This window comes from Chanodichthys erythropterus, chromosome 2 (genome assembly GCF_024489055.1).
Source record: "Chanodichthys erythropterus isolate Z2021 chromosome 2, ASM2448905v1, whole genome shotgun sequence".
NCBI classification, from domain to species: domain Eukaryota; kingdom Metazoa; phylum Chordata; class Actinopteri; order Cypriniformes; family Xenocyprididae; genus Chanodichthys; species Chanodichthys erythropterus.
Window position 1 is genome coordinate 536,253 of NC_090222.1, and position 72,089 is coordinate 608,341.

A 72,089-nucleotide genomic window follows, 5' to 3' on the forward strand; every position below is an offset into this window, starting at 1 on the left:
ATTAGAAGTCATTTTCTGTGAAGAAATATCTAATTAATTAAAAGGGAAACCAACTTTTTATATCCCATTGACATGTGTTTTTGTTTTAATCACCATTTTGGTCAATTTCTCAGAAAACAAAACTACATTTCCTCGTTTTTCCTCATTACTTTTCAAGTAAATGTTTCTTGAATTACAGATGTTTAGATATCATGTTTGGGAAAATACTGAGGAGTGTTGCAGATTATATTATGTATGTGTCTAATGTGCATTTTTTTAAATATATATTGTGTAAAATATGTGCAGTAAGTGCGATAGGCTGTGTATTTGACCTCACGTAGTACAAGCCTTAAATGAATTACACTCTGCAAGAAATAGTGAAAAGTAAAGTTAAAATGAAATGAATTCTCTACATTTATGGGTATGGTGAGTGTGTGTGTGTGTGTGTGTGTGTATATATATATATATACATACATACAGTTTCAAGAAAAGGTATGTGAGCCACTTGCAGAATATGTGAAAATGTGAATAATTTTAACAAAATAAGGGAGATCATACAAAATGCATGTTATTTTTTATTTAGTACTGTCCTGAGTAAGATATTTTACATAAAAGATGTTTGCATTTAGTTCACAAGACAAAACAATAGCTGAATGTATTAAAATAACTCCATTCATAAGTGTGTGAAGCATTGATTCTCAATACTGTGTGTGGTTACCTGATGATCCACGACTGTTTTTATGTTTTGTGATGGTTGTTCATGAGTCTCTTGTTTGTCCTGAGCAGTTAAACTGAGCTCTGTTCTTCAGAAAATCCTCCAGCTCCTGCAGATTCATCAGTTTTCAAGCATCTTTTGCATATTTGAACCCTTTCCAGCAGTGAATGAATGATTTTGAGATCCATATTTTCACACTGAGGACGACTGAGGGACCCAAACTCAACTATTAAAAAAGGTTCAAACATTCACTGATGCTCCAGAAGGAAACACGACACATTAAGAGTCGGGGGAGGGTGAAAACTTTTGAACAGGATGATGTCACAATTTTTCTTATTTTGTTTAAATATCGTTGTTTTTCATTTAGTACTGCCCTTCGGAACCAACAGAAGATATTTGCATGTTTCCCGGCAGAAAAATTAAATACAATTTACCTTGATCTTCAAATTCTAATAGTTTTCACCCAATGGTTCACATACTTTTGAACTGGGTTATTTTAATAAATTCAGCTATTGTTTTGTCTTGAACTAAATGCAAACATCTTTTATGTAAAATATCTTACTCAGGACAGTACTAAATAAAAATAACAAGCATTTTGTATGATCCTTTATTTTGATAAAATTATTCACATTTCACAGATTCTGCAAGTGGTTCACATACTTTTTCTTGCCACTGTATATATTTTGTATGGAGTTTATCAACACAAAGTAACATATTGTATACAGACAAATCTGAAAAAAGGGAATGTGTAAGTTAACACTTGTGCATCCTTAAGGACATTTTTGTCTTTTTCATTTGTTTTTATCATTTTGCCTGTGTTAGCACCCACTTCATATTTTAGCAGAAGTTTGTATTTTTATTGTGATTTTAATATTTCACCCTCATTTCCTTTCCTAAATCTATTCGACACTATAGGTACACGAAATACACTTAGGGCCTAAAGGACAAAAATGTCCCCACTGAAACGGCAGTTTTTCATCAAGGGTCATTTAACTATAACTGATGCAGTCTATGTTAACAGGATTTTATTCTGTTGGCGAATTAAAATGTTACTATACCATTTTCTCAGGTTTGGCGTATAAAGCAAATACTCGCTTTTTTCCTGTTTTCTGCTGTATTATAGAGCCAACTGAATAAATGATGCTATTATAATTGTGTGTGTGTGATGGTATGGATGTCAGAGTGTGGTTTGTATGTGTTTAATAAAAAATTGTGTGCGTGTGTGCATGAAGTATTTGAGCGCGAGAAATTCTATGTACTGCAACCAGTGGAGCTTTGCTGGCATCTGATGGAAAAGTTTGGTACTGCGCCCAAATGAAATCTTACTGAAAGCTACTTTTTACAGATATCAACCTCAAATTTAGAACACAAATTTGTTTAGAAAAGGCTTTGATTTTGTAGCAGTTTTTGAGTTCAGAATATTTTATACAATATTTTTTTAAATAAAAATTGTTCATAATTTTCATAACCTTTAAATTTTCTATTAGTGCAATATAATCACGTGCAATCAATCCTGCTTATTTTGTACATAAAATCATTCTTGTACATATTTTTGTACATTTCTGCTGCCTATTACCCCCTGCCATAGCATGTAATATCCATTTTACAAAAGTACACCTGCAAAATTATGCTGCCCTCCCTCCCTCCCCAGCTCCACTGTACAGGCAAATCACATTCATGCTGTGATCAAAGCTGAATTTTCAGCATCATTACTCCAGTCTTCAGTGTCACATGATCCTTCAGAAATCATTCTAATATGATGATCTGCTGCTCAAGAAACATTTATGATTATTATCAATGTTGAAAACAGTTGTGCTGCTTATTTGTGTGGAAATCGTGATACGTCTTTCATGATTCTTTGAATAGAAATAGAAAATTCTATTTTTTTTAAAGAATGTTAATGTAACAACTGTCACTTATGATCAATTTAATGTATCAAATTTATTTGTATATGTATATATATATATAACATTTCACAATAAATACTATATATATATTGTCAGTTGTCAACAATAAATGTTAATAATTTAATTATTAAATTATTGTCCGACAATTGCCAAAAATCTATTACTCCTGTTCTAAAGCTGACATTTCTTCTTATTTAGTCATTTTTTTATTGAATTTCAAAAATACGAAAAATGTTCTCAAGGCATTTGACAAACAATGTTTATACACATAAGGATGCAATAACTACATAAATAAAATGAAATGCAAATGAAAGGGCAGCACAAACATTAAATTCATTTGGCTTCACCGATGTCGGAGAAACGTGGGCACGCGCATGTACGCGGAGGGCAGTGGAGCTTTGAGTGGACTAGAAATTCAGCACAACACCAGAGCAGTGGACGTCCTCAGACTCAGACTGAATCTGCTCTGGATGTGTGCGAACTGTGCGCTCATGTGTTTTGAAGGAGGCGTGGTTTTGGAGATGCTATGAAGGGAGGGTGGGATCTTACTATTGCTAGCCTCTCCAAATTTGCCCACCCTTCGTTTGATTTGTGAAAGGACAAATTAAAACATTTTTTTAAAAACCAGCAGAAACTCAAAAAATTGTAAACAAGCAGCAAACATATTCCTAAAATATGTAACACCAACGACTAGAAGACTAGTACTACAGTAATTATATGAGAAATCTCTAGTTATTTATCTCAATAGAGACCATTATCTACAGGCATTTAGTCTGAGACTTGTAAAGGTTTTGAGGAATGAACATTTAAACCTTTACCAATATATGTTCTCTTTGTATAATATTCTCTTAAACCAGTCATTATTTTAATGCTTTCTTGAGGTTGCTTGTGAAAAGACTTAAAATACATTAAAGACAAAGATCTACATGATATAATACTACAATTTTTAAATTCAATTGTCTAAATAAAATGAAAATGAAAGAAATACACAAATGCTGAGATTGTTGTGATTGTTTAGATTTAATATAAAAGAACAGCTGTTCTGTATTTACAAACATCCAAAATACAAATATATTTCATTAAATAACCATTATTTTTCAAATAAAAACTCCCATCTGATTTGTAATAAAACCAATTAGTTTCAATGATGGTTTAAAATGCTCTGCATTAAATGGCAGCTACAAAGTTTATGGACATGATTCTGCTGATACCTGAAAAAACTAGGCATGTGAAACAAGGAAAGGCAACATGACGACGCAGTCCATTATTCAGGTAATTTATCGTGAATGTCTCTGTCAGACGGGATCTGGACCAAGAAATGCTGGAAAAACTCCTTCACCTTTCTTTTCTCTGTGTGATCTTGCTTTGTGGGCGACCTGAACAAAAGGCCAGAGAAGATCGGGCCTGTAAATAAAGAGAAATCAGTCAAACGGTCAGCTCTGTGACGTTTTCCAGGCCTGGAAAGCACACTCTTGAAATACTACCATGACTGTAGGAAACTTATTTTTAAACTGAATTTTCTTATTTCCAAGTGCACATGAACAGACTTAATTAATAATGTTTTAATGACTGAAGTCAACATTTCAATCTTTTAATCTTGGTTAAAATAAGAGTTCTGCTTTCCACTGAAACTGGCCTGTCCTCTCAAAATCTGCAGACAAAAATACACAAAAACAAGTACTGAAAGTGCAACGTCAACAGACCTAAAATAGTGGCGTCCAGCCGATTGTGTGCGGAGTGCTTCAACAACTCTTGAAGGAAGGCCGTTAAATAGTTAAAAACATTTTTATGGCACTGAGGTAGAGTGGAAATTATCTGCGGACAGAAAGAAAAATGAAATGTTACAATTATATTGATTATAAAGCAAAAGCTACAACAATTTCGGGTTTATTCAAGTTTTAACGTTATGTTAGCATCGGGGCAATTTGCATGACAAACACAAATTATTGTATTGTTTTGTGTGGTTTATCTTAAGTTTAAGTTCCTGGTTTTGTTTTGGAGTCTCATGCATCCAAGGTCAAAAACACTTTCATTTTCTCATAATATCCACTGCAGCATCAGCTCTTTTCTCACAGTGTCCTCCTTTCTGTGAGCCTGCTCTGCTCTGATTGGTCAGATTGGGAGCTCTTCCTCAGCACTTGATACACAGTAATAATGGTGTCAGTTTTACTGTAACACTGTGTACTGTTTTACGTGGATATTGGAACGTGAGTGAAGTACAAAGCCTTGTTCACATATTTGATATAGTCTAGCAAGCAAATATTAGATTGTGAATATGGAGGCATTTGGTTTGGATGCGAGCCCAATGCCGTGTCAGTTTCGCTTTAAATTAAATCACTTTGGCTTGACATTTGTATGTTGTTTACAGTGAATGCCACTACAGCCTAATTTGTGCTTTATTTTATAATTTAGAAGCTACTGCTTTTTCATTCGTGTTCGGTTCTGAATAACCTACCGATACATTTAAAGGATTCGTTTTAAATTTAAAGGGATTGATTATATACATTAGAAATATGTTTAGTGTTTTTATGTAAAGGTTTCATTTTAATTACTGGAATTTTTTTATCTTCATATAAATTTATGTAATTGTTTGCAATTACGAGGTCTTTTGGTGTAAAATTAATTTCTCTTTCATGAGATTACTTCCTCTTCTTGGCCGGGTTACTTTTCTCCATGATGTGAACTCTTGTGAATTTTAGGGGCATGATATTTAAATAAAGATTGTTTTCTTCGTTAGATTGATAAATGAAGCCCAAAAACTTTTATCTGCACTATGATCTTCAAACACACTACATGAAAAATAATATCTGAAAAAGCATAACAGGGACACTTTATAATACTATATTAAGCATTTCAACTTGACAAGACAAAAAATCTAATATGTGTTCAGGTGAAACATTCTGCAATAAAAAACATAGCATCATAAAACTTACAGTCCAACAGAATATGTTTAACAGTCAAAGGAACTTGAATAACATTCTCTAGAAACGTCTGATTGTCCGGAGACGGCACTGACCTGTCTGCACTGGCCGCCGTCCGAGCAGCAGTCCAAGCAGTGCGGGTAGAAGGAGAAGGGAACCACGGGTTCAGGGAGGGCATCGAGGAACAGGAGCAGGGCTTCGGCCACCGAGTGGTTACTGCCAGCTGACAGAGCTCAGGTCAAGGGCACTCAACAGACAGCACGATGAGGAGCACTACCGATAATGCTTGGCTGTAAAGTCTCCGCAGGGATATTATTGTTATATATAATTGAAATAAAATAATTTATAAATATTAGTTGAAAAGCTTAAAATAAATAAAAAGTAGAAATGTTGCCTTGGCAATAAACTCAAATGGATTTAATTTGAAGCTCTAAAATAATTTTAAATAAATTATACCTAAATAGCAATATAAATAAAAACCACACACACAAGAAATTACTAAACTACATTCAAAAATATGAAAAAAATCTAAATATCAATAAAACTAAAATAAGCTGATACTCCATCATGGCCAGTTTTAATCATACTCCTCGTCATTTCCATTAAAAATGATACCGATATGCTTTCCATGTGCTCCGTTTTATGTATTGCATTCATATCCTACATAGATCTAATTTTCAAAAATGATAATTCATAGCCTGTCTGCACAACCTCATCAACTGTTTTACAGAAGAGCAGATCACATTAACTAGTAGCTCAAGCGTCTGCTAAATGATTCAATGTAAATGTAGCCCTGCCCTGAACTAGTAGCCCAGTTATTTTTACATGACTGGAAATAACTGAAGTCTGTATGAAATGTAATTTGAGTCACATTTGTTTAGGCTAATAAAGAAAAAAAAAAAAAAAAAAAACTAGTAAAAAGTTAAAAACCACTTAAAATAATGGGCAAATGACTAGCACAAGTAAAACTATTTAATACAATAAAAAATTATATTTTTTATTAATTTGATCAAAACCATCTGATTTTAAAAGTTGACTACTGGATTTATATTTTATTATTTGATATAATTTTTTTACATTTTAAAGTGCCCCATTATGCTTTTTGGGATATCCTCTTTCATGCAGTGTGTAATATAGCTGTTGGTGAATGTAAAAGGTCTGGATAGTTTCAAAGATTGAGTTGTCGTCTCCTAAAAGAAACAAGCGATTCTGAACTGCCTGAAACGAGTCGTCAGTAATTCCAGGCTCACTACCTGATATAAACCTACGTAGGTTTGTGACTAATTTGCATAATTCCAGCCTATGCTCTTCATTGGCTGCCGGAGAACAGCGTCTGCTTTGCCCCGCCCACAGACTGGAAGAGTTTGGTTCGTGTTGTTCATGTCGAGAAGACGCTGTTTTCAGAGCAGGCTCACGGAGAGGTGAGTTTAGAGAGACTGAATCCTTGATCGAAGCGTTTCAGACATTGTGAGAAAAGAGCCTATGCTGCAGTGGATATTAGGGGAGAATTAAAGTGTTTTCTGACCTGATGCATGTAAACCTGTTGTAGGAGACCTTACAGACCTTTAAAATAGCATAATAGGGGCACTTTAATGTGACATAAATATCAGGAAAACTCCTTCAGTCTCAACTGTTATATTGTTCCATTATTCCATTGGACCACACTTGGAGTATCTCATTTTCTATTTGTGCAGTGGCAAAAATGTTTAATTTCTGGAATTCTCCAGAAATGAAGGAGACTTTGAGTTGCAGTAAACTCTGAGTCAGTTCAGACCACAGACATTTATTACACACTACAGTGACCGTGTGAAGGATACGGAGAGTGTCCAAGCTGCCCGTGTCCAAACAATCCCGAATCTCCTCGAACTCACTGCGCAGGCCGGGCTGTTGAAAGAGGTCTTCCTGTAATACACAAGGACAAATACTTTCAAAGTCCTTGGATGAACTCCAGGCATTGTACTTTAAAGTTTCATTTACAATCAGCTCAGTCAATCACATGTGTAATTGTGCAGTACATTCAGTCAGCCGTCTCTGAACAACAATGGACGATTTGGGGAAGCTTTAATTTCTTGTTTCGGGTTATTGAAACAACTCCCACGGCAAGCGGAGGTTAATTTCCTCGACAGATTCCTGCTCTAGTGTTGGTGTTACTATGGAGCGGAGCTCAATGGGCAGACCATAACAAAGACAAACAGCTTTCAGCAGCACAGAATTACAAAAGCACGGTTTAAATGTTTAAGACAGGCAAAGAGACGAGTTTAAGCAAGCTTAAAACATAAGGCAATCCTGATGTCCTGACCTGTTTTTTTGCATAACGGAAGAGATGGTCCACCATCATCCATAATTCCTTGGGGATTTCTTGAGGTTTATCCGTCTCTGGGTTACTCACACTGCTATTTGACTTCATACTCTGATATAACAAATGAAAGCATGAGGAAAATTAATAATTAACAGATAATTATATATATGTTTTTGATAAACAGAACATTTAAATACAGAACAGCAGCCAGTCCACTCATGTCTCTGACTGAATCTAAACCTAGAGACATTTATAATGTAACAAAAGATTACATTTAAAATAAATGCTGTTCTTTCTATTCATTGAAGAATCCTGAAAAACAACAGGGTTTCCACAAAAATATTAAAGAGACTTTTTTCAAAAACAAAAAAATCTTACCAACCTCAAACTTTTCAATGGTCCTATATTTTATTCAATACTACAGATTATCAATTCAGATGTAATGAAAAATGTTTTTACCAGATATTTGAGTCCTATTTCATATTTGATTACTGAAGTAGTAACATGCCAATGTTAACAGTGCAGATTTCTGAGAAACACTACTGATATTTGAAAGTGACACCCAAACAAACACACCCCTCCCTGCATTGCTCCGCCCCAAAAATAACAAACACGCTTTGCAACACAGTCAATGGCTAACAGCATATCTTGGTTCTGTGAAAAGGCAAAACCAATGTTACTCATGTATGAAGCAGAAACACATTTTCTCTACAGCGCTGGAAAGCTTTTCCTTTCTAAAGGCCTGTTCACACCAAGAACAATAACTATAAAGATAGCGATATAGCGATATATAACACTGCGATAACACTGACAGCCAATCAGAATCCATTCTAATTTAAGGGCTCGCACATTTAAAATGGCAGACGGCACTGCGGAGAAGTTAATCGCCGAGATCCAGTAAAAATCCACCACAGTTTGACAAGTCAAACCTCCTTTTCAAGGATACTGTAAAGAAAATGGATATATGGAAAACAATCGGTCATAAAAGGTGAGAAGTATTAACGATGAGATTGTTATGTCAGGCTAGCAAACAGTGTAAAATAAAATTAGCTCAGGTATCCAGCGCTAGTTTCGACAACATTGTCTTGCTTCCTTTGAAGTTGCAGTGAAAAAGACTAGTGTTGTTTTTATTCCACTAAATTCGATTACACTAGCTATTCACTCGAAACTCGACATCTGCTGGTTAAAGCCTGTAAATGCAACAAGAACAGCTAAAACATGTTGTTCACACTTTGAAACAGCAGCGCGTGACCATTATAATTCATAGGTGTAGACGCAAATATAGTTATTGTTCTTCGTGTGAACGGGTCTTTAAAGTAACACTCTACTTTTTTTGAAAATAGGCTCATTTTCCAACTCCCCTAGAGTTAAACAGTTGAGTTTTACCGTTTTCGAATCCATTCAGCCGATCTCCGGTTCTGGCGGTACCACTTTTAGCATAGCTTAGCATAGTTCATTGAATCTGATTAGACCGTTAGCATCTCGCTCAAAAATGACAATAGAATTTTGATATTTTGCCTATTTAAAACTTGACTCTTCTGTAGTTACATCGTGTACTAAGACCGACAGAAAATGAAAAGTTATTTTTTTTAGGCCAATATGGCTTGGAATGTAACTACAGAAGAGTCAAGTTTAAATAGGAAAAATATCGAAACTCTTTGGTCATTTTTGAGCGAGATGCTAACGGTCTAATCAGATTCAATGAACTATGCTAAGCTATGCTAAAAGTGATACCGCCAGACCCGGAGATCGGCTGAATGGATTCGAAAACGGTAAAACTCACCTGTTTAACTTTAGGGGAGTTGGAAAATGAGCCTATTTTTCCAAAAAAAGTGGAGTGTTACTTTAAAGCTCTTGCCTGATCATAACCCTTCTTCTTCCAGTGATATTCCTCTTTCTATAAATCCCACTTGCTTACTCTCTCTCCTCCCCCATCATGAGTGGACACGCCTCCTACTGCTACAAGTGTTGTGCTGCTCATTTGATTGGTCCAATCCACTTTGTTTTTAGGTTCTGTCTCAGTTGGGATGCTTCTAGTCTCAGAGGTCACACGCACATAAAGGCATAAAGCGCAAAATAAGGGAAACACTTTGAGAGTTTCGAAGTCGTCATCTGATTAGTTGAATTCTCCAGGATATCCTGGGAAACGTGTTTCGGGTTCTGTAATGACACCAAATCTCCTCATGGAAGAAGAAAGCCATCATGTTAACAACTGTAACAGTTGCGCTTATCAGGATCAACTAAACGCTAGATTTTCAAAAATATATGTGAAGTTCACAGCTCCATTGATGCAATAAACTTGGATAACTTTCTTTAATGAATAATTTATTACATGCATGCCGGTCTGTTATTGTTGGGACAGCGACTTTACATTTTCACGCCCCTAAACATGACGCGGAACAAAACGAACTGTGATTGGCTGCTTTACATGTCAGTCGGACGGCCTCTGGGCGGTCCTTGGCCAATGAAAGCTGCTATAGAGTCCAGACCTTCTGCCGTCAGTCTGAAGATTTGGCTGCACAAGACTAAGATGCTCCCTCAGAGAGTAGCTGTCTATGTAGGGAGTAGACAGCAGGGCAGATCACTAGGTTTTGAAACAGCTTGGCTCAAAATGATCCGTCACAAACAGCAGTATTTTTGAGTTTCTAAAGGCAGATCTCACCAGCTCTCTGACGGTCTCCAGTGACATCTCCTGGATGGGTTCCCTCAGCATGCACAGTGTTCTGAGAGAAGAGCCGAAGCAGCTGGGCAGGTAGGAGCCCGTGATGGAGATGAAGTAATCTTTACCCCTCTCCAGGTGCAGGACCAGGATGTCCTCCAGCTGCTGCTGGCCGGAGTTCAGCTCTGGAGCGGTAGAGCGGTTCACAAACACCTCCAGGTCGATGTCCACACTGGCACCTACACAAACACCACCAGTTTTCATTGCATTGGGGGAAGTGAATTCAAATTAAACTTGGTCATAATTAAGCTTTAATTGTAAATGTTGACAGCACAGTGTAGTTGGTACACATTAGGGCTAGTTAACCCTGGGTCATCTTAAAGGGGACCTATTATGACTCTTTTTACAAAATGTAATATAAGTAATATCATTTATTATAGCATGTTAAAATTGCCACTTTTTGGGTGTGAGCAACCGTAAAAAGCCTTTAAGGAGACAAAAGTGGATACAGGCAATAAGATGTGAAGCATCAGCAGGAAGAATGAGTCAATTGTGGGATCCTGACACTCAGTATGCCTACGTGAGCAGTAAACATTTGACACTGTTAAGTCAAATGTCCAACTGTCAGTTTTATATATTAAATGTCCTGTCGCTGATTATGTTCGCCTCCAAGGTTAAAAGCGGGGTTTAGAACGTTGATAACCTGGGGTTAAGCACATTTTTGTTTTTATGAAGAAGAATCCTGCTTCACATAGCTGTATAATACATATCAAGTATGTTCTGATTGGATGTGGCTTGGTTGTTTCAAGCAGCATTTAGATGCAAGTGAGGACAGAAAATGCCTTGGTGTTTAAACTAGTTGTGTTAGGAAACTTAGTAAGTGAAATAACTGATGAAATATTAGCAAAAACAAGAGGGCGTGAAACTTCAGGTCTCGACAATAAGGACTGCCTGATGGCTCTCGGGCCAGCGTGAACTTGGCTTTGGACAGTAGCCGCAACTGTCGCTTGCCCGATCGGGCAAGTGCTGTATCATGAAAGTTAGTGTTTTTACGCCTTGCCAATCTAAATATTCAAGTGCAAGAAGAAGCGAAAGAGAACTCGATTCAATAGTGTGAGAAGTTTTGTGAGTGCACCCATCCGAAGCGTGTGCTCAGAAAGCAGCTCAGACAACGTGCGAATGCTGAATTGAGCTCTCTTTCACGTCTTCTTGCACTTGAATGGACATATTCACACAAAACTACGTCAAAAAATGCTGGTCTCAGCGAGTATCCTAATAAACAGTCTGTTTTATCTCAAGTGAACAAACAGGTGAGAAATAAAGCACATGTGTAACAGTATATTGGATCCATGCAGCTCTTAAAGTGACAGCAGCCTAATAACCTGCTTCTGTCTTTGTTTTAATGTTAATCAAACACTCATTGCTATTGACTAAATATCATTTGTAACTTTAATAAGAATTCATCTATATTTAATTTATACAGTAAAGTCTTTGCAGTGCTATTTTACATTTTCTCTACCTTGAAAAAGAAAACCATGAAAAGCAGTGTTTATTTTATTTGTATGCTTGTTCTCTTGTATTTGTGCTACTTCTCATTATTTGTTCTGATTTTATTACTGACAGTTTACTTGTCTTTAACAATATTTGAACGTTAGGCTAGTAGTTTTTGATGTCACAATCTTATTTATTAAGGTTATGGGTCAAAAACAACAAAGACATTAATTAGGCCTGTTTTATTTATTTATTACTTTTTTCCACTGGCCATAGAAAAAAAAAACCTTAGTGTTGAATCCTGAACATAGCTAGTCAATCTCAATAAAACAGTAACAGCTGATCGTTTTAGAAGTCACTCTATCAACGTCAAACAAACACCAACACAGTGGGTGGATAAAAGTGTGGTGGTGAAGCCGTCTCACCCTGGGCCAGGAAGCCTTTAGATGGGTTTGCTGTTAACCAGGGCTTGCAGAAGGCCGGCTCGTCCAGCTTCTGAATGAACTCAAACTGACACGGCACCTGTCCGTCGTTGTGAACGGTCACAGTCTGTGCCTGATGCTGCATGAACTTCACATCCTGGAAGTGGAACTACAGAAAGACACCAAAAGGAAACATGAAACATTCGTTTTTCATTTAGAGACTAAACAAATACTGACTTGTGCTACAGAAAAAAAAACAAAACAAAACATAATAAGAGACACTTGGGATGATGGAAGATTAAAATGGCTCACCTCTCTTTGAGACAGCGACACTGAAGGAATACAATCATTCTCCAGTCTGTCGATGCGCCTCACGATCTCTTCGAACGTCCGTTTGTGGGACTCCTGGTTCACAACCTTGATCTGTGCAGAGTAATGGCAGATGTCAGTAAGGGGATGGAGAATGAGGACTGTGTATGATCACGGCTGGTGTTCTCACCCCTATCTCTAGCAGAGAGCTGACGGGTTTGTGGTCACTGGTCTTCAGGGTCATGTGACTCTGGTAATTAAGCTGTTTAATGCTCTTCCCCCTCCACAGGATGCGGTCACACCACGCAGGAACTCGACACTTCTCACTGCATAAATGCAAACACACAAAAATACAGCTAAGAGCAGCAGTAACAGGGCCAAGCCTTCCCAAATGAGTTCAAAGAGTAGCTAGAAAAATAAGGATGAAACCAACAGATACAATAGAGGCTACAGGACCTTCAGTGCTCAGCCCCTAACTGACAGAGCATGATGGATTAGTGCATTGCTGAGCCGATGATTTTGAGTCACACAGGATTTAAACTGGGAACTATCGCAGTGTGCCACTTCTAGGAAACACATTTACCTTGAATATCGGACTAAATTTTTAGAAGTTATAAGCATTTTTGTAAAAAGTCTTTATATATTCTGAACTCTAGGCAGCAATGTCCTCAAATGTTTCGGGTACTTTCAAGATATGCTGTTGATGAAATTTTGTGCACATGTGTCATTGCATTTAAAAATTATTGCAGTTTACGACAAATTTCAAAATGGTGGACTTCAGTTTTGATGGATTTGGCATGACCAAACATTCTGACAAACATTTCAAAATTTACAAGCAAAAATATCCTTTTTTCAGATCTCATGACCTGTAGGTGGTGCTGTTCCCAAATTTGGCATGCACCCTCAGATCATAGTGTTGATGAAGTGTACCAAGTTTTGTTTCGATAGATAAAAAGGCTATTGCACCTAATGTAATTCAGAGTCAACATTAAGTTCACATCATCATACTTTTAGAACAAAAAAGAATATAAACATTTTCAGTCATTGCTGTGTGGCTCGGTCCAATGATCATCTGAGAATATTTATTTTTATTTTTTTTCCAGAATGGTACTATGCTGTACTAAGAAAGGACTTCAAAAAGAGCTCAAAATTCATGACCAAAAGAAACGTGAATTTTTTAACTGGTGGTGGCGCTATAGATTTGGTTCTAGAAACCTCAAAGTTGGTCAGGTTACTATTCAGGGCCACCTCTATAAGAGTGCCAAATGTAATCATATTCCTATGTATGGTTCATAGGCATGACATTTACTATCAGTTGGGAACTTGGGCAATGAAAAACAACAACAACAACAACAACAACATGTGGATGAACTGATCAGACCATAAATAAAACTGTTTTGTGAACATTTGCCATTTCATACTTGTATAGCATTTTATTATGTTTTTTTTTTTTTTTTTTTTTAAAGGTGCCATAGAACATCTTTTCAAAAGATGTAATATAAGTCTAAGGTGTCCCCTGAATGTGTCTGTGAAGTTTCAGCTCAAAATACCCCATAGATTTTTTTTATTAATTTTTTTTAACTGCCTATTTTGGGGCATCATTAAATATGCGCCGAATCAGGCTGCGGCCCCTTTAAATCTCGCGCTCCCTGCCCCCCGAGCTCTCGACTATAATACAGTGCATTTACAAAGTTCACACAGCTAATATAACCCTCAAATGGATCTTTACAAGATGTCCGTCATGCATACTGCATGCATGCGTCGGATCATGTGAGTATAGTATTTATTTGGATGTTTACATTTGATTCTGAATGAGTTTGATAGTGCTCCGTGGCTAAAGCTAACATTACACACTGTTGGAGAGATTTATAAAGAATGAAGTTGTGTTTATGAATTATACAGACTGCAAGTGTTTAATAATGAAAATAGCGACGGCTATTGTCTCCATGAATACAGTAAGAAACGATGGTAACTTTAACCACATTTAACAGTACATTAGCATTTACATTTACATTAGCAACATGCTAACGAAACATTTAGAAAGACAGTTTACAAATATCACTAAAAATATCATGATATCATGGATCATGTCAGTTATTATTGCTCCATCTGCCATTTTTCACTGTTGTTCTTGCTTGCTTACCTAGTCTGATGATTCAGCTGTGCTCAGATCCAGACGTTAATACTGGCTGCCCTTGTGTAATGCCTTGAACATGAGCTGGCATATGCAAATATTGGGGGCGTACATATTAATGATCCCGACTGTTACGTAACAGTCGGTGTTATGTTGAGATTCGCCTGTTCTTCAGAAGTCTTTTAAACAAATGAGATTTATATAAGAAGGAGGAAACAATGGAGTTTGAGACTCACTGTATGTCATTTCCATTTACTGAACTATTGTTATTTGACTATGCCGAGGTAAATTTAATTTTTGATTCTAGGGCACCTTTAAATATGTGTACATAATTTGTATTCATCAGTGTTGAAATTGATTCACGTAAAAACGGTGAAGAAGCATCAAGTTTATTCATTTAATATAATCATTTACAGAAGTATTACAATGTTGAACTCCATCATATCGCCAGGATGATAATCCTCCGGTCTATAATGAACGAGTTTTTCGAAGCAGATGCAGAAGTGAAGTCCCGTCTCTTCACCTGCACAAAACACACCCCGGCACAGAAGATAGCAGCGTAGTTTTTCTTGTTAGTAAACCTCTGTACTCGATGTCCTGACAGGCTGGAGTTTGTGCAACCTCCACAAACACAATAATTTACCATTACGATGATAAATAGAATACAAAAACTACAGAAAACACACTGATTCACGACCGCTGTTACTGAATATCAACCTACTCTGCACCGAGCTCTATTACATTTATAATGTTAGTCATTTTTTCTTGCGAGGACATCGCTATGTGGGGCTCTGAGTGTGGTTTTAGCACATTGTTATGTGTTCGTTTATTTTATTTTGTGGAGAATAATAGCTCATGTATTGATAGTTTGACAGTAGGAATGATCTCTGACCTCGTATCCCACTGATCTGAGCCAGTGTCGTATTTGTATGTGGGTTGGAAATCGATCTCTCCCTCTGTGAAGCCCACAAACACAACCTCCTCGTCCATCTGCCGCTTCAGCTGAAACACACACACATCCACAGTCATTCATGTTTCCATATCACTCCACACTATCCAGAAAAACCACAGCTGTGTTCGTCTTACCTGGTCATGATTACACAGGGTCTCAAAATCCTTTTTAGCTATCAAGTCCTTCACATGATCAACTTCAAGTTCACTTATTCGGTAGTTTAGATCTCCCAGCCATAACACAACACTGGAAAGGGAAAAACAGAGAGAACCTTGACGATAAAAGACTGATATTTGTCTTTAATTAAATCAGACAGGCTGTGGTGTTTAGCTCATACTCGTGTTTCATGATGGTGAGGGGTGGTATTGTGGGGTCATCCTGCCGGAACTGAATCCTGCGGCAAATGTCCTTAAAGTCCTGATTGCGTCTTTCGAACTCGTCGGTGTGCGCGGCGAGGTGGGAGTTCACCACACAGATGTTCGAGTTGTGAAACTGGAAGCGGATGGCTACTGCACCTTTATTTCCCTAAAGGAGAAAGAAGGTTATATGAATGTTATATGCTTACGCTTACATTTTCTAATTTAGGACAACAGTTGGGGTCCATTTTTACAGATGGTAATCTTAATATGCCACAAAAAACATGCACTCACCATCCGCCCCATGACGCCTGTGCCGACGGTCTCGGCCTCCATCGCAGAGATGTGCGCCGCAATATCCTTCTTCACATAGAACAACAGCATGATTCCCACCAACCGCACCAGCTTCACCTGCACAGACAGCAATACTCTTACAATCATAATGAAGGGTGAAAAATTAAACAAAATGACAATGGGCATGTTTTCACACACACGATACGCTGATAACTCCCAAACATCAGCTTAATGAATTAACCTGTTGACCCAGTTTACAAGCAAACCAATAACCCGGTAACAGAAGTACACCGCGTTTACAAGACTTTATTACATGTAGTGACGTCAAAACTGTATAATAAATAAATAAAAAGTATAATAAAAAAAACTCTTTTTGTGCTTCACAGATGGAAACTTGTTTCTGCCATGAAATAAACAAGGTAATTCCAACTTTTTATCTCACAATAAACGTTGACGTTTTTCCTCAGAATTGTGGGATATAAACTTGCAATTACAAGAAAATGCCTGAAGTGTGAGCTGACTTTTTTTCCTCATAATTGTAAGATATAAACGCACAATTGAAGAAAAAAGTCTTTGCAATTACCTTTTACAATTAAAATTTGCAATTACCTTTTATATTTATTCTGTGAACTTTCATAAAACAACAACAACAATAATAATACACGGTCTGAAAAACATGGGGGAGAATAAATTGCAACTGTTTTCATCTTTAGGTGGAATATTATCAATATTATAATTCCTTTAATTGCTTATTTACTGACAGCTAGACTAATTTTAATTAAAAGTCATGCATATCAGCAGCCGATTATAATAAATAGGATTTCCTCATACTAAAGATGTTTCTAGTCGACTAGTAGTCATTCATGTAAGCCATTAGTTGACTAGTCGGATGTTTATGATAATAATTTAATTACTTAAATATACTCAAGGTTGGGGAGTGGCATCAGAAAACGGTTTCAGTTTCAGGGCTGAGGAAGATTATTATGTGTAACATTGTTCTACATTACAGAGAAATACTAATCCATAATAATGAGCCTTTGAAATATGAATTGAGCGCTCAAGTGCACACATAAAGCTTGCGAAGGCAAATGTACTGATTATGAATGTGTCGAAAAACAGCAAGGAGAATGTCTGAACATTTTAACAATTTATTAATAAACTAGACATTTCGGTGACACTTTACAATAAGGTTCATTAGTTAACATGAACTAATAATGAACTGCACTTATTCAGCATTTATTAATCTTTGTTAACGTTAATTTCAACATTTACTAATACACAATCATCAGTTAATGCACTGTGATCTAACATGAACAAACAATGAACAACTGTATTTTCATTAACTAACATTAACGAAGATAAGTAAATACAGTAACAAATGTATTTCTCATGGTTAGTTCATGTTAATTAATACATTAACTAAAGTTTAACTAATGAACCTTATTGTAAAGTGATTTATGAGTCAGTGTCGGCTGCAAAGATGAGTGTGGAAAATGGGACAGAATTGCGAAATCCAGATATAAAAATGGAATTTACTGTATAGCACGGAATGCCGCGGAATTTGTCGGCTTTGATGAATAAATAAAAAGCAGGTCAGTATACTTCAGATCACAATATAGACTACTGTCTGTGAATATTAAACTGCAAAAAGTCTATTTAAATATGAATCCTGCATGTTCTGCGTTCTCTGTGTGAATGAATGGCACAGATGTGCGGTTTCAATTACCTCTCACACACACACACACACACACACACACACACACACACACACACACGCTGAAGCACGCGTGACGCTCGCGGTGTTTTCAGCCTCTGCCGCCTCACTATATGAGGACATGAACTTCATCTCCAGGGGCCGTATTCACAAAACATGTTAAATTACCACTAAGAGTTCTCCTAAATAGCAGTAAAAGTTCTTAGCTAAGAGTTTTGTCTTGAAACCTATTCACAAAGCTGCAGAGAATGCAGAATTCAAGCGACAAATGATGTTTTATAAACAAAGTTTGGGAGGAACACATTCAAACGGTCTTTCTAATCAGCTCGAGAGGAGGAATATATACACAGATGAGAGTCGACTTGCCTATAGTTACTTCAACAGTTTACTGCATCCCTCTGCCACCCCGCTCCTCACTCTCGGCTGGGGATATGGAGATAACTTTTTGGGCTAAATTCCAAGCTCGGAGCCCTCCAACCCCTTGGACAGCACACCATACACTTATATATATATATATACACATTTTTTTTTACTCTATTCAATCACTTGTAAGTGTGAACTCATGAAAACCACTGGCACAGGTAATCAGACAATATTTATTTATTTGTTAAAGTTTTTTTGCCGTCTCTTCATTGATTTAAATCTATAAATCAAAATGTATTGCATTTATGAAGAAAAGGTTCAGCACCCAAGACTATTGCATCAATGATGTACAGTATCTTTAGGTGGATTAGGATTGTTTGTGATTTGGTCTTAGTGATTTAGGAGACCTCTTGACTACTCCTAACGTTTCACAGATTTAGGAGCTAGTTTAAAATGCAAAAATTTAGGACTCCTAAAATTAGGACTGACACGGCCATTATTTTTAAGAGTTTCTCTTAAATCGGCAAGTTAGGAGCTACTTTTAGCCTTAAGATGTTTTGTGAATACGGCCCCTGAACCGCTCTGAGAGTCACTTCATGAGATTTTACCGTTTCATTTGAGAAAAACTATCATCATATCATAAACACATAGAAGCTCAAAGGTCTTCACGGCAACCCTTCAAAATAAAAGTGTTGTACAGTAGAATTTAGCTACGTCTCAATGTAATTAAAAAAAAAACTAACACTAATAATAATAATAAATTATTATTAAAACTTTATTTTTACAGAAAACAGTAAAGCTCTGTTGTGCAGCACTTTGTTTGACAATTTCATATGATTAATAAAAGATAAATTAATGTGTTATGCCTTCATTACAACAGCCAGAAAAATTAAAATATGCAACAAAATTTCTGGGGAAAAAAATAGAATTTAAAAATGAAAGAAAAAAAACTATAATAATTTTTGTTGTTTCATGAATTCAATCAATTAGACATGCTTTGTGATTATTAAAATGTAATTAAACCATTAAAATGGAATTCAGACAACATCCTAAAACAGAAAACACTGAATCTGGTAAAAATAAAACAGAATTCCATAAGGCCCAAAAAATTTAATTTTTGTTAAAATTTTAATAGAATGTTGTAAAGTTTCATGATTTCAATTATTAAGCATGCTTTTTGATTACTAAAATTCAATTTAACCATTGAAACGGAGTTGGAAAAAAAATCCAAAAAGGAAAAAACAGAAATGCTTGAGAAATGCTTGTTAAGTTAAGCATGTCATGCAGCACACTAGCTCATGGGTGAGAGGGCAGAGGAGGTCCTTACTAAAGCGTACTCGGCATCTGGATGGAGGCCCTTGCAGACGGCTGACATCCACTCCAGCTCTTTAGGAGTATCATTGAAGAGAAACGCCTCCTTGCTGAGGTCCAGCTCCTGGAAACTACAGCAGAGAATCCCAGTCACGTTTCTGCCCATCATCATCACAGTTCAGGGTATTTTTAATATAATAATGTGGCGTCTTACCCCACAAGGTAGAAGTCTGGAGGGGTGGCGGAGGATGCCAGCCATGGGCTGAGACTTTCCTTTGGATTCTGGCCATTCACATTGTAGGTTCCCAAAAAAAAGCTGTTGGCACACAATGAGAACAGAGAGTGATTCAAATGATCTCACAACTCCAGCCAAAGAGAGAAGCTGCCGGTTTAAATTAAGAAACATCTCACATACTGAAACCTCACGAAGAGCCTGAGAGAACTACTGCAAAGGTCAAAATAAAACAGCCATTATAAAGCCATTCCGACTCTGGGCCTAATGCTTCTTGTCCTCATCAAGAGCTCATCAATTTGAAATGACTATGCTTATGACTTATGTTTCTATGAAAACTCTTCATGTTTTTGCAGCTGTAGGACAGGGTTTCATTCAACAGGGGGCAACATTGATGCAGTTCTGCAAATGTCCACTCAAGGGCGTTTGACACCATCAATTTCTAAAGTACACTACATCAAAAAAGGTACGAGTTACAAACAAAACCGTCCTGGTCATGGTTCTTGTTTCAAAGTGTTATTTATACTGAAAAGGCTGCAGGATGATCTTTGTATTTGTTATCATAGGCGCCCAAAGGTAGAGTTAATCTACTTAGATCAGTGTTGAGCTTTCCAGTCTTTTGTGATTACTGGATCAGGTATCTGCATGATAATTTTGAAGTGATTTTCCTCACTAAAAGGGATTTTGGTAAATTTTTAAATACTGTTCAGTCATTAATGAATAACTACACAGGAACAAATGAGTAACACTCCAGTAACTACTATTAACTAACAAGAAACTCTGATTAATGAATCAGTAAGTAATATTGCTCAGCTGAATGAGGTAGTTCACTATTAGATAATCAATAACTACTGTTTTGTTCATACTCCCAGAGGACTATTAAGAACTATTATATACAGGCTCATAATTAACATGAATAATGTATAATGAACTCTAAAGTGAAGGTCATGGTAACCCACCAGTAATGACTGAAGTGTTAACAAATCCGTCAGAAGCAAATACTGTCCAAAACCTTACAAAAACCTCAAAAGATTACAATAACTTCAGTCAATATTAGTGAGTTATCATGTTTCTCACTTTAGAATACTGATCCAAATAATTAGTAATTTCTTCTGAAGGATTTGGTAATATTTGAGTCATGTGTTACTCATTAATGACAGAACAGTATTCTAAAGCAGGGGTTTTCAAACTTATTATTAGGGACCCCCTTCCTAAAATCCATCTATATATTTTTATGTATGTAAAAACATTAAAACTGTTGGATAAATAGTAAGTGTGACATTATAAATACAACATATTGTTTCCAAACTTAAATTGGATATACTTAATGTTGGTTGTATAAACCTGAAGAAAAATATTTTCAATTAAAAATTATTTGTATAAGCAACTTCCACAATAATTATAAGCAGCTCACATACTGCCAGCGAGAGAGATAAAGGGGACTATAGTGAGAAAAACTGGACATTTCTGGAAAGTATGTATACGGCAAGAAAGAAGAGAAACATTTGGAAATTAAACTTTTTATTCTTTTTATTTGTATTATTATTATTTTTATTGTCTTTTTATTCTCTGGGGACCCCTTAGAACCATCTGGAGGAAGAAAACTACAGAACTTTTCTTCTTTTATTATTAATTTTCATGTTTTTTTCTGACTGTGGGAATCCTGCTATAACAAGGAATGACTGTAATGAGAGATTTGTACTCAGGCATTACTCTGATGTGCTCTCAATATTTGTCATTAAAAAAAAGAAACCATAGAAACCGCCTTAAATTAACTATTAAAATAAGGAAAAAGTCACGTCTGAAAGTTGCAGACACTTTTTTTATTGGTTAAAACGAATGGAGAATATCTCGTGTTTTTCCGGGGCAGCTCGAGCCCTCAGGCCCAGTTCCACGCTGGATTTGCAGACCATTTGAAGCTGAGAGATGGAGCGGTCACAGCAATAATGATCCCGGTTATAAGTCAGAAGTAAAACTGCTTCAAATGTCTGTTTTGTTGGCAATAGGCGTCTAAGTGCATATAATGTAAACAACACAAACGTAGTAAATTCATAATTCATCATTCATACTCTATATTCATTATAGTGATTCAAAAGTTATCCAGGGATAACGTGATGGTGTATTGTGTGTGTTTAAATACAGTTGTGTAGCTGACCATTGACAGCTTCGCTACACAAAAGCTGCGCGTGCTCGTCACTCTCTAGCTCCGCTCACACGGCACGCCTCCAGGAGCTCGGCTGTTTTCAGAAAGACTCGGTACAGCGTATGTCTCTTATATAAATATGATTAAACCAAAGACTTTCGGGAGATAAGAAGAATGCACTACTACTCTATAGGAACTCACAAGTGACAGAAACTGTGTGTGATGTAGATTTCATTGTAATGCCAATGAGAAATGTAGGACACATGGGAGGGGCTCTGAAAATCATCAGATGCAAAGGTTAAAGAGGACCTATTCCATTTTTTTCCCATGTTCATCGTTCTTTAGTGTGTAGTATTGTTGTTTGAGCATGAAAAAAGCCTGTAAAGTCCCTCCAGTGGGAGTTCTTCTCTAAATCAGTGTCACTATTTCTGAACTCCCTGAAACGCCTCCATTGTGGTCTTGAGTTTTCTTCCAGGAACGAACACGTCACAATATTCCTCATTTTAAGGGGCGGGGCCTGGTGAGTTAGTTAGTAATGTGGTGAAACTGGTGGTTACAGTAAGGGGTGGGACATTTCCCAAATACGCTCTAAGCAATTGACCAATCAAAACACACTGATCCAGCTGGCCAATCAGAGCACACTATGCTTTTCAGAAGGCGGGGCTTCATAGAGACAGGAACTAAACAGAGCGTTACTGACAGACTGGGAAGAGAGGAGCTGCAACAATGGAGAATATGAGGAAAATAATCAACATTCAATCTAGTAGAGCACAAAAACAACATCAAGACTTTGTAAAAGAGCCTCAATCATGACAACTGGCACTGATCCTCACCTGTAGTTCTGGATGTAGGTGTAGGCGTCCTCGTTCTTGAGGAGCTCACATTTGATGAGGTTATCCCGCAGGCCAAACTGGGGCATGCCGAGCATCTGGTCTTTATTTGACAGGATGTGCTGGGAGTTTCGGATCAGGTCATCTCTCACCTCGCCCTTCACTCTCTCCTGACTGAAACAAAACCACAGGACAGAAATGTTTGACCTTTATTCAAGGACGCATTAACTTGATCAAAAGTGTCAGTAACAACATTTATAATGTTACAAAAGATTCTATTACACATAAATGCTTTTTTTTTTTTTTACTTTCTGTTCATCAAAGAATCCTGAAAAATAAAATGCATCATGTAAGATTTCTGAAGGATCATGTGACACTGAAGTGTAGTGTAGTAATGATGCTAAAAATTCAGATTTGATCACAGGAATAAATTGCATCTTACAATATATTCACATAGAAAACAGTCATTTTATATAGTAATAATATTTGTTGATTATTACTGTATTTTGATCAAATAAATATAGCCTTGGTGAGCAGAAGAGACTTCTTTCAAAAACATCTAAGTAAGGTAGAAATGTAAAATTATATTTCACATCAGGACTCTTAATGTGAATAAACACAATATTAAAGTATGTTTTAAGGTATTAAGGTTAACACAAACAGGTTATTAACTTCACCTCAAAAAAGAGAATGAAAGCAAACTTTTATTTTTCTTTCTTTCTGAGGGTTTGTTTTTACCCTTGACTTCTCTTGTTAAAGTGTTGGACGTATCAGCGTTTCAGCTGCTGTTACTCATCTTGTTTTGGTGGCTGAAGATTAGTCTGCAAATTATTGCCTTGAATACATCACATTAAATAAAACGTGTTTTGGAAACATTTTTAGCATAGCTGAAAATATGTGCTTTTGAGATCTGAGCTGTTTTGAGCAGAGCGATTTCATTAAAATCAATAGGACGGCCAAATTAAACACAACGAGAAGCTGAATCTGGTCACTGACAAGCCCTGGTTTAAATCAAGAACAGCCAAAGTAGAAATGCACAGAGCAGGTAGCTTCATGAAATCCATGTCAAACTTAACACGATTATTTTTCTTCAGTTTAATGAGTTAAAAATATTTAATGAAATTAACGCAGCATCACTTTATTATAACACGCTTATTTACTAAAATGCTTTTAAACCATTCGAGTGCCACAAGACAAATGAGAACGCGCCGTCTGTGATTGTCATGTGATATAAATGACTCATGTGCACTGAAAGACGTGCGCCAGTATCGAGTTCGCTTTCATGTTTGAACAAACAATAAACACACAGAATTATGCCAACAAGCCTGTTTTGTCGAGTATCATCATAAGAGCAGTCTTAAATGAGTTAAATAACATCTTAAATAAACTTAAAGAGCTGTGAGAAAATGAGATGCGCGTCATGTTCGGCAGCGGCAGCTCTTAAAGTGACAGCAGCCTAATAAACCGCTTGCTGTGATGAAGTCTGTCATTAATGAACAAAGGGAACAGAGAACATTGTAGCTTTAATAAGGATTCATCTATATTTACTTTATAATTTATACAGTGAAGACTGTTAAGTGTTTGATAACTTTATTCAATTTCTGTATTTTTCCTAACTGTTAGACAGGCAAATATGACATTTATTATTATAATTGGTTCATGTGAAGATTGTTTTGAGTTCACTTAAATTAAAAGTTATTTTTTTAAAGCCCAAATATTGAAATTGATAGCTTTTGGATATACCGTAATGTTGAATGTCTATAATTAATGTAAAAAAAAATCAGTAGCTGTATTAGTATCGGCGTTTCTGGCCTTCATTCATAAAATATAAAAAATATATACTTTACTGACATTTGGAGAGTAACTGTGAAATTATTACGATGTAAAAATATTAAAAACCCCAATGTTTTTAATTGTGATTAATCACGATTAATTACAGAAAAAATATGTGTTTTAATTGACTGACAGAGTTAGTAAAAACTCAACAGTGTCAAACGTACCTTTCATGCACACTGTCTCTGCTCCGCTCGTCCTCTCTCTTGCTGTTGGCTCTTTCTGCAAAGGAGGAGACGGATTTCACAGGTGAAGCTTATCTCAGATTAGTCTACAGCATTACACAAACAGCCCTTAAACACAAGTCGTTCACTAACACAGACGGCTCATAGCTCATGCCATCTCTTTCAGAAAGTCTACAGCTCTATCCTCATGCACTCAAATCCAAGATCAGATTAAAGGTACTTTTGTCAAAGCAATCAGTAGGAAATTAACAGTTCTGATAACGAGCAGACCAGAACAGGTCAGAGTTCGACTGCAACACCGTGAATGATGTCACAGGGGTGTAGAAAAGAGGAATGTGGGAGGGGCCAAAACAAACACAGGCTTCCTCACGGTTTCACACACGGCAGGAAATGTCAAAGCAATGGTTTGGCAACAATGGCTTGTGCTAAAACTGTTACAGTTACGTTCAGTTGGCTGAGATCTGAATAACAGCTCATATAGAGTCTGTGCCAGTCAATGCTGGAGCTGCACGCTTCAACACCGATGAAGAAAGACGTTACCAGATAGAAGATTTGTTTACTTAATAAACTAAAAAATGACTCACCTGCTCATGTTGTGTTCGATTAAACTGATTCACATTAGATGCTTGAATATTGTGCATTCATTTCAGAACAAAAAGTCCATTTTTGTGACCTTGGAATGGACTAGAGAGATGCTTATTATCATGATGTGGGGAGAGAGGAGACATCAGTCCACATGACAAAAATCATGCGTTTCAATTTGGCCAAATTTTATATATCCAGTATGGCCTGAGCATAGACTGTAAAAAAAAGATTGTAATGAAATGTAAAACGTACGAAGATAGACGTTGACATGTTACGCAAAAACGTCAGTTTGGAGCCTGGGCATGCGCAGAAGAAATCGTCAGTGGAGCCCGGACGACTGCGTCATCATTTATGTATTTTAATTATATACATATATAAATTATACACTATTTAAAATTCTACCTCTAAAATAATAGGCTATTCTGTTTCTAGAGCAATAATATTTTTGAAACAGCAAATTCAGTAGATAAATTCAATATAATATGCCACTAGAAACAACATTTAAAATCAAGTTGAACTAACGTTACAGGAGATCAATTGCTGTAGACAGTGCTCTATAATTACTTAGAGTAGGCCATCATTAGTTTTGTCCTGCTAATTATTATTTTATACCCATAAAAATAATTAGTAACTGCCAGATAACCATCACCTGCTTTTTCCACATTTAACGTTAGCGAGAAAAGCTCAGATATCCGTCAGATCCTGCAGGTCGGTCAGTAGTTTACTGCTGAACAACTCATTTTGTCGGTGTGAAATAACACAGAAACTGAACATTAATAGTTAGTTATATATCTTCACTCTCCCCTCAAAGCCCCGACAGTCCTCAGAGAAGCTGGGAATCAACTGTCAATCATTACGACACGCATCAAATTGCTAGCTAAAATCAAACTTATCACAAAAACGAACAAATGAAAATATATATCAGCGTGATAACAACTACCTTAAATGACCAGAACCATCTTTCGGAAAATTTTATTTGAAGCGTAAATTATTATTATTTTTGACTCATTCCCATTCGTTTGAATGGAGAGGGCGAGGTTTATGGCCTGTACTGCATCCAGCCACCAGGGGGCGATCAAGGAGCCCACAGCTTCACTTTTCAGGATATATGAGGCACACCTGGGTCTGAGAAAGACTTTTTAGGACTAAGTGCACTAAGTAGCAGCATATTCTATTTACACTAAGCAGCCTTTTCTTAGCGATATACTATTTACACTAGATGAAAATAGCGTCAGATTCTATTTACACCATGTTAAAAGTATCAGTTCTTTGCAATAAGAGTAAATGGTAATTAGATGCTATCTATACTTTATATTGGCAGATACTGTTTGCACTTCATTATATTTGTACATTAACAGGGTGCAATAATATCAGAGTGTAAATTATATATTTTTTTATAATTATTAAATGGGTGCTGCCTTATTGCGAGAACAAAAAACATGCCTACACCTTCCCCTCACCCTACCCAATAAACACTTTTAATATCATTAAACACTCATTCACAGTTTATTTCCACTTTTAGAAGATCATTTAGATCATTTTTATTGAAAATAAATGTGAGCTCGGCAAGAGGGGGATTCGAACCCGTGTCGATCACATTAAAAGCCAAGACTGCAAGCCTCACTCGCTACTGCTGCGCCACCGGAGATATTGAATTAGTGTAAATAGCGTTTGCCAACAGGGACGCCGTTTGCACTTAGTGTAAATAGACACTCAGACTTTTTATTTGTCTCATTTAATACAAATTTGTTCATTACATTTTTTTTTAAATATTATGTGTACAGTATATAAATACAGTACATTTGTAAAATATATGAATACTAGTTAGCAAACCTACTGAAAGACGTGAACTGTGTGTAGAATTATCTTGAATTATCAGAATAATTTAAATGTAACAATTTACAAAGAGCATCTTAAACTTCAAATGGAAACAAGAAAAGCGTGACAGCCTGTAAAAATGAGTTTAAATGCTCAAAATTCACTTAGGCCTATTTGATTTGACTTATAAACAGAATCTGAATCAAAATCTGATCAGACTTTCCATGTGGTCCCAGACTTTTAAATATTTATTTTAGATTATGTAATTGGGTTTCCATTAATTTTAACTTCTTCTGATGTAATAAAATGAATTTTAAAGGAGCAAATATTCTCTATATAAGGGCTCTATGAATGAAAATTGCACATATGTAGCTTAAAATAGTTTTATAGAGAAAATGTCACAAAGCTCAACTACATATAACGCTTAATAAAGTGATGAATAACCAAGTAAACAATATGTAAATTAAGTAAATCAAGATACAAGTAAAGATGCATATAAATAAACCGCTTATAACGCTGACTATGAGATGATCACATACAATACACACGCTCAAAACAAAGGATAACGCATTTATGTATTATAGTTCGGCACTAGAATATTCGAGCGCTTCGGCCCAGATGTAGATTCGTTACGCCCAGAGTGCTGTCTAGGACTCTAGGTAGGCAACACAGTAGGTTTTGAGACGCAGCCAGAGTCAATCACGATTAAAACACTTCATTGTGGAAACCAGAAGAATTGGACCATTTGATCTGCTCGGAAACGAATTACTAGAACATATACACGATCGTAGATTTATACACATGTAGCTATCTGTAGTTAAGTTATACGTTTGCTTTGTTTAAATTAATATTTAGCACTTTTCTTACCATTTAGCTGAGTCGCATTAGACATCTCCCTGTTATCGCATTCTGACTGTAGTTACACACGGACCGACTCGAGCTCATTTGAATCTTTCGGCAGCGAGTCCTACTATGGCGAAGGCTTGGCTCATGAATATTAATTAAGTCAGACTGACGTCGCCTCGTAACCTTCCTGTAGCGTCCAATCACGAGTCTTCACAAGCGCTCATTTACCAACGTCCGCTTTGCAGCCAATCAAATAAGCTATTGGTTTAACGTCACTCTCCTTAATCATTATTCATGAGCAGAGCGTTCCCATAGTAGGATTGGTCATGACGCTGCAAGTTCGTTTGCACCTGCACGAATCCACCGATCGAGAATCAGACTCAACTAACCGACAGTGTTTTAGTGTTATCGCACTTTTCCAGCGAGCAACAATAGTCTTACTTTTATTTAGGATATTTATGTTTCATTTAAAAATGACACATTAGTCTTAATGCCAAGCTTAAAGAAACACAAACAAAAATATACACAAAGACCATATTTAACATGAACATCATCACTGATATTTTAGCCTTAATGCAATCTTCCTTTAGTTCTAGAATACTGTAATGCAAATAAATTCTGAAAACACTTTATTATATTGTGAAAAGAGTGGTTGAGGTCAGTGTTATCATTAACTAAACCAATTCAAAACTGATATGAAGCTTAAAAAAAAAATGTAAACGTTGCATAACAAAATGACTAAAACTTAAACTAAAATTCTAATTATCTAATAAAAAAAAAAAAAAAAAAGATTAATAGCATAATAGTGTATAAATAGGTTAAAATAAGGCTGTTGAGGGTTAATAAAATGATCTGTGACTTCCTGTGACATTTCTCCAGATGATTATTAATGATCGAACGAGCTGCTGGTTTCACCGAGTGCTGGTGACGCAGTGGCGGCATGTGGTCATACTGGTTTGTTTACTAAAATGTTCATGCAAATCGCAAAAGCAACGAGCATGTTTCTTCCCCAAGACTTTTAGAGTTTGGATGATAATAGAGACTGCTGTACAGTAAACATTAAAAGCAAATATACCGTTTCGTATCACCAATTAGCACAGAGCAGAGGCATCTCACAGGTCCATGATAAACGCCGTGGTCACGTCACATGCACACGTGTGCTTTGAGTGGCTATAGCTGTAAACTTGACACATTCATCTGTGACCTACTGATGTGTGTTATGCAAGACAAATGCAATGCTTTCTGTTTTAAACAAAGGATTTGACAGTACATGCACATGCATTCATTAAGAACTGTTTCTTCTGCTCATTAAAAATGCAGTAATAGTATTGCAATTCAAAATAACTGTTCTCTACATGAATATATTGTAAAAACGTAATTTATTCTTGTGATGCACAGCTGAATTTGCAAATGCAACACTTACCTGATTTCTTGATTTGACTCATCTTGATATTCGTCGCTCCGATTGACTTTCTCAGTGATCTGGCTCCTTTTGACACCTTGCGGTACTTGGTAAGCCAGTCGAACTTTGGCTCTTGCTTTGGATATTGCTCACAGACATCTAAAAGTTTAAAAGACAAGTATTAAATCATATCGAATAAATTATACTTCAGATTAAATAATATTAGTGTGATGAATTAGCTGATTAAGAGCATCATTGATTTCTCTGTTTTTTCTGAGAAAGCTAAAGAGGAAGTGTCTCATTTCTTCCTTCCCTCGCTGCCGTTCTCTCACTACTTCACACTATCAGAGACATCTAAACACGCAAGTTGTGACTTCCTTTTGCACGGCAGTGACTGCTGGCGTCTGGGTTTCTATATGACCACAGTTTATCTACTATCTTACCTTGTAAATTTCTAATATTCTTCCTGTTAATGAGTGCGTTTGCTGAGCCCCTGATACTGGCCATCACTGTTCGAGCGACGAAGGTCCGTCCAGCGTGTGTTAAACATCACTTCGCAGAAACATAATTCCTCTTTACATCGTCTTGATTTTAGGTTGATCCGCCAGATGAAATTACTTGGAAAAACGTGGATCCACAATCACTGGAGCAAACAGCAATCTGCTGCTTACTCTGTAGGTTAAAAACCATAAGTGAAAGCAGCAACCTGCTTTTTTTGAATTCAAACTCCTCCTCCTACACCTTTCTCATTCTGAATCACGTCTTCCTTAACGCATAAGTGCCAGATCTGACTGCTGTCTGAGAGTTCAGAGCGCTGGATGAGTCTGAATAACTTATAGACTATATTTTAAAAAGAAATATCTAGTATATGAAGGCTGTATGCCTGGGCTTCAATGCAAACGCTTCTTACACAAGGATTTCAAAAGTACCTTTTCACCAGGTGAATGAATGACAGAACAGGTCAGCTGACGACTGTCGTTCACTTTCACAGTCAATGGCTTTCAGCATTTCATGAGCATGAATGGAGAGGGGAAAAACACACGGTGCAACTCGCTCAGCAGGTTTGCTATGGATGGTGTCATGGTGTTCTTTTAGTTTTCTTCTGCATCAGGGTAATTTCCCTTTCATTTGATGGACTACTAAATGTGAAAGCGTTTCTCGCATCTTAAAGGTGCCCTAGAATGTTGTTTCACAAGATGTAATATAAGTCTAAGGTGTCCCCTGAATGTGTCTGTGAAGTTTCAGCTCAAAATACCCCATAGATTTTTTTAAATTTTTTATTTTTTTTCTGCCTATTATGCACCGATTCAGGCTGTGGCCCCTTATTATTATTATTATTGCTCCATCTGCCATTTTTCACTGTTGTTCTTGCTTGCTTACCTAGTCTGATGATTCAGCTGTGCACAGATCCAGACGTTAATACTGGCTGCCCTTGTCTAATGCCTTGAACATGGGCTGGCATATGCAAATATTGGGGCGTACATATTAATGATCCCGACTGTTACGTCACGGTCGGTGTTATGTTGAGATTCGCCTGTTCTTCTAAGGTCTTTTAAACAAATGAGATTTATGTCAGAAGGAGGAAACAATGGAGTTTGAGACTCACTGTATGTCATTTCCATGTGCTGAACTCTTGTTATTCAACTATGCCAAGATAAATTCAATTTTTGATTCTAGGGCACCTTTAAATGTGATCTCAGGTGCCTACGGCCGAATCACAGCTGTGATGACAAAGAGCGAGATTGTGCAGCTAAGAGTGTGATATTGTGTTTATACAACAGTTCGACAGCACAAGTGTGTAAATACATGAGAACATAAAATGGAGTGTCTTTAAAACTCTTTTGTGAATAACCACTTCCTTCTGCCACTGACTCAAATCTCAAGTTGACAGTTCAGCTGAGCCCAAGATCCGTAACTAATTCTAACACGTCACTTTAGAACTAGTAACGAAGGAACACTGAGTCAATTCATTGAAGCTTATTGTATTATGTAGAGCAGTGGTTCCTAAACTTTTTAGCTTGGAGTACTATTAACATCCTTCTGCGTACCCCCTCTCTTTACCTTTACCATTAAGGGACAATATTTGCCCCTTAAATTGATTTTCCAGTGCATATTTTTACCTTTATGAATAACTTTATAAAATAAATAATGTTTTAAATAAAAAATGTTCAATAGAGAAATATGCAATGATGGTAAAACTAAGTAAAACTTTTAAAGGTGCCCTAGAATCAAAAATTGAATTTACCTTGGCATAGTTGAATAACAAGAGTTCAGTAAATGGAAATGACATACAGTGAGTCTCAAACTCCATTGTTTCCTCCTTCTTATATAAATCTCATTTGTTTAAAAGACCTCTGAAGAACAGGCGAATCTCAACATAACACAGACTGTTACGTAACAGTCAGGATCATTAATATGTACGCCCCCAATATTTAATAAATCGAAGGAACGAAATAGTAAATCACGCTCACGATTTAACAAATCTAGGGAACGAAATAGTAAATCACGCTCACGATTTAACAAATCGAAGGAACGAAATAGTAAATCATGCTCACGATTTAACAAATCAAGGGAACTAAATAGTAAATCACACTCCCAATTTAACAAATCAAGGGAACGAAATAGTAAATCACGCTCACGATTTAACAAATCAAAGGAATGAAATAGTAAATCACGCTCACGATTTAACAAATCTAGGGAACAAAATAGTAAATCACGCTCAAGATTTCATGCTCACGATTTAACAAATCCAGGGAACGAAATAGTAAATCGTGCTCACGATTTAACAAATCGAGGGAACAAAATAGTAAATCACGCTCACGATTTAACAAATCCAGGGAACGAAATAGTAAATCACGTTCACGATTTAACAAATCGAGGGAACTAAATAGTAAATCACGCTCACAATTTAACAAATCCAGGGAACGAAATAGTAAATCACGCTCACGATTTAACAAATCGAAGGAACGAAATAGTAAATCACGCTCACGATTTAACAAATCGAAGGAACGAAATAGTAAATCGCGCTCACGATTTAACAAATCGAAGGAACTAAATAGTAAATCACGCTCACAATTTAACAAATCCAGGGAACGAAATAGTAAATCACGCTCACGATTTCATGCTCACGATTTAACAAATCCAGGGAACGAAATAGTAAATCATGCTCACGATTTAACAAATCCAGGGAACGAAATAGTAAATCACGTTCACGATTTAACAAATCCAGGGAATGAAATAGTAAATCACGTTCACGATTTAACAAATCGAGGGAACGAAATAGTAAATCACGTTCACGATTTAACAAATCGAGGGAACGAAATAGTAAATCACGCTCAAGATTTAACAAATCGAGGGAACGAAATAGTAAATCACGCTCAAGATTTAACAAATCCAGGGAACGAAATAGTAAATCACTCTCACGATTTAACAAATCCAGGGAACGAAATAGTAAATCACGTTCACGATTTAACAAATCGAGGGAACGAAATAGTAAATCACGCTCAAGATTTAACAAATCGAGGGAACGAAATAGTAAATCACGCTCACGATTTAACAAATAGAAGGAACGGAATAGTAAATCATGCTCACGATTTAACAAATCGAGGGAACGAAATAGTAAATCACGCTCACGATTTAACAAATCTAGGGAACGAAATAGTAAATCACGCTCACGATTTCATGCTCACGATTTAACAAATCCAGGGAATGAAATAGTAAATCATGCTCACGATTTAACAAATCCAGGGAACGAAATAGTAAATCACGTTCACGATTTAACAAATCCAGGGAACGAAATAGTAAATCACGTTCACGATTTAACAAATCGAGGGAACGAAATAGTAAATCACGCTCACGATTTAACAAATCCAGGGAACGAAATAGTAAATCACGCTCACGATTTAACAAATCCAGGGAACGAAATAGTAAATCACGCTCTCGATTTAACAAATCGAAGGAACGAAATAGTAAATCACGCTCACGATTTAACAAATCCAGGGAACTAAATAGTAAATCACGTTCACGATTTAACAAATCGAGGGAACGAAATAGTAAATCACGCTCAAGATTTAACAAATCGAGGGAACGAAATAGTAAATCACGCTCACGATTTAACAAATCCAGGGAACGAAATAGTAAATCACGCTCTCGATTTAACAAATCGAAGGAACGAAATAGTAAATCATGCTCACGATTTAACAAATCGAGGGAACGAAATAGTAAATCACGCTCACGATTTAACAAATCCAGGGAACGAAATAGTAAATCATGCTCACGATTTAACAAATCTAGGGAACGAAATAGTAAATCACGCTCACGATTTAACAAATCGAAGGAACGAAACAGTAAATCATGCTCACGATTGAACAAATCCAGGGAACAAAATAGTAAATCACGCTCACGATTTAACAAATCTAGTGAACGAAATAGTAAATCACGCTCACGATTTAACAAATCCAGGGAACGAAATAGTAAATCACGCTCACGATTTAACAAATCTAGGGAACGAAACAGTAAATCACGCTCACGATTTAACAAATCTAGGGAACGAAATAGTAAATCACGCTCACGATTTAACAAATCCAGGGAACGAAACAGTAAATCACGCTCACGATTTAACAAATGGAGGGAACGAAATAGTAAATCACGCTCACGATTTAACAAATCCAGGGAACGAAATAGTAAATCACGCTCACGATTTAACAAATGGAGGGAACGAAATAGTAAATCACGCTCACGATTTAACAAATGGAGGGAACGAAATAGTAAATCACGCTCACGATTTAACAAATCCAGGGAACGAAACAGTAAATCACGCTCACGATTTAACAAATCGAAGGAACGAAATAGTAAATCACGCTCACGATTTAACAAATCCAGGGAACGAAATAGTAAATCACGCTCACGATTTAACAAATCGAAGGAACGAAATAGTAAATCACGCTCACGATTTAACAAATCCAAGGAACGAAATAGTAAATCACGCTCACGATTTAACAAATGGAGGAAACGAAATAGTAAATCACGCTCACGATTTAACAAATGGAGGAAACGAAATAGTAAATCACGCTCACGATTTAACAAATCCAAGGAACGAAATAGTAAATCACGCTCACGATTTAACAAATCTAGTGAACGAAATAGTAAATCACGCTCACGATTTAACAAATCTAGGGAACGAAATAGTAAATCACGCTCACGATTTAACAAATGGAGGGAACGAAATAGTAAATCACGCTCACGATTTAACAAATCGAAGGAACGAAATAGTAAATCACGCTCACGATTTAACAAATCGAGGGAACGAAACAGTAAATCACGCTCACGATTTAACAAATCCAGGGAACGAAATAGTAAATCACGCTCACGATTTAACAAATCCAGGGAACGAAACAGTAAATCACGCTCACGATTTAACAAATCGAAGGAACGAAATAGTAAATCACGCTCACGATTTAACAAATCCAGGGAACGAAATAGTAAATCACGCTCACGATTTAACAAATCGAAGGAACGAAACAGTAAATCATGCTCACGATTTAACAAATCGAAGGAACGAAACAGTAAATCACGCTCACGATTTAACAAATGGAGGGAACGAAATAGTAAATCACGCTCACAATTAAACAAATCGAAGGAACGAAATAGTAAATCACGCTCACGATTTAACAAATGGAGGGAACGAAATAGTAAATCACGCTCACAATTTAACAAATCGAAGGAACGAAATAGTAAATCACGCTCACGATTTAACAAATCCAAGGAACGAAACAGTAAATCACGTTCACGATTTAACAAATCCAGGGAACGACACAGTAAATCACGTTCACGATTTAACAAATCGAAGGAACGAAACAGTAAATCATGCTCACGTTTTAACAAATCGAAGGAACGAAATAGTAAATCACGCTCACGATTTAACAAATCCAGGGAACGAAATAGTAAATCACGCTCACGATTTAACAAATCGAAGGAATGAAACAGTAAATCATGCTCACGTTTTAACAAATCGAAGGAACGAAATAGTAAATCACGCTCACGATTTAACAAATCTAGGGAACAAAATAGTAAATCACGCTCACGATTTAACAAATCTAGTGAACGAAATAGTAAATCACGCTCACGATTTAACAAATCTAGGGAACGAAATAGTAAATCACGCTCACGATTTAACAAATGGAGGGAACGAAATAGTAAATCACGCTCACGATTTAACAAATGGAGGAAACGAAATAGTAAATCACGCTCACGATTTAACAAATCCAAGGAACGAAATAGTAAATCACGCTCACGATTTAACAAATGGAGGGAACGAAATAGTAAATCACGCTCACGATTTAACAAATGGAGGAAACGAAATAGTAAATCACGCTCACGATTTAACAAATCCAAGGAACGAAATAGTAAATCACGCTCACGATTTAACAAATCCAAGGAACGAAATAGTAAATCACGCTCACGATTTAACAAATCGAGGGAACGAAATAGTAAATCACGCTCACGATTTAACAAATCGAGGGAACGAAACAGTAAATCACGCTCACGATTTAACAAATCCAGGGAACGAAACAGTAAATCACGCTCACGATTTAACAAATGGAGGGAACGAAATAGTAAATCACGCTCACGATTTAACAAATCGAAGGAACGAAATAGTAAATCACGCTCACGATTTAACAAATCCAGGGAACGAAATAGTAAATCACGCTCACGATTTAACAAATGGAGGGAACGAAATAGTAAATCACGCTCACGATTTAACAAATCGAAGGAACGAAATAGTAAATCACGCTCACGATTTAACAAATGGAGGGAACGAAATAGTAAATCACGCTCACGATTTTAGAAATGGAGGAAACGAAATAGTAAATCACGCTCACGATTTAACAAATCCAAGGAACGAAATAGTAAATCACGTTCACGATTTAACAAATCGAGGGAACGAAACAGTAAATCACGCTCACGATTTAACAAATCGAGGGCACGAAATAGTAAATCACGCTCATGATTTAACAAATCGAAGGAACGAAATAGTAAATCACGCTCACGATTTAACAAATCGAAGGACCGAAATAGTAAATCACGCTCACGATTTAACAAATCGAAGGAACGAAATAGTAAATCACGCTCACGATTTAACAAATCCAGGGAACGAAATATTAAATCACACTCACGATTTAACAAATCGAAGGAACGAAACAGTAAATCATGCTCACGATTTAACAAATCGAAGGAACGAAATAGTAAATCACGCTCACGATTTAACAAATCCAGGGAACGAAATAGTAAATCACGCTCACGATTTAACAAATCTAGGGAACGAAATAGTAAATCACGCTCACGATTTAACAAATGGAGGGAACGAAATAGTAAATCACGCTCACGATTTAACAAATCTAGGGAACGAAATAGTAAATCACACTCACGATTTAACAAATCGAAGGAACGAAACAGTAAATCATGCTCACGATTTAACAAATCTAGGGAACAAAATAGTAAATCACGCTCACGATTTAACAAATCTAGTGAACGAAATAGTAAATCACGCTCACGATTTAACAAATGGAGGAAACGAAATAGTAAATCACGCTCACGATTTAACAAATCCAAGGAACGAAATAGTAAATCACGCTCACGATTTAACAAATCCAAGGAACGAAATAGTAAATCACGCTCACGATTTAACAAATCGAAGGAACGAAATAGTAAATCATGCTCACGATTTAACAAATCTAGGGAACAAAATAGTAAATCACGCTCACGATTTAACAAATCTAGTGAACGAAATAGTAAATCACGCTCACGATTTAACAAATGGAGGAAACGAAATAGTAAATCACGCTCACGATTTAACAAATCCAAGGAACGAAATAGTAAATCACGCTCACGATTTAACAAATCGAAGGAACGAAATAGTAAATCACGCGAACGATTTAACAAATCGAGGGAACAAAATAGTAAATCACGCTCACGATTTAACAAATCTAGTGAACGAAATAGTAAATCACGCTCACGATTTAACAAATGGAGGAAATGAAATAGTAAATCACGCTCACGATTTAACAAATCCAAGGAACGAAATAGTAAATCACGCTCACGATTTAACAAATCCAAGGAACGAAATAGTAAATCACGCTCACGATTTAACAAATCCAAGGAACGAAATAGTAAATCACGCTCACGATTTAACAAATCGAGGGAACGAAACAGTAAATCACGCTCACGATTTAACAAATCCAGGGAACGAAACAGTAAATCACGCTCACGATTTAACAAATGGAGGGAACGAAATAGTAAATCACGCTCACGATTTAACAAATGGAGGGAACGAAATAGTAAATCACGCTCACGATTTAACAAATGGAGGAAACGAAATAGTAAATCACGCTCACGATTTAACAAATGGAGGGAACGAAATAGTAAATCACGCTCACGATTTAACAAATGGAGGGAACGAAATAGTAAATCACGCTCACGATTTAACAAATCAAAGGAACGAAATAGTAAATCACGCTCACGATTTAACAAATCGAAGGAACGAAATAGTAAATCACGCTCACGATTTAACAAATGGAGGGAACGAAATAGTAAATCACGCTCACGATTTTAGAAATGGAGGAAACGAAATAGTAAATCACTCTCACGATTTAACAAATCCAAGGAACGAAATAGTAAATCACGTTCACGATTTAACAAATCGAGGGAACGAAACAGTACATCACGCTCACGATTTAACAAATCGAGGGAACGAAATAGTAAATCACGCTCATGATTTAACAAATCGAAGAACGAAATAGTAAATCACGCTCACGATTTAACAAATCGAAGGACCGAAATAGTAAATCACGCTCACGATTTAACAAATCGAAGGAACGAAATAGTAAATCACGCTCACGATTTAACAAATCCAGGGAACGAAATAGTAAATCACACTCACGATTTAACAAATCGAAGGAACGAAACAGTAAATCATGCTCACGATTTAACAAATCGAAGGAACGAAATAGTAAATCACGCTCACGATTTAACAAATCCAGGGAACGAAATAGTAAATCACGCTCACGATTTAACAAATCTAGGGAACGAAATAGTAAATCACGCTCACGATTTAACAAATGGAGGGAACGAAATAGTAAATCACGCTCACGATTTAACAAATCTAGGGAACGAAATAGTAAATCACACTCACGATTTAACAAATCGAAGGAACGAAACAGTAAATCACGCTCACGATTTAACAAATCTAGTGAACGAAATAGTAAATCACGCTCACGATTTAACAAATCTAGGGAACGAAATAGTAAATCACGCTCACGATTTAACCAATGGAGGGAACGAAATAGTAAATCACGCTCACGATTTAACAAATGGAGGAAACGAAATAGTAAATCACGCTCACGATTTAACAAATCCAAGGAACGAAATAGTAAATCACGCTCACGATTTAACAAATGGAGGGAACGAAATAGTAAATCACGCTCACGATTTAACAAATGGAGGAAACGAAATAGTAAATCACGCTCACGATTTAACAAATCCAAAGGAACGAAATAGTAAATCACGCTCACGATTTAACAAATCCAAGGAACGAAATAGTAAATCACGCTCACGATTTAACAAATCCAAGGAACGAAATAGTAAATCACGCGAACGATTTAACAAATCGAGGGAACGAAATAGTAAATCACGCTCACGATTTAACAAATCGAGGGAACGAAACAGTAAATCACGCTCACGATTTAACAAATCCAGGGAACGAAACAGTAAATCACGCTCACGATTTAACAAATGGAGGGAACGAAATAGTAAATCACGCTCACGATTTAACAAATGGAGGGAACGAAATAGTAAATCACGCTCACGATTTAACAAATCCAGGGAACGAAACAGTAAATCACGCTCACGATTTAACAAATGGAGGGAACGAAATAGTAAATCACGCTCACGATTTAACAAATCGAAGGAACGAAATAGTAAATCACGCTCACGATTTAACAAATCCAGGGAACGAAATAGTAAATCACGGTCACGATTTAACAAATGGAGGGAACGAAATAGTAAATCACGCTCACGATTTAACAAATCGAAGGAACGAAATAGTAAATCACGCTCACGATTTAACAAATGGAGGGAACGAAATAGTAAATCACGCTCACGATTTAACAAATCCAGGGAACGAAATAGTAAATCACGCTCACGATTTAACAAATGGAGGGAACGAAATAGTAAATCACGCTCACGATTTAACAAATCGAAGGAACGAAATAGTAAATCACGCTCACGATTTAACAAATCGAAGGAACGAAATAGTAAATCACGCTCACGATTTAACAAATCGAAGGAACGAAATAGTAAATCACGCTCACGATTTAACAAATTCAGGGAACGAAATAGTAAATCATGCTCACGATTTAACAAATCGAAGGAACGAAATAGTAAATGCAGTTCAGTCAAAAGTGCAAAAGCAGCGCTAGTTATAGTACAGGATTTCAGTTAAAAATAAAAATAATGAAACTTTGCCCTCAGCCAAATCGATGAGCTCTGGAACAAAGATTGCCTGTTTGATATACCCAAAATGAATTATACTTCATGTTTATGGCATAAGAGCCAGTGGCAAATTCCCGAAGGACTGGCCGAGATGAAGCTGTTCTCTGCGGGTACATAAGCACTGAACAGCCGCTGACGGCCTGGAGCTCACATCTCCAAAAACCTCTAAACTAATTGTCAAATAGGCGCTACGTTTATATATAAGTTGCATATTTGGGGTCTAAATAACTACATTCTCGCTTAAAACCTCTTAAAACTACAATAACAGTAGTATCTGTAAAATGATGGTGGGTTTGCTCGTCTACCATGACACTCGCTGGGAGAAGCGGAGGGATACAGATGGTGAAGCGGTTCCCGTGGTGATTCTGGTAGAATATTGCATGGCTGGAAAAGGCTCTCAGGCAATCAGACTCGAGAAAGTATGTAAAAAGTATGTAAATGAATGTAAAAAGCACAGATAAAGCAATGGCGGGTCAGGTCTTACCACTCCACGCCCGATTGACTTCGCTGAGGAACAGACGGGTATGAGATCCGAAAGGTAACTTCAGCTCCAACTCCTCTTCAAAAAAAGTAACTCGTACTCGAGTATCCGCACCTTTGTAGCGACAAATCAATTACTGTAGCTGTCAAACCAGCCCAGTGATACTGTAACTGATATTGTGAAGCAGCAAACAAGCTGTAGAGATGAAAATAAACACCCACCAACAACAGCAAGCTCATCTGGAGATGAAACTGTGGAGATATCAGAGAAAAACATTACAATGGACCATAAAAGCATGCTGATTTGACTAAATAATTCAGTCGTACCTTCAACAACTGAAAAGTCATAAGAAATGGGTATGATTTCATCCAGTGTGACATCATCACCAGTGATGGCCATTCGTCGATGGGAATATAGGAATAACCTGAAAAAATAAAATAAAGTTGAGAGTCTGCAAACGCAACTTAAATTTAACTTAAATGCAACTTAAGATTACATAAAAAAAGACACTAGTATTGCTAAGATTACATGCTATTGTAAAGGTTCATAATTCAATAATATATCAATAAACATCAGAGTTTTCACACATTTTTGTTTGCTTTCTCAGAAGGGACTGTAAAGTTTAAATTTTTCCATTAGATGTTAGTCTCAAATACATGGACTAAACCCCAAAAGAATTTCAACCATGCATTATGTATTAATATATGTTAAAGGGTTAGTTCACCCAAAAATGAAAATAATGTCATTAATTAGTCTACTTACCCTTATGCCGTTTCACACCTGTAAGACCTTCATTAATCTTCAGAACACAAATTAAGATATTTTAGTTGAAATCCGATGGCTCTGTGAGGCCTGCATAGGGAGCAATGACATTTCCTCTCTCAAGATCCATTAATGTACTAAAAACATATTTAAATCAGTTCATGTGAGTACAGTGGTTCAATATTAATATTATAAAGCCACGAGAATATTTTTGGTGCGCCAAAAAAACAAAACAAAATAACGACTTATATAGTGATGGCCGATTTCAAAACACTGCTTCAGGAAGATTCGGAGCAACAATGAATCAGTGTGTCGAATCTGCTGTTCAGAGCGCCAAAGTCACGTGATTTCAGTCGTTGGCAGTTTGACACGCGATCTGAATCATGATTCGACACACGGATTCATTTGTGCTCCGAAGCTTCCTGAAGCAGTGTTTTGAAATCGGCCATCACTATATAAGTCGTTATTTTGTTTTTTGGCGCACCAAAAATATTCTCATCGCTTTATAGTATTAATATTGAACCACTGTACTCACATGAACCGATTTAAATATGTTTTTAATACCTTTATGGATCTTGAGAGAGGAAATGTCATTGCTCCCTTATGGAGGCCCCACGGAGCTATCAGATTTCAACTAAAATATCTTAATTTGTATTCTGAAGATTAACGAATGTCTTACGGGTGTGGAACAACATGAGGGCGAGTAATAAATGACAGAATTTTCATTTTTGGGTGAACTAACCCTTTACTGTCACTGCTGAAAGTTATAAAGGGGGTTTCTTAAAAGTCAATAAACTCACGCATGTTCCTTGTCCTGCTGCACCAGTCCGATCAGTTTGCTGTCTTTCACATCATTCTTCAGTGAAACACACTCCACAGCATGTGTACGGCTGCTAAGGATATCTACATGTTTAGAACAACACAATTCCTTACGTTTACTTTCGACCCACCTTAATATTAGGCTGATGACAGACCGTTCACGGTATAACAGACATTTTTTGTTACTGCACATTAGCGACATCTAGCGGACATGTCCGGAATGACACTGAAATTACCCTTTTCCATTAAAACTGGACATGCTCAAGAAAGAAAGCAAAAACAACTTATGCTTAGTAAGATACACTGTAAATAGAAATGACAGACTATGTGACATTCATTAGACTATCATTTAAAGATGTTTGTAATTGGTCTACATGCCTTAGATGTTTAAATTTTTGCATCAATCTATGTATCAAAACATGCAGTCGATTTCAAAAGCACGGCTTTATTTTGACCAGAAACACCCGATTGCAAGGCAATAACGCTGTCGGATGAGTGCCGAGAGGATACTATAGTGCAGTTCTCCCCTTTGGACAAAGTCTCTTGAATTGCCACGGACTGGTCCATTATTCACAGCAAGTCCTCAGCCGACGCTTCAAGCGCGAGACGTGTCATTCAAGATCATTTTACACCGAGAGAGGTTTAAAGTGTGCCGGATAACGGTGTGTTGGTAGTGTCACGGTCTGTCTTCATGGTTTCCTCTGCAACTTCCCGTCCGAACCTCCCTTAACGCCACGCAGCTCTCGAGTCCATGATCAGCCCTGCTCAAACCATCAGTTCATCACAGCTCCTGTAACCGGACCGAGTCAAGATTACAAGAAACACTTCTGATTTTCCTCTTCTTTTACATGTATAACTTTTCTTCTGTCCCTCAGAGTCTGCAGAGAGACACCAAACTTAGCGGAGTGATCAAATCCCTCCCACTGCTCTTTTACGGCATATATGCACTAGTTGGCGCTTTAGCTCAGAGAATCCAAGAAACTATGTTTAGATCGCCATGGCTGTGTCTCATTCCCTACATTACTCCAATATAGTTAACTTGAAGGAGTGAATGAAAACGAGCGAGTGAAATCAGACACTCATCCCTATGCCCTAATCCCTTCAGAGGGTTTACCCTCCGGAGTGAGAGCTTCGAAGGGATGAAGGGTGTAGGGATAAAAAAACTCTGCTTTTGAAAAGCACTTCAGCGTCATCTTAACGAGACAATCAAGGAGGAGTAGATTGTGCAAGCTGCGCCAAATTTGTTTAACCTATACTTTATTTATTTATTTATTTTAGGTTTATCGCACCATGTATAGGCCTATTGCATCTATGTATTTTAAACATTTAAATGGACTGATAAAAGGAGCTGTAAAGTATTATTTTTTTTTTTTGTTGAAGTACAATGTCGTTTTGACCATAATGTACCAAATCGAACTTGTTTAAATATTGCAGTTGTATTGAAAAATACTATACATTTATAGGTAAAATCGAACTCCTAACCTCCTGTTCCCATTCTGTGACGTCAAACAACTTCCCTGTGCAAAGGATCATGGGGGGCCGAAGTGTCCATAAGTTGTACCCTTTGAAATCCTTCATTCCGAAGGGCCCTTTGAAGTGGCTGGTTTTGAGCACTTCGGTTTGGAACGACCCTTCAATATGGCGGCCATAATTATTTTCACTCCGAAGTGCCCTTTGGAGGGCGATATATCCCGTTTGGAACACACCGTGAGACGCTTTGCTTGCTGTTTAATAATCATTTGAAACTTAGCAAACAGTCTGTGCTGCGTGTTTTAAAGAGAAGTGCGCACATTTGCGCACGCGATCAGCTGCTGATCTGGTGATCAAAACAAAAGCTCAAGGATTTATCTTTTAAAAAGAAATGAGTACAAAAGTATTGTAAAAAGATATTTGAACCCTTTTTAATGTCCAGGTACAAGTCAATGCTGTTTCTTTGTTCAATGTTCACACTGTACATGTGTTGAAGCTCTTAATTTTGAGTTTCCAGAGGAGGGGGGGGGGGGGTGCAAGCTTTGAAGCTTCATGAAGCAGTGTTTTGAAATCACCCATCACTAGATATTGTTGAATAAAGTCGCTATTTTGTTATTTTTGGTGCACAAAAAGTATTCTCGTCGCTTTATAATATTAAAGTTGAACCCCTGTAGACGTGTAGATCATGTGACATGACAGATCGCTTTAGCGCCTCAGTTAAAGAGAAGCATGTGATCATCCTCTCCTCCGCTTTAATACCAGTTACAGCAAAATAAACATGAACATCTGAAGGTATGTTAAAATATACAGTACAACTTACTGAAATCCGTATCATGTCTCGTGTAATCGCTCAATCAGTGTTTCAACCTCGGAAAGACATCAGTAAAACAGCTTCAATGTCACGTGACGTCACATTTACCTCAGAAAAACACATTCAGTGACCATAAACTCATTAGTCAGCTAGAAAAGTGCTCTAGAAAGATAAATATAGCTATGCACCGTTACATATTCATTATAATATTTAAAGTTCTTCAATATTTAATGCATGTTTGAATAAATCAGTTATGACAGCGGCGATTTAAATGTTTATTTAAAAAAAAAACGAGTAGAAATATGAATATGTAATTCTAAACTTTATTTATAATAAAAAACAGAGTGTAATTTACTTATATAAATAATTTAACATTCAGTATTATTGTAGTAGTACCAACTGACTCCCATGTGTAGTTTACAGCATTAGTTGAGAGATTTTTTTCCTCTAGAAAATTTTAAAAACTGAAACTTATATACTACATCCAAAATAATCGATATTGAATTGAATCGAAAGCATGTGAATAGTAATTGAATCGAATTTTTAGTACCTTTCTAGACTTATTGAAAAAGGGAGTGTTATTGCTGGTGATGCAGGCCTCACTGAGCCATCAGATTTCATCAAAAATACCTTAATTTGTGTTCTGAAGATGAACGAAGGTCTTATGGGAGTGGAACGACATGAGGGTGAGTCATTAATGACATAAGATTTTTGGGTGAACTAACCCTTTACATATTTAGTTTAGCTTGCGCTGTTTTGCTGTAGACTAATAAACTGCCTCAGTTTGTCTGAAATCAGTTTCGTGAGGTGCCTTCATGCACGAACGCTGCCTTACAAGTCATTGCCGGATAAGGCAGCGAGGCAACAAGTCAGCTGCCTAGGATTTCGGATGCAGCCTATTGCCCTGTCCAAATACCCACACTTGCGGTCTTTGCACTTGACCAATTGTCTACTTACATGACATATTTCCTGTATTTGGCCCAAGTGTTCAAGTAGGCTTGAAGATTGCAAGTCTGAGAACTTTTGATTATCTGATGGGACACACTTATAGTGTTGAAAAAAAGTGTTGCAAGTGTTTACAGAGCTTTTTAAAAATGATTATTTTCAGTACTTTGCATTTTCAAATAAACTTATAAATTTCTGTTCAGTGGTTGCTATGCAACTAACAAGACAATTTTAAAATTGTGGTGCTTAAGTGTTAAAAAGCAGATGCAAATGTTGTACAAAATAAACATAACCTAATCATATTTGCATCTCGTGATTTCGGGGCAAATATGATCTCCTGAACATAATGCATGATGGGATACATTTAGCCCCGAATCAGTTTTCAAGATAGTGTGCGTTTAATGTGCATTAAGGGAACTGCACTTGGGCATTTTTAAGACATGGGACAGTCTTGCGCACTCACTTCCTGTCACGTACACACACTCTCAAGTGGCAAAGACCACAAGTGTTTGGACAGGGCGTATATACGCTTGTTATTGCGGTGCATTATGGGATTGAATGAGTGAACTCGATAATGTTCACTATGGTTTCTGACACCACTACAAATGTCTGTCCCCTCAATAGTACCCTATTTAAGGGTATAGGGGCTGATTTCGGACACAGCCCATGTTTGTTCTACTATTTCTGAAAAGTAGGCCTATATAGTTTGCATACTGTAAGTAGAATGCAAATGTTCTGCTGTGTTTGGTATGGAATACTAGTATATTACTGTACTGCACAGTGTCAACTACCAGTGTTGTTATTGTTTACTTAAACTACTGCTCTAAACAGAAATTGGTGTCACATGGCCTCATCTCACCAGGAGAATGTAAAGCACAAGAAAACACAAATAAACACTACCCTGGGTGCTGAGAAGAAAAGTGTTTATTCATTAATTTCAAAAGCAGTTTATTAAGATCTATTGTTTGCGTAAAGGTGAAGCTAGTTATCATATCATCATTAATCACTGCAACAACTGAGCTGTCAAAATCTTTATCACGACCTTTATTAGATTATCAGTACAGTAATGCTATCCTGCAAAGTTATGAAATCAAATGTCATTTAATAAAATAAGCATAGACTATGTGTTTAGATCTGTACACTTACATTTAAACACATTTTTCTGTAAAAATAAAGCTTTATGTTTATGAGTATGGGTTTTACCGACAGGCTTCATATGTCCGATATTATAAATGCATTATAAATATTTTACATTGTCTAATTTACGTTTAGATGCATAAAGTGCATATTTCATCTTAAATGGTTCATACATAACTATTATTTTGCATGTATTTTAGGGTGAAATTTGCCTAGTTGAACAATCAGTTTGTTATTTTATATAATTAATATAAGAAATTGGATTATCTGAGCACCCTTAGGATATTCTTTGGAGTATTTTTGAGTAATATGGAATATAAATTTGGTTGTTGTCACGATAAATATAAATAAAAACGGACACCAAACAAAATACTAGCAAGAAAAAGAAGCTTCAGTAAAGTACATGATTGACTGCAGTCAGAGTTTATACATACACACTCTGAGAGAGGTTTGTAAAAATAGGGCCCAATGTATTGTGTTAATAAGGGAAATTTCTGTTTTGATTTTTCACCATTGTTTTGAATCACGCATTGCCTTGTGCTTTAGTGTTGAAGGAAATGTCCTCAAACTTAACGGAAAAGGTCATTTTCTGTCAGGACATTCTCACATTAATGCCAAAAAAAGAGCAAGAATTAATCATAGATACACAAACTCAGTAGCAATCTGTACGTAAGAGGAAGCAAACCTCATATTTGTAGCTTCAGTGTTAATATATTCCTTGGTGGATAATTTCTGTGAAATGAAGAGTCCAACAACAGGCACGCTCCCACTTGACAGAACTCTCTACGGATGCCCACAGTAAAGCTTATTTGGCATCTATACACATATACACATGCGCACATTCTGCTTCTCACACTGATCTTGTAGAGACACGCACACTTTCATTTGCTTTTTTGACAGTAAAAGAAGTACAAACAGCTTTAGAATACACATACACTCTCCTATTAAGAAAACTGCATTTTCCTGGATTGCCTGTAAATGTGACTGTTGCACTCAAGTGAAGACTCTCACTATCCAGAAGAGCAGTAAAGAGGCCATCAGCAGCACGGGACAGTGAGGACCCCTGGTGGCGGAGCTGGGCATGTTCACTTCACCAGTCAGTTTGAGGCATGAGGCAGCCGCAGTGGCGTTGCAGCACTCCAAGTGGCAGGTAGTAACAGAGGTTGAACAAACTGGCATCTTTCTGCAATCGTCACTGCAACCTGCCTGCCAGCTCTCTGTACTGCCAGTTGTCGTCTTCTTTAGCTAAGAAATGAGACAATGATTTGCTTTGATTAAACAAGAGCATGAGCATTTAGCAAGAGAGAAGATGGTTTAAAGTCAATATGAAATGAAAATGAACCTTATTTACGGTCTTAAACCGGACCTATTATGATGTTTCACAAAGTCTTGATGTTGTTTTTGTCTCTACTAGAACAGGTTTTCATGCTTGAATGTTCATTATTTTCCTCATATTCTCCATTGTTGCAGCTCCTCTCTTCCCAGTCTGTCAGTAACACTGTTTAGTTCCTGTCTCTGTGAAGCCCCTCCTTCTGAAAAGAGCAATGTGCTCTGATTGGTCGGCTGGAGCAGTGTGTTGTGAAGCGCATGTTTGGAAAATGTCCCGCCCCTTGCCATAACCGCCAGTTTCAACACACTACTAACTAACTCAACCAGGCCCCGCCCCTTTATTCTGCATATGAATATTTAAATGAGGAATATTGTGACGTTTTCCGTCCCGGAAGAAAACTCAAGACCACAATGGAGTAGGGTTGAGCCAATAGATGCAGGAGTTTAACAGTTAAATGAACACAATTTAAACAGTAAAGATTTTGTTGTGCAAAAAACAGCAAATTAATTTTAGGTTACTGTGTGCATGTCCACTGGTGGGGAGCAGAGAGAGCCTTTTTAATTAATTCCAATAAATTAAAGGGATAGTTCACCCAAAAATGAAAATGTGATGTTTATCTGCTTACCCCCATGGGCATCCAAGATGTAGGTGACTTTGTTTCTTCAGTAGAACACAAATGATTCATTTTAACTCCAACCGTTGCTGTCTGTCATTCGTATTATGCATGTCAATGGGAACTCTATCTATAAGAGTCTAAAAAACATGCACAGACAAATCCAAGTGAAACTCTGCGGCTCGTGACGACACATTGATGTCCTAAGACACAAAATGATTGGTTTGGGCGAGAAACTGAACAGTATTTATATCATTTTTTACCTCTAAAACACCACTGTGTCCAACTGACCTCCACATCCGGAGATGATCCGGTGATGTCTCGCGCTTTGCTTCAATGAGTGCGAGTGATCACTAACGTTGTCAGAGCGCGTTTAGACCTCACTAACCGGATGCTGAACGCAGTTGGACATAGTGGTGTTTTAGAGGTAAAAAATGATATAAATACTGTTCAGTTTCTCGCCCAAACCAATCGTTTTGTGGCTTAGGACATCAATGTGTCGTCACGAGCCGCAGGGTTTAATTTGGATTTGTCTGTGCGTGTTTTTTTTTTACTCTTATAGACGAAGTTCCCACTGACTTGCATTATACGACTGACAGACTGCAATAGTTGGAGTTACAAATCATCATTTGTGTTCTACTGAAGAAACAAAGTCACCTACATCTTGGATGCGCTGGGGGTAAGCAGATAAACATCACATTTTCATTTTTGGGTGAACTATCCCTTTAAATAACCCAACCTCCCACCCTGATGTCATGATTTGGGACAAGGTTTAAGGAGACAACCAAGAACTTATAACTAAAGGCCCGTCCACACCAAGAATAATAACTATAATGATAATTATATTAGCATCCACACCACTAGTTTCGTTTTCATGGACTTTTAGTTTGTATTCATTAGTTCCCATTTTCCTTTGTTTTAGTCTCCCACCACATATGACTTGTCATGGTTACTGATAGGATTAGTCATTCTGTTCAGCTGTTTGTCATTACTTAACCTTGTCTGCCTGAGTATTTAGTAGCTATGTTTTCAGTTCTGTATTCAGTTTTGTTTATGGTTTGCTTTCATTTTATTACAGTTTATTTTGTATTTATCTTCATCAGCCGGTCTTCTGCCTACACCAGCGCTTAGACTATGTGGCAAAACAACTGACCAAAACAGAAGATAGTTTATGCAGCAAGATTTACCGCTTTATCCCAGGACGGGCTTCCTTAATTGCACTTCACTTGAGCCAGCTCGCTTTACAGACAGCCTTCGATGATGAGACTTTAAAGTCTCTCTTCTGGATCAGGGCCAACTATCACCACCCAGTAGACCTCCCAGACATCAAAGGACTTTGTTGAAAGGAGACTATCAGGTGTTGGGAGAGCATCTACCCTCGATCCAGAACACAGCCAGACTCTGGCTCCACCAGAGACCCTCAGCCTTATGGCTTCACCGATTTCCCTCATCCTTCCGGTTCCACCTTTGTCATTTGTCACCCTGCCTGCGCCACGGACTTGCAAGTCTTCCGCTGTGATCCGTCTCTCCACCCCTACAGCTTCAGCGGCCTCCTCCTTCCCCCTGGCTCCACCTCAGTCCTCAGACAATCTGGTTCCACCTTGAATGCTCTTCGTCGCTGCTCCTCTGTGGTCTCCAGTGCCCGCTGTGTCGCTCGGTGCCATCGGCTCTCCGTCTGCGTCCTGGGATATCCTAACTACAGCTTCATCTCTGCCGGTCATTGCCCGGATGTCGCCTGCCAAATCACCATCATGATTCCTCCCTCCGTCGGCTCTGCCGTAGGTTGTTATTCTGCCTGAGTATTTAGTAGCTATGTTTTCAGTTCTGTTTTCAGTTTTGTTTATGGTTTGCTTTCATTTTATTAAAGTTTATTTTGTATTTATCTTTTGTAACATGCCTGCTGGAGTTTGTTGGATCAGTGTGATATAGGGGTGAAACAGTTCTCGGTAAAAAAAATGAACCGTACCGTTCTGCACACAGGGATCAGCACAAACTCACACCGTGGTTCATCTTACATCTGACAACGCATATGCATCTATAATATGGTTTGTGGAAAATAAATAAAACAGACAGACAGTGTTAGGCTAATGTATGTTTCTGTCGATGAATACGCATTCTGGCTTTTTTATAATTTAGACATAATTTGTAATTTGTTTTATAATTTATACATTCGAATGCAAGACTCGAAAGAGACTCTCTGTGCTCTTGTACACAGTGGTACTATTGTGTTGGCTCGCTGTGAGCTACCTTTGGTGAACTGTTTATGGATTGGGGTAGACTTGGTTCCTATGTCCCCAAAAAGTGACAGGCCAGGATTGTTATTTAATCCATGACCATATTCCCTTTAAAGGTCCCATGACATGCTACTTTTTGGATGCTTTTATATAGGCCTAAGTGGTCCGTAGTACTGTATCTGAAGTCTCTTTCCCGAAATTCAGCCTTGGTGCAGAATTTCAGTCACTATGAGCCAGTCCAACAATGAGCTTTCCTCAGGACGTGCCGTTTCTGGGTCTATAGCTTTAAATGCTAATGAGGAGGATAGAGGCGGGGCAAGGTGGAGGGTGGGAGTGGGCTTAACCAGCTTGCGGCTATGGTACCATGTGCTAATATTGACAGTGGATGTATCGCAATGGCTCGTAGACACGCAGTCGTTCAAGCGTTTCAGTTTGACCCTGAATCTGATCCGGATGGAGAAGCACCGGATGAAGAAGTTGCAACTCAGCGGCTACAGCAGGATATCTCCAAATGGTTAGTTTAAAACATTGTGTCTGGATACAGGACTTTAGTTGGTTTATGTATGCTATTACAGTTATTATCATGTAGCTAATGCTAGCCTACATTGTGGGTCTGATTTGCTATCGTATATATATTATATATATAATTATCAGCTATAGACACTAATCAGCGCAACTAAAGTAGTCAGACATCTGCCATTATTACAAATACCTTTCCGGATAGGTGCCGTTGCGGAAAATGTGCTACCATGCCAACATCATTTATTTGTTTACTTATTTTATATTTCATATATCTTAAAAGTTTTTATAATCTTATTTATTACAATTACATCTAGATCTGCTATCTGAAAATGTGGATATTGCGTGCGCCAACAGCAGAACGGTTATCCAAACAACAAAGAAATGTACAACACTCGCGTTACAGTGTGAGCTCCCATTTGAAAGGGAACTTTTAAGTTACAAATGTAACCCTGGGGAACAAGCTTCTGTCATAGAATGTCGCCGGCCAGTGTTATTGTCGTGTTTTGACACATGCTTCAGACACCGGTCATGCTGAGGCATTCCCCATAGCATCTTTTTAAGACGCAATGTCTCGTTCCCCTTATGAGGGAACCAGGGTTACATTTGTAACCTAGACATTTTCACTTAATATAAAACCTACAACATATTGATAGTCAGTGTTTCTTTTAATTTTTTCAGTGTGGAGTGTTATTTCCTTTTAGACAAATGAGTTCAAACCACATTTTTCACATTTCTCATTGTATTCTCATAGAATTTATAGTTATAGTTATCATCCTTGTTGTGAATGGCCATTAGCTCTAATAGACAGGAGGGTGGGGAAAACATTTAATCTAATCTAATAAAAAGAAAAAGTTGATAATAGTGTTTAAACATAAGAAATGTATTAAACATTAAATTATAAAATAATTACGAAGATTTTTTTTGTTTTTTTACCCCACAGTAATCCTGACCAATGGGACACATCATGATGGTATTGATGGATTTGTAGCATGTTGTCCCATCACACTTGATACTATGACACTTCTTGCCCTTTTGGAAGTAAAGAAATCAAACAAAAGTCAGAAATCAACTGGCAGAAAATGTTTATTTGTGCCCTACAGTGACAAACGGCTGAGAGTGTTCTTACATTATTTGCTGGGGTGGATGGAACCGTTGGCTTTGCGGTTGTTGTTGTAGTGGTAGTGGATGTTGTTGCATCTACGGATGGCAATAGGGCAGTAATAAAACAGTTAACATTTAAAGGTTACCACTCACATATATTTGAGATAATAAGACAGAGTTTGAGGTTACCTGTCGTGCTGAATGAATTGGTCAAGGCAAGCAGAGATTCGTTGAGGCAGTTGGCTGTGCTGCAACATTTCCAAGAGCAATTACTTTGAGTCATGTTCCCGCAGGACACGCATGAGGCACTGCAGCTGACATAGTAACTTGTGTTCTGTTTCATTATCTGAAGCACAACAGAGCGAGATGTAACTCTTTAAATCATTACGAGTTCATGAGCACATGATTTGCATTATTTATTTTCCACTGGAGGATCCCATCTAAAACTGGCACATGGTGGACTGACCTGACAGGTATTAGAGCCGGATAGGCAGGGATACGCCGTCGCATTCATGTACTGGGCGTAACAGTTATCTGCCGTGCACCAAAACTCTGGACAGGATATCTTTAAGGGAGGAATAAAGTTAGGAATAAATTCAAGTCCTTTATTGTAAGCATTGTTCACATTTTATTTTAGGTGTATTTAACTTCTATGCACTTGCAATAATAATAATTGTTAGGTACAATGTACTTGATGTGTTGATATGTGTTGATGTAAAACACTTGTGCTGCTATTGATTTGGGACACGGGTAAGGTTAGGTGCTATATGTGTGGGTTTAAGAGCGAGTTTATGGGTAAGGGAAGGTCAACAGTGAAATTATTGATGTAATTACATGCAGGTTTTTTTTTTTTTTATAAGCACAATGTAAAACATGTATGTACACAATAAGTGCATTGTATCAGATTATTCATTGAAATGTTAGTTAAATTCACTTAAAGTGCCCCAATTATGCTTTTCGGGGATATTCCCTTTCATATAGTGTGTAATATAGCAGCTGTTTGTGAATGTAAAAGGTCTGCAAAGTTCCAAAGATCAAAGTGCAGAAAAATGAGTTATTGTCTCCCAAAAGAAAGAAGCGATTCTGAACTGCCTGAAACGAGTCATCAGTTATTCCAGTCTGACTTCCTGCTCAAACCTATGTAACAATATAGAAATTTGCATAATGCCAGACTATGCTCTTCATTGGCTACCAGCAAACAAGGTCTAATTTGCCCCGCCCTCAAACACTGTAGTTGTATCTCAGACTGGAAGAGTTTGGTTCGTGTTGTTCATGACAAAAAGATGCTGTTTTCTGCTGCCAAAGCAAATCCACATGGATGAGATTGAAACGGTAAAACCGACACCATCGTTACTGTTCGTATCACTCTGTATCAAGTGCTGAGGAAGAACTGAAATTCAGATATGCTAATGTACATGTGACCAATCACAATCTGACCAATCAGAGCAGAGCAGGATCATGGAAAGGAGGGGTTTAGAGAGACTGAATCCTTTATCGAACCATTTCAGGCGTTCTGAGAAAAGAGCTGATGCTGCAATAGATATTATGAGAAAATTAAAGTGTTTTTTTATTTTTTTTTTATTTTTTTTTTTCCTTGGATGCATGTAAACCTATAGTAGGAGACCCCAAACCAAAGCTAGGAATATTTAAAATAGCATAATATGGGCACTTTAATATGAAGTGGAACCTAATCATTCTTATGCAAATATTACATGCCCAGAACTCACCGCAGAGTAATTTCCTGTTACTGATGATGCATTCTGTGAAACTATAGACAAATAAACAAGTTAAACATTATAACCATACACATCGTAGATATAGATAGGCAGACGGAAAGAAAGAATACCTGTGTTCATGCTAGTGATGTTCATTGTGGAAACAGTAGTACTGGCAAAGGAAGTGCTATGTGTGTTATTGTGTGTAGTGGCTGTTGTGTAAGAGGTGGATGTGGGTGTGGGTGTGGGTGTGGGTGAGGGTATAGTTGACATCTGGTCTGTAGAAGTGGAGGAGCTCGAGCTCTCTGGACTCGTAGATTGAGTTGTCACACTCTGGCTTACAGTATCTGCTGTTGCAGTTGGTGTTGTTTCGGATGTAGCAGATGTTGTAGCATCTTCTGAAGTCACTTTAGAGAGCAGACTCATTTGCAATATTAGAAAAAACAGGACGCCTGTTGGACAGACAGATGAAGGACAGAAAATACCTGTGACACCTAGAGCATTTATTGTATTTGCATGTGGTTAAATGTTACTTGCCAAGCCGAGAAATGCATAGAAAAACATGCACACTAGAAGCATTTCTAACAAAATTATTTTTTTATGTACTATTTACACAGAAATTCCCAGCTTGCCATTTATTAACAACAAATCAAATCACAATTTACATGTCATAATAACAAACCTGTTTTTGAAGACAGAGTCTTGCTTATCCCGATTTCTCCCAACGCCATCTGAAGGCATGAAATAATGTTTGTCATTTAGTTGTGATGCAAAACAGCAAGAACATTGATGTGTTTATGGATAATGGTGTTTTTTGCTGATTCAATCCAATTCATTTCGTGTGTTCAACGAGTCCAGCAACCAACAAAAAGGACGGCAAGCATCAGTATCAGAAAAATCCCTTTGCCTGTAAATGAATCACTGATGGTGGTTTGCATCCATGACGTTGGAAATAGATTTTCACCGAGAGCTATGCAAACGCGGCCTGTGATAATTGTCGTTGCGGAACATGCTTAACCTCCCATGACCTCGGCACATGATATTCTGCTTTGATCTGCAACGGAGCATTTCATCAGAGTCAATTTCTTCTAATAGATGTCAATTGTTTAGCTGAAACAGAGGCGCACTGATTCAGTTTCCACAGGTGCATGTATTTGAATTTGACACAGATAGCATCTTGGTGTAGTTATATGGTGCAATCGTTCAATGTTACATCACAGAAATCACAATCCTTGAACGAGGCCGCTCACACAATTAACAACTTGTTTGTTCTCTGTGAATCCCCCGGGTGTAAGTGCAAAGCACGGCTTGTTACTCCGTTCCCCGTGAGGCAGTGATCAACCCCTTCAGGAAACTACCCTGGAAACCACGTCTTGTATGAAAACATTGGTTCGCCCAAATTATGACTTTCTATTTCTATCACACAGTGGCAAAATCGTGTTTTGGATGACATTGACTGTCTATCTGCATTTCTTTTCTCCTATAGCTGGCTTCCTAATCTAGTTGCCTAATAAACCTGACATTGTATATTTCAAAGATTGTGGGCTCTTTGACTAATTGCTTTTGTCCCTCATGCAAAGACGTAAATAAATCATTTAGATGCACAAAAAAAAAAAAAAAATTGGCGTAGGATTTACTAACAGTTTTGCTCTTGTATTTCACAAAAAAATGACAAAGAAACGGCAAGTAATGCACTGAATTAAACGTGGAATTTTGAAGTAGAAAGACTGGAATAGAATGTACACCAATAATCTTTAATTTACAACTTCGAATAATATATATATATAAATTTTACCAACATATATTAAAACAAGCCTGCACAGATGTCATTCTCACAAATACATGAAGAAATCTCAGCCTACATTCACAGCAGTATTTCTCAACTAAACACCCACACGTAACATTCAGCATCTGTCACATGCAGTACATTGGGTCTTGATGAATTCCAGACTCATGGAATCACCTGTTTGAAAACATGGCAACCTTCACTACGCAACAGCATCTCCTGGTCCATCTAAACCTACAGCCCACAGCTGCATCCAAAATCTATTTACACATTAACAACATCATACGGTATTTTGGGAAATACTGCTTACCTTCACTGTACAGTGGGAAAGCACGAATTAGACTGGAGTTGTTAACAGCTGTGGATGAAGTTAAGTGTGCCAATATGATCCTCTACCCCTTCCTCTCTCTCGCTCTCTGTTGCTATTTGCTCCTCCAGCCTGGTGACATCAGAGGGAAGGTTTCCTAATTAGTGGAAACTCTGATGGGATTGGTCTGTTGATTGCGTGCTTAAACTAGGGTGATGGGTTGTGTTTTTACTGAATGATATATTCAGCTCTCTATGATATTATGAGTTATGCTCAGATTTGAATGAAAATGACTAGCAGCTTAACTGTTTAGCAGTTTACAGCACTGCCTCAAAATGATTAGATTAGATTAGATTAATAATAATAAGGATAATAACAATAAAAAACTGATTCAAATAATAGTTATGTAATGCATAACAATTTAAAAGTTTCTCATGATATTAAAAACACTTGTTTAATTGTTTGAAATAAGAATTTATTTACAAAACTGGCATTTCATTTTAAAAAGTGTTATAAATGGAAATGCAAAAACAGTTCAAATGAAATTTAAATTAAATTGTCCAACACAAAATGAAAAAAAAAAGAAATAAAATCACATCCTAGTCCTTTTCCATCCTAGTCAATACTTGTTTGACAACAAACACCAAAAAACAAATATCATGATTCCATATCAAATATCATATCTGGTCAACTCAAGCATGGAAAGATAATGAAAGTATGAAATAAATGTATATTTTAAGGTATAAAACAATAGCTTGACAGCCCTAATAAAAAGTAAACCAAATGGATTGTAAACACCATCTGCAAATCTGAAAAACACTGAAATATCCAACCTTCTCACAATACTAAAAAAAAAAAAAAAAAATCAATTTCAGCTACTCACAAATTACCATTCATGGGTCATTTGAACTGAAATTCACTCCCATCTCATCTATTCTGTACAAATACACTTTACAGCTCTGTTCAGCAGTAACATTAACTTGCTGCATACTTGACAAAGTCTCTGTATTTGGGTCAGGTTGGGAGGAGTGGAAACTGTGGGCTGTCACAAAGATGTAAGACGGACTTTGAAGGTGATTTCAGCAGGTGAAATCAAGATTTTCCTCGAACAATTACCCCTTTGTAGTGGCGTGTATCACAAAAATGCACAGCACCAGCTCTGAGACACAGACGGATTGTGGGTTCTCAGATGACAAACATGGATTTCTGGGATTTCCTAACACTATAACATCTTTCAGTACAGTTTACACACAATCATTTCTCCAATACAATGTACTGTGTTTTGGTTTGGTTTGGTTTAGTATCCACGGTCAAAGCACAACTGACGGCGAATCTGAAGGGAGTCAAGTTTTAGTGCTAAATGTCCTGTATGATTTAAGGCCCAGGAAAGCAAGATATCCAAGTTGCTTAAACTAATGGTACTGGTAAGCTGGTATTAAGTTAAAACAACAAAATCAACTAGAAACTGAAAGTTTGTCGAGCCAAATCTGAATGTTAGCTGCACAAAGTTCAAAGCAGTTTGAAGATTAGTTTGAATTCTGAGGGAGCCTTTGTTTATTATTTGATTATGCTGTGCTGTAGTCAAGTACATCATTAACATGAATCAAGCAACAGTAAGTGATGTGATTCTGAAAGGCTCCTGTGAATTAAAAAAATCCTTTCATGAAAAAAGACTAAAGACTTTTCAGCAAAAGACAAAAAAAAAAATTCATTTTTGTTAATTGAACATTAGTTGTGTCCCACTTCAGAGGCTGTATCCTTCAAAGTCCGTCACAGCTGCTGTTGACAAGTGGCAGTAACATTTGTACTGGAGTCTTTGAAAGTTATATTCAATTGTCTGAAAACAAAACAGGGTTCACAACCTGTCTAAATATGTTCACCTTGATCCATTTCTGTACATAATAAAGAGTATAAACTATATAAAAATACTTAATCTTAGCAAGATCTAAGTCAACATTTGAACCGCTTTAAAGTTTTGTTTATTGTCCTAACATTAGATATTTGAGTAAGTTGAAACACAATACTTACATTTAAAAGTCTAATCCTCTTAAAAAATATACAATCGTCATCGGTGTGGAATGAATCTGGAGATAGGCTGGGTTGGGAAGATCAACTCGTTCTATCCTTTGTGGCCTGGGAAACAAAGAACACTTTTCTAGGCCACATTAGAAGGAGGCTTTGAATTAGGACAGCCTTCATCGCGCCGCTGTGATCACCTGGGGAAGGCAGGACACCCATTCCCTTTTTTTGAAGATGCCTATTGTTATTTGAGGAAAACTATAGAAAACTGCAGCCAAGCTGCAAAAATGTTGCACTGAAAACGATCTAAAGCTCCAACCCTGATTGAAATGGAGATGGACATGAGGACCTTGACCATTGTCTTAGCTAGGACTTACCTTGTGTTTGGATCGGCCCCCTCACATCAGACACAGTAGCAACAAAATTACGTTTAATTTAACACCTCACCTCTCTCCCGTGACAGTTTCACAGCATCCCTCCACCACCCCATCGGAGTTCGGAGCCCTCCCCCGGCCAAATAAGCATCATTTACTATATCTGATTTCATGTACATGTGAACTTGTCAAACAGTACCAACCAGTTAGTTTACTTCAGGGGTATCCATTCCTGCTCCTGCAGGGTCAACATCCTACAGTTTAGCTTGAACCTGATCCAACACAATAGCTTGGAAGTTTCTGGGAATCCTGAAGACCTTGATTAGTTGGTTCAGATGAGTTTAATTAGGATTAGAGTTAAATGATAGTCAGTGGCCCTCCAGGAGCAGGACTAGAGTCTGGACTAGAGGTCTACAAAGAGTACCCGAGACCCGAGGACCCGGGACCCATACGGGTTCGGGTCTATATTTTAAATGGTCAGCCGGGTCTGGGCCGGGTCCCAATCTATTACTTCGGTTGCCAGGTCTGTTTAACATTGTGTGTATACCCGAGCCGATCTGATTTGGAGATCACCAGGCCATGTTGAGAGTCAGTCAGCGCTGTCCGTGTGTTTTGTAACTTGCAAAGTATGAGCCGGGAAATAAGATGAAAAAAAACACAAGCTACCCCAGCCATCAGAAGCAGAGCAGGCGGAGTTAATGCAAACGAACGGTGATCATCGAGTTTTCCTATTCCTATTGTGTGCAACAGTAATGCAAACAAACTTCAAATCTGTCTAGTTGGGTGTGTGTCTTCCCGGCCGGGTTCGGATCCAGCTTTCAAATAATAGACGGGTCCGCACTGGTTTCCGGGTAGTACATTTATGGCATTTCTTGGTTCTGCACCTGTCAGGGTCCAACTTTCAAAATAATATTCGAGCCCGGGTCGGTTCTGTATAGCACATTTGTGGGTCACTTCAGGTTCGGGTATGAATTTTTGGACCCGTGAAGACCTATAGTCTGGACCCCCTTGATATCATTGACAATCTAATACAATCCGTACCCTGTGCAAGATTCAAAATGTTTCAAGAAACATATCTCTGTAATAGTAGACAGAATATGGCTTTTCGCACTTGAACTACTTAACCCTGGGTCATCATAAACCCCGGGTAAACGTAATCCTGGATTATCTTGCTTCATGTTTCACACTGCTCATGTATTTACCTTGGGATAACAATTTATCCGGGGTGTTCGTACGCTGACGTTTGTCACTGTGCATTCCTAAACCCTGGGTTAATGTTGTTATTTGCATATTTGAAGTTTCAGTGTCTGTGATTGGACGAACTCCGCACATGATATGTTTACATTAAGGCTCTAGCATTGCATGTCCAAGTTGTCGATTGTAATCAAGTTGTATCTGAATGGACTTTTATGACTATCAAAGTAAGAATAAAACTCTAATAATGAGTCTCTTCACTCCAAATCACGTTTCACATTGAATGCTGAAAAGACTGGTTATATAAGGTACAGTGGGTACAGAAAGTATTCAGACCCTCTTAAATTTTTCACTCTTTGTTATATTGCAGCCATTTGCTAAAATCATTTAAGTTCATTTTTTTCCTCATTAATGTACACACAGCACCCCATATTGACAGAAAAACACAGAATTGTTGACATTTTTGCAGATTTATTAAAAAAGATAAACTGGTCCTAAGTATCCAGACCCTTTGCTGTGACACTCATATGTTTAACTCAGGTGCTGTCCATTTCTTCTGATCATCCTTGAGATGGTTCTACACCTTCATTTGAGTCCAGCTGTGTTTGATTATACTGATTGGACTTGATTAGGAAAGCCACACACCTGTCTATATAAGACCTTACAGCTCACAGTGCATGTCAGAGCAAATGAGAATCATGAGGTCAAATGACCTGCCTGAAGAGCTCAGAGACAGAATTGTGGCAAGGCACTGAAAACATTTCTGCTGCACTTAAGGTTCCTAAGAGCACAGTGGCCTCCATAATCCTTAAATGGAAGACACTTGGGACGACCAGAACCCTTCCTAAAGCTGGCCGTCCGGCCAAACTGAGCTATCGGGGGAGAAGAGCCTTGGTGAGAGAGGTAAAGAAGAACCCAAAGATCACTGTGGCTGAGCTCCAGAGATGCAGTCGGGAGATGGGAGAAAGTTGTAGAAAGTCAACCATCACTGCAGCCCTCCACCAGTCGGGGCTTTATGGCAGAGTGGCCCGATGGAAGCCTCTCCTCAGTGTAAGACACATGAAAGCCCACATGGAGTTTGCTAAGATGGTGAGAAATAAGATTCTCTGGTCTGATGAGACCGAGATAGAACTTTTTGGCCTTAATTCTAAGCGGTATGTGTGGAGAAAACCAGGCACTGCTCAACACCTGTCCAATACAGTCCCAACAGTGAAGCATGGTGGTGGCAGCATCATGCTGTGGGGGGGTTTTTCAGCTGCAGGGACAGGACGACTGGTTGCAATCGAGGGAAAGATGAATGCGGCCAAGTACAGGGATATCCTGGACCAAAACCTTCTCCAGAGTGCTCAGGACCTCAGACTGGGCCGAAGGTTTACCTTCCAACAAGACAATGACCCTAAACACACAGCTAAAATAACGAAGGAGTGGCTTCACAACAACTCTGTGACTGTTCTTGAATGGCCCAGCCAGAGCCCTGACTTAAACCCAATTGAGCATCTCTGGAGAGACCTAAAAATGGCTGTCCACCAACGTTTACCATCCAACCTGACTGGAGAGGAACTGCAAGGAGGAATGGCAGAGGATCCCCAAATCCAGGTGTGAAAAACTTGTTGCATCTTTCCCAAAAAGACTCATGGCTGTATTAGATCAAAAGGTGCTTCTACTAAATAATAAGCAAAGGGTCTGAATACTTAGGACCATGTGATATTTCAGTTTTTCTTTTTTAATAAATCTGCAAAAATGTCAACAATTCTGTGTTTTTCTGTCAATATGGGGTGCTGTGTGTACATTAATGAGGAAAAAATGAACTTAAATGATTTTAGCAAATGGCTGCAATATAACAAAGAGTGAAACATTTATGGGGGTCTGAATACTTTCCGTACCCACTATATTTCTGTGTTTCTGTGACTGTCCAAAGTTATATCAGTGAATATGAGGCACATGATTGGCTGTCGGTTGCTAAGCACCAAGCCTTAACATTCTAATAACCCATTGTTTCAGACTGCACAAGTTTGGCACCACAATGCTGGTTAACAGCACAAAAGCGGCTCTAAACCTATTGCGAAGCAGGGTTTCAAAACCCTGGGTAAAAAGTGGTGCAGACCCCGCTTTTAAATTACAAGTGTAAAACGTTCCTTTACCTGAGGTTAAAATAGGGGTTTAGAACAACAATAACCCAGGGTTAAACACAGTGTGAAAAGCCCTAATGTAGCCGTATCTAGTAAGCAAGCCACTTGAACTCCACCAATAACAAGGATTATGGAGACATTGACCAAAATACAGAACTACTCAAAATAACACCTGAGCCAACAGACTGTGGCTTTGCAGCTGTATAAAGACTAGTTTACTGATGTGTGGTTTGGATGAGATGGCCTGTCCCAAGTTGAAGGCGGAACCGGAAAAAGGGGATTGCCGTCACATTCACCCAGCTCAGACCCTTGAGGTTAAATTTTTTTTTTTCTTTCAGTCGTAATGCCACCAGCACCAACTGCTTCTGGTGTAACAGATGGTGTTGTGGAGCTGCTTGAAGGTACTGCACTGGGAACCGGCAAAACAATTGCAATTTCTTGATGCAGGCTTTCCATATTTACGTTCATTTAGGCTACATGCAGTTCCTCTTTCATTCCCATTGAGTGCTATGATACTTACCATAAAGGGTTAGCAGATGTGTACGACAGAACACAGATTTCATCAGAAGCCACAAATCTAATCTAACAAAGAACCTGTTTTTAGTTATAATCTTTATGTGTTCATTATAGGCAGTTACTAGTTTTATGCCAAAGCAAAAGTATGATTGTATCCAATATATATAATACATGTTGGTGAATTGCCAGTCTATAAAACCATGTCAATTATCTGGCTAAAGACTGGCCATGTTTCTGGGTAATCTGTGCCAGTTGCTCAATTAATAGTGAGAGTTTTGCATAAACTCTCGTCCCTACGTCATAAGTAACTTTGCTACTACATGTTAAATAACTCCCATTAGAGTATTAGTCAGGGCTCCAGACTGCACCTAAAACGGTCGCGTTTGCGACTAAAAATATTAATTTGTGAGCGATATTTTTGCTGAGGTTGTCATTGGTGACCATACAAATTCACACATTATGACTGTAAAATTTGCATGTGATTTGTGTGTTCTGTGACCAGTAGTCTATCACATAATTTGTAGTGTTGACATAATTAAATGAGATGTTTAAATTTTTGGGGGGTGCACCTTCACCATCACCTGTCTGTAAGGTCATCCATCCATCCATCCAAGTTCCACGTTTCTATAAAGACATAGGACAGTATCACTATTCAGTCACCTCTCTGCAAAGTTTACCTTACCTGTTCACTTACCTGCATCACTGTGTTCACCCTGCTGTTGTTCAATAAACTTCCATCTACGTTCACCTCTGTGTCTCCGTTCCATCTGTCCGTAACACAAAGTCAAGTAGTAGCCGATGTATATCAATTTCCTCTGTATGTTATTTGGTTACAAAAACCAAATTTTATATATTCATAAATTTATTTGTTTCCATATATTTTTATATTTATTTTCATTTGATTCAAAGTAAACTGTTGTAGCTTCATGAAGGAAAGTCTAAGAACATTATTTGACACCTATTATTCAATATAAAGATTTTTACTAGCATCAGGGTTATTATAGTTAACTAAAACCATTAAAAAACATTTTTTCATTGCTTGAAATAAATGTCAATACTCAAATAAAAAATTATACAAACATTGATGTAGACCAACTTGCAAAGTGACTTTCTATATAGTCAGCAGAATGTCTGTTGTGAGCATCAAAATAAAGTGTTAGCAGATATTAAGCAGACAATCTACTAATACTCTAATGACTGCTAGTTGACATCTAGTTACTAGTTAGTAGATTGTCTAAAAGTGTTACCAGATCTCTTTTACTGACTTTCTGGAAGAATGTGGATTACTTTGTTCTGGATTAGTTGACTAAAGGACAATGCAAGTAAATGATGGCACAGTTTACCCAACCCTATATGTAATTTAGACTTAAACCTGACCAAAGACTAGTAAACATAAGCATTTAAAAAAAGTAATTGTAATAGGATTCCTCAGAAATAATTGTATTAAACATTAAAGATCAAGAGAGGAAAATAATGTTCAAAGAAAAGGAAATGACCAGAAATAAGCCCTTCATTCATAGTGAGAAGGAGGAATTATAGTATGTTTTCTGTCATTTGTAAAATTTTGCTCTCAAATATGTGGCTTTGCATTTCCATCTGGCAGCCAGGGGGACGGGTTTGCATCGCAGCTCTCATTTTCATAATTACTGCACTACAATCGGGACAAATGCATGCTGTTGAACTGCAGTAAAACTATAATCAAATTACATGGTCATGTCTAAGACAACAGGCAAATAACTTTCCATTTAACTTATTAATTACATTATACTCATTAAATAAAAAAATAATAATAATAATAATAATAATATGCATGTACAATCACAATGGATAATAGTTTAATTTATGTTTATTCAATTACCGGAACGACTTACTGAACATGGCATTCAAGGTTTATACATTTTCTGTTAAGTATCCTGTTAAATAATTGGTTATTAATATTTTGTTGGTTCTCTCTTGTTTTTGCATGTGTTCATAATTTCTTTGTATGAAAGCTATGAAAAGTTATGTCATGTTTCATTGCATATGATGGTTGACTGACATATCAAATGAATGTGACACCTACAGTATCTGATATCATGGTACAGCTGCTACTGACAAACAAGCTCAACATATATATTTACTGCCATGACAGGGAGACAACTAAATGAAAGTGCTCAGTCACATATAACAATGCAGGTAATTCATAACTGTGAATGAGAGGACATGACCCGAAAAGATGCCTCATTAAGACGCCTGCATCTGAATTCAAAAGCCTGTATGGCCTCTTGTGTCTCTGCGGACAGGTGCTCGGAGAGCCAACTAATGACACCCCCGAGAGTCAAACGCTCCACTGCTAACAGCTCTTTAATATGAGTCACGTAGATAAACGCACATCCATTCACCAGCCGTTTCGAAGCTGTGGAACTGAAAAGGTGAATTTTTGAAGAATTTCCTAAATGGAGACTGTGCCTGTCAAGCTGCAAAATCACAGAAGAAGCACCATAAAAGATAATAATCATAACAAGTGCACAAGTCTCATGCATTATATTTTCCTGACAGACCAAAAATATAAGTAAAATGTGATTTTTTTCAACACCGTCCATTCATTTTCATTTTATGGAAAAGAGTGGCCAGTATATTCTACAAAAAAAAAGTATATTTTGTGCTCCACCGAAGAAGGAAAATCATGTGGGTTTGTAGTTATTGTAGTTATACAATGACTGAAATAGCTGCCCAAGAGGCCTTTTAAAGATGAAATAACTTGCCTTAAATGATGCCTGAATGTGTAGTTACACTTTATTTTGATAGTCCACTTTAGACATTCTACCACGTAAACTAAGTAACGGTCAACTACATGTCAACTAACTCACATTAAACTGTCAGGTAGAATAAATTGACATACTTGCAAAGTTACTAGAATGAGGGAGTAGATCTGCTGAGGGAGCATCGAAAGAAAGTGTTAGCAGATATTAAGCAGTGTCTTGTTGACAAGTAGCTGCAAAGTTACTTGTAGCTGGTAGAATGTCTAAAGTGGACCATCGAAATAACGTGTTACCGAAAGTAAATTTTAAGGTGAACTATCACTTTAAGATGGATAAACGCTCCCCAGAGTCACTGTTTTGATGGTAACATTACACTGCTGTTTACACCAGGCCACAATTTTCCACCCATCCCACATCTGATAATCCAAAAATACACAGAAGACTACTATTTACACAGAACAATCAGTCACAGCGATTTTGAGCTCCAATTTCATTTGAAATCAGGATCAACATTTAAATTCACACTGAATGGAAAATGAGCCTTTCATTGTGACATGCAACATATGTTCAAACAGAAGTCGAATTGCGCTTTATATGTTATTATGGACAAACACATGTGTCTGGACTGATTGATGAAAAACTCTTACACAAACATGCATCAATGCTGAATGAAACACAACTGAGCGGCTCATCAAGTCATCCTACACCAGTCCACTGATGTGAAAATATGAATATCTGTACTGCATTTTCAAGTTCCCATTGTTCTATTATGTTTAAGACAATATATAAGCTAAAAATGTATTTAGGTTCATCCTTTCCTTAATATTACTTTTAGATAACACTTTAGAATAATGGTCTGTTATTAATAGGTAACTATGCAGAAAGTAATGAGTAGTTATTCGTTATCACTATCGGAAACAAGATTAAGTTAGGACTGAGATAGTTCTTTATTAGGTAATCAGTAATTACTGAATGAGATTACTGTCAGGGTTATGGACTTCTGTTTTGTTATTCTGTTCTGTTTCTTTTTTGCCTACTCCGTTTAGTTCTGGTTTCAATGATTATCTCCTTGTTGTTTCTATAGATACATATAATCATCACCTGTCAGTCATTATGTTTGTCTTGTATTTATACTCCCTGTTTCATTCAGTCCCTTGTCAGTTCTCGTTTCAGGGTGTTCTCACACTAGGCACGGTTGCCTTGAACCGCGATTTTGAACATGCAAATACACTCCCTGACAGTATGTGGCGCTGATATGTAGATATATAGATAAAATGCAGATAGAAAATGGCATATATATATATATATATATACAATCGCACTCAGTGTGAGTACATCCTAAGCACGCCAGGGATGACTAAACGAACCGAACCCGGGCACAGTACAGAGCGATCACACTACTTAAACAAACCGGGCTTTGGAGGTAAAGTGCGCTCTGGCACGGTTCAGAGAGCCTAGTGTGAGTACACCTTCAGTTTAGTTGGTCCTCTATGATATCTCCTGAGTGTTTGTTATTCTGAGAAAAAAAAGACATTGTTTATGAACTGTATCGTTGTGCGTGCAGCAGACCACCATATTATTATCATGGACTTACCAGTTTTGTGGAGACTCATCACCTGCGAGAACAAGGCTCTGGTGTGCATGGCGTGGCGACTCTCCAGCTAACATCAGCGAGTCAGAGAAGAAGCCCGTGCCGGAACCAGCTGCTGGGTCTTCCCTGAGCCGAAGCAAGCTGCCCAGCCCATTTCACTGCCTGATAGATCTGTGGTCCACGCATCCAGTTCCCTCCCGAGTATCCAGCCTCGAGTCTTCGCCTTCCATGCTGGCTCCATCCAGCCATCGGGATGCTCTGGTTCCATCGGGAAATATTCCTCCTCCGATATCCTCGACTGACTTTATGGTCCCAGCTCCTCTGCTGGTTTAATCCAGCTCCCTGGATCCATTGGAGCCACTGGTGTTGTCCTGCTCCTCAGCTCTGCCCCCGCCCCTTGCTCCGTGCGGCTCTTCGGCTCTGCCTCAGGCCTCCCATCTACCAGCTTGAGTTTGAGCCCACATCAGGCCTCCAGGCCCTTGTATCCACCTTTTCCTGTCATCCCATCGGCTGCGCCCAGGCTCTGAGCTCCTTTGACTCTGCTGTGGTCTGCCAGTTCTGGGACTCCTCCAGACTCCCTCATCCATTTGGATCCGCCTTGTTCAGTCATCACTCTGCCTCCGCTGCAAACTTCCGGGTCTCTGGCTTCGCCTCGACTCTTCATCCCTTCGGCTCCACCGGGCTTCTCCTTCCCTCAGGCTTCGCCGTCAACCTTACTCCCTCTATCGTCGCCCCAGTCTGCTGAGCCCCCGTCTTGGTCCTGCAAGCCAGCAACTCAACCTTAGTCGAGGTCACCTGCTCCACGCCTATCCCCAAATCCTCCTCCCTCTTCAGTTGGACACTACACGGCACGAGGACGCACCTTTAGTTCTGTTTAGTTCCAGTTTCAGCGTTTTTTTTATTATTTACTCATTTGTTTCTATAGTTACATATAATCATCATTTATACTCCCCATTTCATTTAGTCTCTTGTCGGTTTTCATTTCAGTTTAGTTGGTTTTCATTTTCCTACGTCGTCTATGATATCTCCTGAGTGTTTGTTATTCTGAATAAAAGACTTTGTTTATGAACTCTTTATGTTACAATTAGCTTCATTAAGACCAGATTAAAACCATGACAAATTATAAATAATTACCAAATTAATTACTTATCACAACATTTATATTTCTGAGATTTTTCTGTGAGCAAAACTGTTTTTCACATTAATATAATGGCTAGTAGTTCTTGATGAGTGACTATAGGAAACACTTGAGTAATTAGTAATTAATTGGTAATTATTTTTAATTTGTCATAGTTGGTTAATAGTCATTAATTCAGTAATTAATCAAGAACTACTCATTTGCCCTGCATAGTTACCTATTAATGACGGACCATTAATCTAAAGTGTTACCGATTTCAATAACTTTTGTTTGAATTGTAATAATAAACTCTGAAATGTATTGTAAATTTGTCTTAAGCCTGATATGCTTCAGCTAATTCTTTGCCTTCACTCTGTTTACATGCATACGTATGAATTAGCCTACATTAAGAACTGCATGCTCTAACGGACATATTTCAATTCAAAAGGTGAACGTTGCCAAAAGGGGCAAGGAAGGGACATAACTGTGCAGAAAACAAAAGCACAAACGATATGGATTTAATGAATTCTGTGGTGATTTGTGATGTAGCTGTGATTTCTCAAAAGAAAAAGAAAAAAAAGTAAATCTGATAATACCAAAATGTGGTTATTTACACTGTTTCTTGGCATTGTGTAGATAACACAGTTATAACCAGTAAAGTTTAACTGTCTGAGCTTGACCAGTGCATATTTTGGAAAGTATGCTATAAACTACCTATTTATTATTATTATTATTATTACAAAAAGGTCCTACTTAACAGAAGCAATTTGTCAATGAGAATGCTTGGAAAATATTTTAGTCCATACATCCATGATAATTTCATAATTCCGATGTATTTGTTTATTAACAGTAACTGTGACAGACTGCACTTTAGAAGTGAAGAATATTGGATATCCTGTAGACATTTGAACTATTTTCTAGTTTAAAATCAGGAATGTCAAATGGATACTTCCGCCATCTAGTGGCAGGACCAAAACACTTAGTGGCCCCAAAAATGGCCAGTGTTAAAAATGTCTGTATGTCAATGCCAATCAAAACAAATAAGACTTTAAGTGATGATCCAATATATATAGTGTTGAAAATGTATAGTGTTCAAACTACATAAATGATAAACATCTCATTAATCCATGTTTTTCCCCAGACTGTAAATGACACAATAAGCATCAGTTTGCTTCATGTGATGTCACACCTGTAATTCAGTCTTTTAATATCACTGTCTTAGTACATTTGGGCACGTTAAGCATTTTAGAATGACCTGCTGTTTTTAGTGATTGAATCACTAGTGTCCAAGACTTGCAGTTTGTTTATCTTTGTTTTTTCTTTAAGGGGTGCTCTGAATATTCATGGATTGAAACAGATGGAAAATACACAGGCCTGTGCTGCAGTTCCCTTCATAACACTGGATTCATCAGGGTTTTAAAGCTTATTTCACTCAAACTGAAGCATCTTGTCAGACTGGGGCTAGTTTTAGAGGAATCTGAGGGTGTTCGCTGCCTGATAATACCCACAGCAATACACAGATATATGGACTTGGGAAAAAATAGGATCAGGTACCAAAATTAGTATGATGGGACACAAGAGGAGCACGTAACCCTGTCACTAATCAGATTAGACAGGATTATGTCTCTAGGCTCGACGCGTCTGCACAAGTTCACAGGTCTGTGAACATGCCATCGGAAGACCAGCTGAAGAGAAACAAACCAACACATACATTTATATCCACTGAAGTTCAACAGGGATCTTTTCTCAGCCTCTGAATCATTCAACCAGACAGTGTATCAAGGTATTTACCTGCTTTGATGTTTTTACGAATAGCAGAATATATTCCTCTTTCTCTCAAAGCCACAGTGGCTGGCAGTCCTCTCTGCTTGTTTTAAAACCAGAATCAGACTTAATATACAGAATTGGTTGAATAATTTTCATTTATGCATTGCAGGCACTGGAGCACCATGTGAAATCTCCATAAAATGGCTACTTATGTACTGTGGTCAGCAGTCGTCTGGACTCTCAAGGGCCTGCTGTGCACATGGAGGTTTTTCTGGGTGATTATGTACTCTTCAGTTACAGTTTTCAATTTATTTTCTCATGAATTTCAATTTATTTCCTCTTGAAGCTCTGAAAAGCACAGTGTGCTCTGATTGGTTGGCTCAACCAGTGTGTTATGATTGGTCTAGCGATTCGAGCTTGTTTGGGAAATGTCCTGGCCCTTACCATTACCGCCAGTTTCAACACACTACTAACTAAAGTCCCCTTCGAGGAAAAGTCTGTTCATTCGGTGGCCATATTTGCAAAGCCTCCTGGCAGCTATTTTGGGCATCCAAGACCAAGTCCCATCTACTTGAAAGGGGGAATCCTGAAATCTTAAAAATGACATAAGATATAAAATGTTGTAGTGCGTTGATCTGCCAGTCATGGATCTTTCATGCAGACGGACTCTGCTAATTTGTTTGCAGTTTGCATAATGATGCATTTAAAAGTTAATAACCAAACGTTTCCTTACAAAGTTCACAATGCTGTTGCAGATGAAATGTAATGGGGATAGCATTGATCAAATAGCTTTTCTTCTGGCAAGAGACTAATTATTAATCACTCAAACCCCTTTATCTAAACTTCTCTTCTTAAAGGGTTAGTTCACCCGAAAATAAAAATAATGTAATTTAATACTCACCCTCATGTTGTTCCACACCCGTAAGACCTTCGTTCATCTTCAGAACACAAATTAAGATATTTTTAAGGCCTACATTGACAGCAAGATAATTTACACTTTAAAATACCCAGAAAGCTACTAAAACCATATTTAAATCAGTTCATGTGACTACAGTGGTTCAACCTTAATATAATAAAGTGACGAGAATAATTTTTGTGTGCCAAAAATAACAAAATAACGACATTTCAACAATATCTAGTGATGGGAGATTTCAAAACACTGCTTCATGAAGCTTCGAAGCTTTACGAATCTTTTGATTCAAATCAGTGGTTCGGAGCGTGTATCAAACTGACAAAGTCACGTGAAATTTCTAAACATTAATGACGTAACAGATTCGTTTACTGAAATCATGTGACTTTGTCAGTTTGATACACGCTCCGTACCACTCATTTGAAACAAAAGATTTGTAAAGCTTTGAAGCTTCATGAAGCAGTGTTTTGAAATCGCCCATCACTAGACATTGTTGAAAAGTCGTTTTTTTTTTTTTTTTTGGCGCACCAAAAGTATTCTTTTATTACTTTGGTTCGCCATTAAGGTTGAACCACTGTAGTCACATGATCTGTTTTAAATATGTCTTTAGTAGCTTTCTGGGCATCTGAAAATGTTAATTATCTTGCTTTCAAAACTGAGCCATGAGGGAGAGTAATTAATGACGTGATTTTCATTTTTGGGTGAACTAACCCTTTAACCGTCGGTCTGGCACACCCGCCATGTTTGTATTTTTTATTTATTTATTTATCTTTTTAGACTTTTTATTCATGTTTGTCAAATGCGCAATGGGTTGTGGGCAGTATTTTCCGTTAGAACGTGTACAGATCTGCACTTCGGATTCTAACCGGAACATCCGGGTATCTTTGGAATACCCATTTCAAAATACTACGATTTGGGACACACCAATTCTAATTTTGAAAACTATTTAGGATGGATAGTATGCGAATTGGAACACAGCATCAGGTTTTGCTGGGAACCATAGTTTCTAACAGGAGCTGCAGTGATGCAATCAGCGATTCCCTCTTTTGTTTCGAAGGTGGAATGTATTCCGCCATATTGTGCATTGCAGTTTCTCCCATTCACAAGTAATAGGGCTCCCACTTTATATTAGGTGTATTTAACTACTATGTACTACATTTAATCATTTGTTACAATGCACTTATTGTGTATATAACATGTTTGTACATTGTATTTCTATTTTAAAAAAAAAATACCTGCATGTAATTACAACTGTAATTAATTTCTGTAATTATTTCTATAATTGCACTGTTGACCTACCCGACTCATCAAACCTGTCCTAAACCTGTCGGATCTCATCTCAATAGCAGCACAAGTGTTTTGCAATATATGAACACAAGTATTGTACTTATTTTTTGATGCAAGTACGTAGTAGTAACGGACGTGTAATATAAAGTGTGACTATAATAGG

At 37.5% G+C, this 72,089-nt stretch overlaps 2 protein-coding genes across 5 annotated transcripts; both read right to left on the reverse strand.

Annotated features, from left to right (window-relative positions):
• Nucleotides 1-3,608: 3,608 nt before the first annotated feature.
• inpp5b (inositol polyphosphate-5-phosphatase B) lies at nucleotides 3,609-43,222 on the reverse strand. 4 transcript variants are annotated; one of them, XM_067399416.1, is made up of 23 exons: nucleotides 42,820-43,221; nucleotides 42,292-42,370; nucleotides 41,056-41,153; nucleotides 40,951-40,980; nucleotides 40,733-40,843; nucleotides 29,722-29,859; nucleotides 25,032-25,086; nucleotides 23,035-23,205; nucleotides 20,041-20,142; nucleotides 19,843-19,957; nucleotides 16,439-16,555; nucleotides 16,126-16,313; nucleotides 15,923-16,034; nucleotides 15,729-15,838; nucleotides 12,893-13,028; nucleotides 12,706-12,816; nucleotides 12,397-12,562; nucleotides 10,484-10,719; nucleotides 7,822-7,932; nucleotides 7,340-7,424; nucleotides 5,618-5,745; nucleotides 4,305-4,416; nucleotides 3,609-4,005 (listed from the first exon to the last, which is right to left on the reverse strand). In XM_067399416.1, the coding sequence occupies exons 1-23, from the start codon at nucleotides 42,875-42,877 to the stop codon at nucleotides 3,866-3,868; spliced, it is 2,709 nt and encodes a 902-aa protein (XP_067255517.1). In that variant the 5' UTR covers nucleotides 42,878-43,221; the 3' UTR covers nucleotides 3,609-3,865. The 4 variants fall into 4 exon arrangements, 3 of the variants coding, with proteins under 3 accessions (XP_067255517.1, XP_067255526.1, XP_067255530.1); XR_010896327.1 differs by lacking the exons at nucleotides 3,609-4,005; nucleotides 4,305-4,416 and having other exon boundaries at nucleotides 7,340-7,428; nucleotides 7,825-7,932; nucleotides 42,820-43,222; XM_067399425.1 differs by lacking the exons at nucleotides 40,733-40,843; nucleotides 40,951-40,980; nucleotides 41,056-41,153; nucleotides 42,292-42,370; nucleotides 42,820-43,221 and adding an exon at nucleotides 30,144-31,190.
• A 3,233-nt stretch (nucleotides 43,223-46,455) lies between these two features.
• Nucleotides 46,456-54,614, reverse strand: LOC137024172 (uncharacterized). Its single transcript, XM_067391402.1, has 7 exons — nucleotides 54,320-54,614; nucleotides 54,201-54,241; nucleotides 52,940-53,038; nucleotides 52,663-52,819; nucleotides 52,499-52,569; nucleotides 52,306-52,401; nucleotides 46,456-47,918 (listed from the first exon to the last, which is right to left on the reverse strand). Exons 1-7 carry the CDS (start codon nucleotides 54,612-54,614, stop codon nucleotides 47,667-47,669), a joined length of 1,011 nt encoding a protein of 336 aa, XP_067247503.1. The 3' UTR covers nucleotides 46,456-47,666.
• Between the last annotated feature and the right edge of the window lie 17,475 nt (nucleotides 54,615-72,089).

What these genes read in the sequence shown, in the direction of transcription:
- inpp5b (XM_067399416.1), bottom strand. Translation starts at nt 42,877, where the DNA reads ATGGACCAGTCCGTGGCAATTCAAGAGACTTTGTCCAAAGGGGAGAAC. An exon ending in AGTCAATCGGGCGTGGAGTG is followed by an intron (nt 29,860 to 40,732) that starts GTAAGACCTGAC and finishes TTAAACTTTTAG; the next exon opens with ATGTCTGTGAGCAATATCCA. An exon ending in TCCGTTATGCAAAAAAACAG is followed by an intron (nt 7,425 to 7,821) that starts GTCAGGACATCA and finishes TGTGTATTACAG; the next exon opens with GAAGACCTCTTTCAACAGCC.
- LOC137024172 (XM_067391402.1), bottom strand. Translation starts at nt 54,614, where the DNA reads ATGAGTCTGCTCTCTAAAGTGACTTCAGAAGATGCTACAACATCTGCT. An exon ending in CCGGCTCTAATACCTGTCAG is followed by an intron (nt 52,820 to 52,939) that starts GTCAGTCCACCA and finishes GTTGTGCTTCAG; the next exon opens with ATAATGAAACAGAACACAAG. An exon ending in CATCCACCCCAGCAAATAAT is followed by an intron (nt 52,402 to 52,498) that starts GTAAGAACACTC and finishes TACTTCCAAAAG; the next exon opens with GGCAAGAAGTGTCATAGTAT.